The sequence below is a fragment of the Ricinus communis genome, chromosome 9 (genome assembly GCF_019578655.1).
Source record: "Ricinus communis isolate WT05 ecotype wild-type chromosome 9, ASM1957865v1, whole genome shotgun sequence".
NCBI lineage: Eukaryota > Viridiplantae > Streptophyta > Magnoliopsida > Malpighiales > Euphorbiaceae > Ricinus > Ricinus communis.
In genome coordinates this window covers 27,715,238-27,787,326 of record NC_063264.1, presented here as the reverse complement: position 1 = coordinate 27,787,326, position 72,089 = coordinate 27,715,238, and the positions used below count along the sequence as shown (strand labels likewise).

The window sequence follows — 72,089 nt, the reverse complement described above, 5'->3', positions numbered from 1 at the left end:
CCAAATAAATGACTACTAACAAAAGCACAACGTCGATCATAAATTGAGTCAACAAATAGAAGAAGCTTATCATGCACGAAGCAATTTGGATAATTAAATATAATATATCAAATATAATTTAATTCTGATATTTAACATAAATTAATATTTTTTTTAAAAATTATAAATTTATCAAAAGAATTAAAAAAAATTCTAACGCAGCTCCATTCTAAGAATATTATTAACTATTTAAACTTTTTAAATAATTATATTATTATTTTGAATATAATGAGTAATTTATATTTTAATACGAGAATAGAAAAAAATAATTTATATATTGGTAAGAGAATAGATAAAAAAATATAAAAATTGTATTAAGTATAATTTTTTATTATATTTTTTTATTTTTTAATAAATAAGATATACAGTTTATTTTAAAACTAAAATATCTATATAAAATAAAATAAATAATAAGGGAATTTTTATAATATTCTTTAAATATTATAATTCTCTTACTTTATTCTACCATATTAACTTACTATTGCTATATATTTTTCATTTTTATTTCAATAATTTAAAATATCTTTAAATAGATTGTTAATTATAAATATTATATTATATTTGTAATGCAATATTTATTTTTATATGAAATGATTATATTTAAAAATGATGTTTAAATGCTTAAAATATTATATTTTTAATTGACTAAAAATTATGTCAAAATTATTTTTGAATTCTAAATTTAGAATCTTAATAATATTTATATTTTTTATATTTGTATAGTCAATAAAATACCTTTTTTAAAAGTAATCATATTAATAAAAAATAAAGAAAAAATTTTAAAAGTGAGAGAAACTATAAAATATGTTAATAAAAATCTAATGACTATTATTCTCATTTAATTTTAATAAATTAAAATTAATTATTAGTATTGATTAAAAAAAGATATATAAACCAGAAAAAAAAAAAAGAAGAGAAAAGATAAGAAAGACAAGTGAAAGAGTAAATGTTTGATATTTGCTGATTTTTTGAAGTTAGGCCAAAGTTTGGTAACGAATATCGAGGAGGACTGGAGAGTTTAAAGTCCAACTCTCACGTTTCCAATATGCGCGTGTATTGAACTTCAATATTTTATCCAATAACATAAATTTTATTACATTGTACAAATTATTAAAAAAAAAAAGGAAAATTCAGTACTTATGTAAAAACATATTCATATATTTAATAGTGTTTAATTTATTTCTTTATAGATAATTATTTAAACTTTTATTTATGTTGATTTATATTTATGTACAGAATTATGAATTTAATATTTTAAAAACATCAATATTTGAATAAATTAATATAATTTCTTGAGGATTAATAAAATTTATTGATTAATAATTTTAATTCTTAAAGTTGGATTATTAATTTCTAAAATGATGCCTTTATGTTGTAAGATCTATGTAGAAGAAAGGAATTTCTAACTTACAATTCATAATTCATACTTAATGGAACTTTTGATAAAAAGAAAGGTGTCAATTAATAAGATTACATTTTCATCAAATTACAAATTTTATTATCATGTAAAAAAATTGAAAAAAAAAAAAAACTTGTGACCCTTATATTTAAAAAATATTTTATATACCATTTTGTTTTTATTTTAATCAAAACAAATTTTATCAATTTTCTTAGAGGTAAAAAAATAATAATTAATTATGAACCATATAAAGTCAATAACATAAATTTCAATTCTCATGATTTTATTAGACCAACATTGAACTTTTGAAGAATTAATTATAAGAAATAACAAAATTCTAAATTATTTTGATTTATCAAAAACCTAGTTATTGTGATCTAGACTATAGAATAGCTCTTTTCGTACACATCAAATCATGATGTATTTAAGTCAAAATGGGCCTATTAATTTTCCTCTTATTTATTATATTTTGACAATTAATGGACCTATTTGCACTTGTTTAAAACGCGCTGTGACGGCGGTTGTGGACAAAAACTGAGATGTGAAAAGCAGGGGGAGTCAAAGACAGAGAGAGAGATAAGGATTAATAAAAGCAGAAGAAAATGAATGACCGGTTGTAGCCGGTGGAATAAGCGGCGGTGAGCGGACGTCACGGGGTAAGTGGCAAGATTTGTAAGAAGACAAGTCATGAAAAGATATTGCTTAGCAACTGGCTTGTCGGGCGGTCAACTACTCAAACCTGTTTTCATGTGAATCCCACCAAACCCACTTTCCCCTCTTTTCTCTCTTCTCACTTGCTTTGCTTTCCTCTCATTTCCACTCTATTAGGTTTTCTTTTAAAAAATTTCTATCACCAAATAAATAAATAGATAAATATACATATATACCAATAAAATATGCATAAATTATTATTATATGAACTATAAAATAAAAATATTTTTATATACTAATATATATAAATACAATATTTATTAATTATTTTATAAATATTTTTAACTGTTTAATAAGAAATTGTATATTATCTCAAATAGATCCAAATACTATATAAAATCATTATACATTTAAAAAATCTTATTTCCTTTGATTAATGATGTATTATCAATTTAAAAATTTTATATATTAAAATTTTATATTATTTATAAAAAGTATTTGCTTTTAGTTGAATAATTATTTTTACTTATTTTCCTAAAATAGTTTAATTATACTATTATATAATTTATTTAATAAAAAGATATTAAAATGAAATCTTCATGTTGACAAACAAAGATATGAAAAAGAGTTTCAATAATTTTTTAAAACATTTATTTTATTATATAATAATTTTAATAGTAATCTAGTGTTAACCAAATAAAAATAATTACGTTATTTCTTTAAGAAAAGAAAGGATGTAAGACTATAAATTTAAATTTTTATAATAAAAAGAATAAAAATATTAAATAGTAAATTAACATAAAAAAGTTAAATAATACTTTTTTATATTGCAGGATATATTATTTTAAATTCACTAATAATAAACAAAAAAATGAGTTCCTTAAATTTAAATATTTTAATAAATTTTATCTATAAAATATACCACTTATATTTAAAAGAAATATGATAAAAAAATTTATTTTTATATATGTGGATACTTTTATATATAATTAGTTTAATATATGAAAATAATATTGAATATTTGATGTAATTCACTTGCAATAATTTTATTAATCAAGTGTTACAATAATAAAATTATAAATTAATATATCAAGAGAATAAAACTAAAAGAAATTCATCTTTTTTTTTATTTTATCTTTTATTTTTGTAAAAATTTGTATTAAGTTATTTCAACTCCTTTATGAATCTATATATATAGTATGATATAATAGTCCAATAATTTCTTATAAAATTAAAAATATATATTAAATTAAATTAAATATATATAAAATTATAATAAAATTATTTTAATTATAAATTAATACTAAGAGTATTTTAGTATATATATATATATATATATATATATAGAAGATTAGACCTCATTAAGTTTCATTTTTAAATATTTGAGATTAATAATTAAAGTTTAATCACTCTATTTTAAAAATATTTAAAATTTTGATAGATCTGAATTATATATAGTTATTTAAAATATTTTAAAATTTTAATAATATTTTATATCTATAATATAGTGAAATTATATATATTTATATCTTATTTAACCTTAATCATATTATGATTAGATGGTTTGTGACTAACGCTCAATGGCATTTATTATTTCCTGCTCCTACTCAGATCATCGGGCCATTCAAATGATATTGCTCAAAATTCCTGGTGAGGGTTTTAGGGCGAGGAGTGGTGTCCTTAAGAGGCGTTTCTATTTTGAAGAGATTTGGGTTTCGGAGGAGGAATGCACGTCAGTAATTTCTAATCCTTGGCTTGTCAATGAAAATAATTCTAGGTCCATCCAGGAAAGAATTGGTGATTGTGCTCAAGCCCTCTCTCGGTGGGGTTATACAAAATTTAAGTACGTTCCTAATGAAGTGAGACAGGTCCGAAGATAGATAGAGAGGCTTCATGGTGATGCTTGTACAAGCTTGAATGCTCGAGATAGTAGTCTTTTGGAGGTAACACTTGAGAAGCTTCTTGATAAGGAAGAAGTCTATTGGCGCCAATGGTCTCGGATTACTTAGCTGGCTCAAGGTGATCGTAACTCCAAATTCTTCCATCAGCAAGCTACTAGGCGCTAAAAAACAAATGCTATAAATGGTATCGTTAATGATTTGGGTGTTCGGTATACCACTTCACAGTCAATTGCTGATGTAATTGTATACTTTTTTGGTATTTTTACTTCCTCCAGGCCCTCTTTTGATGATATGGATCAGGTTTTATCGTTTGTGCAACTTAGAGTCTCTAATGCTTGCAATGCCATACTGTTATGCTCTTTTTCTGCTGAGGATGTGCGAAAGGCTCTTTTTGACATAAATGCATCGAAGGCTTAAGGAGTAGATAGGATGTCGACACCTTTTTATCAGAATTACTAGCACATTGTGGGCAATGATACCTCTGCAGCTTGCCTTAAAATTCTTAATGAAGAGGGTGATATTGGGTCTTGGAATAAGACGCTGATAACTCTGATCCCAAGAATCAAACAACCTAGATGTGTTAAAGATTTTCGCCCTATAAGCCTCTGTAATGTATTGTATAAAATTGTCTTTTGGGCACTATATGATGTTATTGATGAGGTTCAGTGTGCTTTTATCCCAAGTAGGCTAATCACGGATAATGTTTTCCTTGGCTTTGAGAGCATCCATTGGTTGAGGAATCATAGAGGTGGACATAGGTTTTCTATCTCTGAAGCTGGACATGAGCAAGGCCTATGATAGAATGAAATGAGATTTAGAATTGATTATGCTTAACACGGGATATCATTTTCGATGGGTATAATTGATTATGAGATGCATCGGGTCAGTCACTTATTCTTTTCTGATCAATAGGGAAATTGTTGGTCACGTGTCACCAAATCGGGGCATCAAGTATGTGAATCCCTTATCCCCATATTTATTCCTATTTTATGCCCAAGGTCTTGTACATGGAGTTCAGATCTCGAGGTTAAGTCCTGTAATTTCCCATTTATTTTTTTGTCGATGATAGTCTAATTTTCTGCACAACAACTACCTAGGATTGCCACTATCTTAAGAAGATTTTGTCTGACTATGAACTGGCATCTGGACAACTTTTTAATTTTGAGAAGTCAACTATTTCTATCAATACACCGCTGCATGTTCAACATGATATTGTAAAAAATTTTGACATCTCTATCGTGTTAGGCCATGATGTATATTTGGGTTTGCCAACTTTCTCAATACGAAATAAGCTTGCGGTTTGGATATATTCGAGATAGACTTCTTAATAGATTGAATTGTTAAGTCATAATTTCTTTTTTATTGGTGGATGTGTGATACTGACCAAATCAGTACTTCAAGCTTTACCAACTTATACTATGACATGTTTCTGCATCCCTTCATCTATTATGCTAATATTGAGAGAGCCTGTGCTAATTTTTGGCAAGGAATTGATGGAGATCAAAATAATATGCATTGGGATACTTGAGGCTTTTTATGTAAATCTAAAAGACTTGGTGGCCTTGGTTTCCTAGACCTTTCTCTCTTTAATAAGGCTATGTTGGGTAAATAGCTACGGAGAATTATGACAAGACTCACCTCTTTGGTTACTCAGGTGCTTCAGTGGAGATATTTCCCGCAGGGGTCTGTGTTGGATGCTTGGATTGGACATAACCCTTCTTATATATGGCGAAGTATTATTTGAAGCGGAGATCTTTTTCTTAAAAGCATTCAGTAGAGTGTTGGAGATGGGGAAGCGATTCAGTTGTATCATGATAAGTGGTTGCCTAGGCCATATTCTTTTTCTATATTTTCACCATTGACACTTCCTATGAATACTACTGTATCTCACCTCCTATTATTGAATAGAGCATGGAATGTGAACCTTATTACTCTACATTTTCTTTCGCGTGATGCTGACTCTATCCTCTCTATTCTGAGACCTTAATTTGCTTGTCTTGACCGGTTGTGTTGGCATTTTGAGAAGCAAGGTACCTATTCCGTCAAGAGTGCATATGGGCTTGGTGCTTTGCCAAATTTGCATTAGGCTAGTTCATCCTCTTCTCGGTTTCTGGGTTAGTGGAAGTATATTTGGAGCTTGAGCTTGCCTCCTAAGGTACATATATTCTTATGGAGACTTTGTAATCATATACTACATGTGTTTGTTTCTCTTATGCGTCATCATGTCCTTGTTATGCCTCATTATTGTCGGTGTGGATTTGAGTTAAAGCAGTAACATGACTGCTGCTGAAATCTCTCCGTTTGAAGTGTTCAATATTGTTGCAAGTCTTCAGCAACATTTTTCGCACTTGTAGTCATTAGTTGGTCCTAGGTTGTAGCACAAAATCAGCCATGTATATCTAACATTTATTCCTTATTTTTCTGATAAGTGGTTTGTATTCTTTGCTATATATACTGAATGAAGTTTCTGTGCAAGCCTATAAAAAGTTGCACTGTCAAATTCTATTTATACATTTTCTATTTTGGTACCAAAGCTTCTTTCTAGGCAATTTTTTCTTAACTAAAAAAAAAATCAACCATGACTACTCTTGGAACTCCAAGCTCAAGTGAGCCACATGTTTTATCTAGCCAGCAAAACAAAAGCTTACCCACTCAATACAACACAATCAAACTTGATCGCACAAATTATCTCCTATGAGAAACAATGATCATGCCAATCATCAGAGGCCACAAACTAGATGGCTATGTCCTTCGCACTAAGTTATGCCCTCCAGAATTCATGCCAAGAACAACACCAGGGAGTACAGTTAAAATACCAAATCCAGAGTATGAAGAGTGGCTTTCAAATGATCAATTGCTCTTGGGATGGCTGTACAACACCATGAGTTTAGATATAGCTTCTCAACTAATGCCAAGATCAACATCAAAGGAGTTATGGGATGCAGCAAAAGAATTATCAGGTGCGCATACAAGGGCAAGAATTGTCTACTACAAAGCTGAATTACAGAAAACAAGGAAATGAGGAATGAAGATGGAGGAATACTTAACAACCATGAAAGCCATTGCTGACAACCTTGCTTTGGCAGGTAATCCAATACCTTTATCTGAACTGATTATCCAAATTTTAGTGATCTTCATACAGAATACACTCCAATTGTCACTGTTCTTACTGAAAAAGAGTCAGTATCTTGGATTGAGCTACAAACGAACCTGTTAACATATGAAAGTCGACTATAACAGCTTAATACCTATCAAACAGAGGGTATTAACTTGAATCCTGCCACTACTCACTTTGCGGCAAGCAACACCAACAACAGGTCATTTAATTCCAATAATGGTAGAGGGCAAAATTGATCGAATTACAAAGGCACAAGAGGCAGATTTCGTGGAAGATGAGGCAAAAGCAATGGAAATAAAATCTTGTGCCAGCTTTGTGATAAAGGAGGGCACACTGCCTCCATCTGCTAGAACAGGTTTGATCGTAATTTCTTAGAAAACTCATCAAATCAGCAATCAAATGCCCTGATGGCTACTTCTGAAATAATTGAAGATCCATCATGGTATGTAGACACTGGAGCAAGCCACCATGTGACCAACAACCCACAAAATTTGCAGCACAAGCAGGATTATAATGGTAAGAACTCTCTTGTTGTTGGTGATGGAAGCAAGCTTGGCATTAGTCATATAGTAACACTAAATTGACTGCAAAATGGAATGATTTATCTCTTAATAATGTGTTGTGTGTTCCTAAAATTACTAAAAATCTGCTAAGTGTATCTCAGTTGGTGACTGATGACAAAGTGAACACCACATTTGACTCTTCTGGTTGTTTTGTGAAGGACAAGCTGACAGGGCAAGTGATGCTTAAAGGGAAGCTTGTAGATGGTTTATACAAGATTGAAGCTGCTCATTCCTCAATTAAGTCTAGTCGTCCAAAAATAAATTCTAGAGTCATTTTTTTTCGTCCAATTTATCAAAGTCAGGGTCTTATTTGAATTCATTAAGTCCTTCAAATGAGGATGAGTGGCATAGGAAGTTAGGTCATCCATCCAAAAGAGTTTTATTTCAAGTTTTAAAAGAATGTAGTCTTGATTCTACCATTAATAACGTCAAGTTTTATGATGCTTGTCAGTTTGGAAAATCACATGCCTTACCTTTTAAAAATTCTTATTCTCAAGCAAAAAATGTTCTTGATTTAATTCATACTGACCTTTGGGGACTAGCACTATTACTTTCAACATCTACGTATCGGTTTTACATACATTTTATTGATGATTTTAGTCGTTTTACTTAGATTTATCCTCTTAAAATTAAAAGTGATGTTGTACAAGCTTTTAATCATTTTAAAGAACATGTTGAAAATCAGTTTGGCACCAAGATAAAACAACTTTACTCTGATTGTGGAATCGAGTACTTATCTTTCACACAAATAGTTCAAAAATCAGGAATTATTTTCAAACACACATGTCCATATACTTCAGTTCAAAATGGTAGAGCAGAAAGAAAACACAAGCATATTGTTGAAATGGGCTTAACCCTTTTAGCTCAAGCCAAAATGCCATTAAAATACTGGTGGCAAGCTTTTGAAAGTGTTGTTTATCTAATCAACAGATTACCAACTCCTGTTCTTCGTGACATTTCACCAATACAAAAGCTATTTGACAAGGTTCCAGACTACTCTTTTTTGAAAATTTTTAGTTGTAGTTGTTTTCCATGTCTTAGACCATATCAAAACCATAAATTTCAATTCTATTCCACTAAATATGTGTTTCTAGGATATAGTGAATTATTCAAAGGATATAAATGTCTCAGCTCTACTGGAAAAATTTATATTTCAAGGCATGTAATCTTTAATGAAAAAAAATCTTCTTTTGCTAATGGTTTTCTTAATACAAAAAATGTGCATTCTCCTATTCTCATTTCTTCACCACCTTCATGGCACACAATATCAAATGATATGAGTAATGATGCAGCTCCCTCTAGTATAGATCATCACCAGATTTCTCCAACAGTATCACCAAGTTCTGAAAGCTCTACTTCAAGTTCACCAAGAGAGCCAATGCAAGTTGATGCTGCCACAGATTCTAGAATTAATGCTCCTGTTCCACTTGAAAATTCCATTGAAAATGAGAGACAGGAAAATAGTGGAACAACTCGGTCAAATGAACACACAATGGTGACAAGAGGAAAAAGGCATTTTCAAGCCAAAACTACCATTCACTAGTCTTGCCGAAATTGCTGATGATCTCAACACAATGGAGCCTCTCAATGTGTCAGCCGCACTACGGAATACTAATTGAAAAAGGCAATGCAGGCCAAGTATCAAGCTCTTGTTCAGAATAAAACATGGTGCTTAGTCCCTCCATCTCCTAAGCATTCATTAGTAGGAAGTAAATGGGTTTTCAAGTTAAAATACAGCCCGAGTGGAAGCATTGATTGCTATAAGGCGAGATTGGTAGCAAAAGACTCCCATCAAACTCCTGGAGTTGATTTCTTTGAGACATTCAACCCTGTAATCAAGCCTACAACGATAAGAATTGTGTTGACTCTTGCTGTCTTAAAAGGATGGGAAGTTCGCCAACTAGATATAAATAATGCTTTTCTCAATGGGTTGCTAACTGAGGACGTGTATATGGTGCAACCAGAGGGCTTCATTGATACTGTAAAACCAAATTATGTGTGTAAGCTTGACAAGGCCATTTATGGGCTCAAACAAGCTCCACGAGCTTGGTTTGACAGGCTCAAAAGCATATTGGTAGATTGGGGTTTTAGTCATTCCAAATGTGATACATCTCTCTTCTTCTTCAGGTCTCACAATAAAGTTTTATTTCTTCTTGTTTATGTTGATGACATTTTGATTATACGAAATGACAAAAGACTTGCACAAGCCTTTATTCACAAGCTAAATAAGGTCTTTGCTCTAAAAGACATAGGGTCTCTACATCATTTCCTTGGTATTAAAGTCTACAGAAATGAGACAGGAATGTATCTCACACAATCAAGGTACATTCAAGAATTGTTAAAGAAAGCTAAGATGGGAAATTCGAAAGCTTGCTCAACACCACTTGCTGTTGGAAAAAGTTTGTCTAAAGAAGAGGGAGAAGTCATGAGGAATTCAACTTCTTATAGATAAATTTTAGGAGCCCTTCAGTATCTCACATACACTCGACCAGACATAGCATATGCTGTCAACAAGTTAAGCCAATTTCTTCAACAACCAACTTTGATTCATTGGCAAGCAATAAAAAGAGTTCTTCGTTATCTAAGTGGAATTGTTTCGGTTGGGCTACATATCAAATGCAATGATAGACTTGGCTTAAGTGGATTCTCTGATGCTGATTGGGCAAGTTGCCCAGATGATCGCCATTCTGTTGCAGGCTATTGTGTTTATTTTGGTGACAACTTGATTTCATGGTCTTCTAAGAAACAAAATGTTGTAGCCAGGTTAAGCACTGAGTCTGAATACGGGGCCTTAGCGAATCTTGCTGCAGAGATGTCTTAGATCATTTCACTTCTCAAAGAAATTTCATTTCCTCAGCCATCTAAACCAATCGTGTGGGTTGATAACTTAAGTGTTGCTGCTCTTGCATCCAATCATGTGCACCATTCACGAACAAAGCATGTTGAGATAGATGTTCATTTTGTTAGGGACATAGTCTTGAGAAAAGATCTGGAAATTCGGTATGCTCCATCACACAATCAGGTAGCTGATTGTCTTACGAAGGCATTGATAAATTCTCTATTTTAGTTCTTGCGTGACAAACTCGGCATGGTTGATTCACCCCTTCGTTTGAGAGGGAGAGTTAAAGCAGTAATATGACTGCTGCTAAAATCTATCTGTTTGAAGTGTTTAATATTGTTGTAAGTCTTCAGCAGCATTTCTCGCACCTGTAGTCATTAGTTGGTCCTAGGTTGTAGCACAAAATCAGCCATGTATATCTGGCATTTATTCCTTATTTTTCTGATAAGTGGTTTGTATTCTTTGCTATATATACTGAATGAAGTTTCTGTGCAAGCCTATAAAAAGTTGCACTGTCAAATTCTATTTCAGCATTTTCTATTTATTTAGATGGGAGGATGAATGTCACGCTTTCTTTAACTGTTATGCCTCTCTGAAAATTTAGAAATATAGTCCATTTTATGCCCTAGTTGCAAATCTAAAGAAAGATGTGGCCCTTGATGCTCTATGGATAGTGAGGGATGAATTGTCATAAGAGCAGTTTAAGATATTTGCTTTATACTGTTGGATGGCATGGTGTATTCAAAATGACAATATACATGACTCGGTGTACATGTAAGTGATAGATAGAGTATAATAGAGTTTTAACTTCAGCTCAGATACACCAAGTTTCGGATGCAGCAAGTGATGGGTGGTCTCGTCCTCCTTATGGCCATCTAAAGTTAAACGTTAATGCATCATTTGTGGAGCAGACCGAGTTGTGTGGTCTCGGGGTTGTGGCATGTGATAATGAAGGATTCTAATTGGCTATTTTACAAAGAAGGAAGAACGGGTGGCTCCTATGCTTATGGCATAACTTCTAGCCATCTGAGAAGGTATACGAGTATCGTTGGAATGTGGTTTCTTAGAGATGGTTTTCAAGTCCGATTTTGCTAGTGCGGTGGCCCTTTTACAGGATCGACAATGCCTTGCAGAGTGTGGTGTAATTTAATATGATATTATATCTCTTAGCTAGTCTATTTTCAAACTTGTCCTTTTGTTACTGTTAGGAGAGGTTATAACTCTATTGCTGACTCTTTAGCTAAGTTTGGTTTGAGACTTGATGATGAGAGAGTTTAGCTTGAGGATGAATCTCCGTTGTGGGTTCATTACCTTGCATTGGCAAATTTGCCTTAGACTTGTATGATCTTTGTATCCATGTTTTCGTGTGCACTCTTTTCCTTTTCAAGGTTTTTTTCTTTGAGTTTTTCTTGGAAGATTTTTTAATGAGGTACCCATAGTATTGGTTTTCTTTTTGAATGAATGAAGTTAATCCTTTCTATAAATAAAAGAAAAAAAGAGATAAATCCAAGTGTCAGATTACCATATCCCCAGTGAAATCTTCTTATATATAAAACAAGAAAAAAAAAAATTTCATAGCAATCTTGGTATTTGCAAGATAAAGAAAAAAGAATCTTGCTTTTTGCAAGGAAAGAAAGCATTTTTGGGCCTGCACTTTTATTATTTTATTATTTTTGACGATTTTTTATTGCATTTCTATTTATTTAATTTGAGTTTTCATATTTTTATTTTTATCTTAGGTCCTTTTTAATGAGAAATTAGCATGTGTGACATACATTCCATTGATGAGAGTATAAATGACTTTTTTAATTTTTTTTGTGACATTTACCTATCCTATTTCTATTTTTTTATATTTAGTATTTGTACTTCTATATTTAATAATATTAATCTTGAAATTTATTATTGAAAATTTAATTAATAATAAATACAAAAAAATATATATGTTAAGAATATTCATGGTTAGTTGAACATTTATTTAGATATTGTTCTATAATTTTATAGATTATATATATATATATATATATATTTTTAATTATTAATTATCTTTTAAACTTAAATGATGTATATTCTAATGTGAAGAGAGGATATACAAAACTATTTAAACATTTGTATGTACACTTTTTATATAATTAATAATTTAATTGATGATTTATAAATTAAATTAATCTTACATATTTTTCTTTTTTTTACAAATCCTAGCAAAATTCATAAGAAATAAAATCCAACAAAATTGGCAGCCTCGTTGCTCAACAAACACCGTGAAAATCAGTCAATAGAATGTTTATCTTTCTTGGAAATGTTGGTGCCAATAGTTGGATTTTTGATATGTGGATGTTATGCATATATTTTTAGTATATTTTAGTATATATATATATATATCGAAATATATGCTTACTACCTCACTTTAATTTTATTGTCTAATTTCATGTATTATTAACAAAAAAAAAATGAAATTAAATATATAGAATAGGTTTTAATGGGACTGTTGCTGTTAAGACTTAAATTTAAGACGCGTAGATTATTATTTTCACAAGCCTGACCAAAAATTCTAAGCCCAGAAGGGGGGATTATTTTCTTTTTGTAATTACGGACTATTATTAGTTATTTATTTTATTTAGAATAATTAAAAGTTATTAAAAAAGATAACTCTTAGAGGTTTTGTATTTAGAGGAGAACTCTACAAAATAAATCTCTACAAGTATTAAAATCAAATATATAACTGGACAATCTGCATCTGTGAATTATTTTTCTCGATGCAATACTCTCTACAGTTCATTTTCTAAAAATATTTAGTTTTGATTTTTATTATTCTTTCAAGATTTAAGAAGCTTTTCAAGCAATTAAGAGTGACGACCAATCATCTTCCTACCTTAAAGAAATTTTGGATCTAGATGAAGCTTTTACTTTAGCTTTATTTTTATATATTTCTATTTAATAACCATGCTCATTGAGTTAAATATACCAGACTAGTTCTCTTATGTGTTTAGTTTAGTCTTTTTTACTTCTGTACGAACCTTGTTATCTTTTTATTTAATGAATGTTTTCTTTACCTCCATATTTTTATTAGTTTTAGTTATCATTGTTGATTGATTATCATATTAATTTTAAAAAATAATTATTATTATAAAAATATATAGGTTGAATGTATTAAAAATATCATCTTTATTTCAATCTATATTGATAAAGGAAACTTTAGTTGCATTATTAGCTTGAATAATTAAAAGAAAATGAACTTCACCATCTCATTCATTAGACCTAGGCTTAAAGTTAAAACAAGGGAAATACTAAATAATTGGCTAAGTTAAATACTATATTTATCATGTAGTTTTATTAAATTCATATCACTGGACATTTATTTTTTAGTTTTTTTTATAAACTTTATACTTTTTTAAATTATTGACTTAGAGTGTTTAGATTTATTTTTAGTATTTTTATGTGATAATTAGTCTATACAATAGTGATCTTACACCTCCATGAGAGATCGACCTCGAGATAAGTTTACTGCTTACTATAAGAACGGTGGAAGTATGTATTTATAAAATATCAATTTAAAGATGATAAAAAGTACAACAGACAAATAAAATTTGAATAAATTGTGATGAAGATTCATAATAGAAAAGAATTCAATCCTATTTCACAATAAACTTTTGTAGATAGATGGAGTAAATTGTGATGGAGCTATGTATACATAGAGAGAGATAATAACTCCAAGTATAATAAATTAAGTCCAAATTTATAAATCTAAAATTTCATAATATTCATGTCTGATGTAGATGAGAGGTTTGATATTGAAGACAAACATTTAACCAGTAATTTTACTAATTTTGGTATTTTTATATTTAATTTAATTTTTTTAAAAACTTAATTTTAAAATTTTATATTACAGTAGAACTTTAGAAACCTAATTTTAAAACTTCTCCATGATGAGCATTTCTTTTAGCGGAATGAGCAATTTTCTTGTTACCAATAAGGGTGTGTGGGTGAAATAGGGATGGAGGACAAGCCAAGAAAGCAAAGCCAGTACACTAATAGAAAAGACCATCATGAAAAGGTTGGCCAATCTCCAAAAAGTCCACCTAAGATTTAAGTCAAATATTGCATGATAAGTATGTAACATATTTTCCTGAGAAAAAGCTGACACGAATTATTGCTCATGCCCTCCTTTTTGCTATTACTTTTTACTACAATCATTTTTCATGATATATACTTCTTAACTAAGCTTTCAATATTCAATATTTTTATTATTTCTTTGGTTAGTATTACTCTCTGAATCATTCCAACAACAATCATCCTTTACTTCTTTTTTCCTTTTATTTCTCTCTTCTTCTTAGAATTAGATGATATGAGGGGTAAACATAATTGGGTTATTTCTAAAAGACTAAATTAAATAAATGTTCAATATAGATTTTGAACTCTTTAAGAGTAAGAAAGGAATCAAAATTTGAACATTTGTAACCCAATGACAAAATACTAACTAATAATCAAATAGAAACAAACCCATTTGACTTCTTTTTTTCTTCTAATTCATAGTAAGTTTGGTTTACTTAATACTAAAGGCGAATTTGCAATTAATTTGTAGAAAGTTTTGTTGTTTGATTTGCACTGTCAAACCAACTTACTTTAATTTTTAGCATAATCTAATTCTAAAAATTTAAATATTTTATAAATAATTATATTTAGAGCAACATTATCAAATTAATCTATTTGATTTGAGTTATTAAAATAGAATACATATTTATAACTAAAAATATTTGTTTATTTTATAGACATTAGAATTAAATTATGCTAGAAATAAAAGTTTTACTCGGATTTGATAAAAAAGATAATTTTGGATGATTTTAATATTTAATAAATATTTCAAGAATCAAATTGTAATTATATTTATCAATTTGATTCTTTAACTGTATTGAGTTTGAACAGAAGGAGATAATAATTAGTTCTGTAAAAATATAAGGGCATTTAATATAAAATAAAATTGATACATAGGTAACTCGTATATTAAAGTAAAAATCGAAAGATAAAAAGTAATCACCCCTACTTAGTTTTTCTAAACAGTGACAATAGGTATAATTAAATTACTTTATATTTTGGTTCGATTAATTAAATGGATAAAAGTATCAACAAACTTAGCTTGATGGTATATGCATATTTCAATTTCATTCAGATCTCAAGTTTGATTCATTTTTTTCTCATTTATCTAACTCTATATTTAGATAAAATATAGAATTAAATTTAGTGTTTAGATATTGTAAATTTGCAAATGACTCGTAATGATAATTCATTATTAGTATCTCAAGATAATAAATATTTCCTCAATAATGATTAACTCTTTATAGAAGTAATATTCTAAAATTGATTAGTATTTAAATTGTTCTAGATCATGATTTTACTTTATGTTTGAACTTTAAATCTTCATTTTCATATGATATTTTAATATTTAAAGTTTAATTATATTTATACGTGACTTGTTATATTTTAAACTTGTAAATTAAATTATTAAATAATTTTGAAAACTTTTTAATTTATTATAATAATTATTAAACAATATGAAAAATTTTCAAATTAGACAATAATTTTTATCCTTAAAAGAACATATTTAATTTCCATTGGCAAATAAGAGTATGCGTTACTATTATATTTTAATATTTTAAATAATTTAATTACTGTATTAATTATTGTTAGAATAAGTATAATATTCTTTTATAATCTTTGAGAATATCTCATTTTAAGTATGTAAATCATAATCTTGCATATCCTACGTTAATTTCCTAAAATGCAGTCTAGAATATTACACTAAATTGTGGCTTAGAATATTTACATTGTATATATCTTTGACTTATGCTAATGAGAAGGACGAGGATCTTACTTCGATGATAGTAAAACTTTATAATCTTACTTCAATGAAGTAAGATTCTCGTCCTTCTCATTAGTGAAGTCAAAGATATATACAATGTACAATGCAATATTCTAGGCTACAATTTAATGCAATATTCTAGGTTACACTTTAGGAAATTAACGTAAGATATACAAGGCTATGATTTAGATACTTAAAATGAGATATTCTCAAAGATTATAAAATATTATATATATTCTAATAAACCCCTGCAGTCGCAGCGGGAGGTTGTCGTACGCTGAGACTGTCTCGAAAATCATCAAAGAGTATATACGGAAGCCCTTTAGTGAAGATATTTGCAATTTGATAACGGGAAGGTACATGAAGCACTCGGACTTGTCCACATGCAACTTTTTACGCATAAAATGTATATCCAATTCTATATGTTTAGTGCGCTGATGTTGAACTGGGTTACGAGAGAGGTATATGGCACTAACATTATCACAGTAAACTAGGGTAGCCTTTTGGATCGGACAGTGTAACTCCAAAAGAAGATTTTGTATCCAGCAAGACTCAGAAACAACATTGGCGACCTCCCTGTATTCTGCTTCGGTATTAGACCGAGAAAGAGTCAGTTGTCGCTTAGAAGACCAGGAAATCAAGTTGTCTCCAAAGAAAACACAATAACTAGAAGTGGATTGTCTGGTGTTCGGACAACCACCCCAATCTGCATCACTGTAAGAAATGAGACTAGAGACAAAAGACTTGTATAGATGCAAGCCAAAATCAAGAGTACCCTAAATGTATCGTAGAATCCTTTTCAGAGCAGTCATATGTTCGTCCTTTAGGTCATGCATATGGAGACAAAACTGTTATGCATCATAGAATATATCTGGTCTCGTGAAGGTAAGATATTGTAAAGCTCCAGCAAGACTGCGATAGTGACTTGGATCCTCAAAAGGAGAACCTGAAGAAGCACCTAACTTTGCCTTAATGTCAACAGGCATAGGTGCAGGCTTATAGGAAGTCATATCGACTCTCTCAATAATCTCCTCGACATATTTTTATTGGCATAGAAATAACCCACCTGCATGTCGTGTTACTGCAATGCCTAAAAAATAGCTTAAAGGGCCCAAATCTTTCATAGCAAATTGAGAAGCAAGAAGTGACATGATAGACATGCGAAGAGTATCAAATGATGCTGTGAGAATGATGTCATCAATATAAAGAAGAATGTAAGCTTTTCATCTCCGTTACCATAAATAAATAGAGAATGATCATATTTGCTATGCAAAAAACCAATAATGGAGATAAAATCTACAAACCATTAATACCACGCACGAGGAGCCTGTTTCAAGCCATAGAGTGACTTTTTCAACAAACAGACATAACTCGGATGTACAAGATCTCTAAATCTCATAGGTTGAAGCATATAAATGGTTTCATTAAGATTACCATGCAGAAATGCGTTTTTGACATCCAACTGATGAATGGGCCACGATTTTGACAAAGCAATGTTGAGGACAGTTCGTATAGTAGCTGGCTTCACTACTAGGCTAAAAGTCTCGTCATAATCTGCACCAACATGTTGACTCCTGCCATCACCAATAAGTTGGGCTTTATGCCTCTCAAAATCACCGTTAGATTTCTTTTTATGATAAAAAATCCACATAGATCGAGTAATATTCACATCAAAAGGATGGGGCACCAACTCCTTTGTCTTATTTTCAATAAGAGCATTAAATTCATCCAACATAGCAGCCTTCCAATTCAGGTCAGAAAAAGAATATGTATAATATTTTTTTTATAATCTTTAAGAATATCTTATTTTAAGTATGTAAATCATAGCCTTGTATATCCTACGTTAATTTCCTAATATGTAGCCTAGAATATTGCACTAAATTGTAGCCTAGAATATTGCATTATACATTGTATATATCCTTGACTTATGCTAATAAGAAGGACGAGGATCTTACTTCAGTTATAATAATTTCTTATTCTTAATTAAATATATATAACATGCATTTTATTGAAATCTCAAATTAATAAGGCTCTCTATTTATCAAATTCATTAAAAGGATATAGTCTTTTTTTAACAAATATAAAGAATTGATTAATTAAAGTTTTAGTTATTGTGTAGCCAATAGGCCAGGAAAGAAAATTATAAGCTAAATGAATATCTGACAAGTCCAATCTAGCTAAAACATGAGCTGCATGATTGAGAAGGAGGATTGACTGATGGATTCGTTATGCTGCAAAATATCTTCAATACTCACAAAACTAGAAATCAGTGATCAAGAATGGCTGATAATGGCATCAATAATGCATTCGCAGTCCCCTTGGAAGATGATATTATTCAAACCTTTTGAAACAACCCAAGGTACAGCTTCCTTCGTAGTAAGGCTTATAAGGGTCAGAGATGAAAGAAATTCCATTCCCTTTAACATCATTAAGGTTACTGATAACTTGGTCAAGAAAGATAGGCTATTAATAAGATTATCAAATCTGACTCGAGCTTCGATGTATCTGAAACTATGGTTAGAAAGCGTTAGATAGAGTTGTCCAACCGCTCACTCTAATGGCTAAGTCAGTAATAGTTTTAAGTTGTAAAGTATATAATAATTGTAGAATAATAAATGTACCTGACATATTGTATCACAATCCTTATTATATAGAGAGTGAAGATTTCGTAGACCTACAAAGAGTAGGACTTCGGAAATATAAAGTCTCTCAATCCTATTAGGATTAGTCTTCTTGATCATACAACAAAATCCTAGATCGGGTCAGATTTCTAAATAGAGTCCGACTATTACATGGTCTTTAAGAATTTTTGTTGTACTTGAGTTTATACTTAGTCAACCCTGTGTTTCTTGGTTATGACAACTCAACAAGCAATACTCGGTTATCATTAGATGCTTGGCCTACTTTTGTCTACTCGGCCTATTTTCTCATGATCAACCTACTTTTTCATGCTCGGCCTACTCTTTCATGGCCAGTCTATTCTCTCATGCTCGGCCTATTTCCTATGGTTGGCCTACTCTTTTATGCTCGGCCTATTCTTTCATGGTCGACCTATTCTTCATGGTCAGCTTACTCTTTAATACTCGACCTACTCTTTCATACTCGACTTACTCTTTCATGCTTGACCTACTATTTCATGCTCAACCTATTCTCTCATGGTCAGCCTATTCTTTCATGCTCGACCTATATTTTTGTCAATTATCATTAGCTCCATTCTCTGGTGAGAAAGTATTTATGCTCGATAATTGATAACTTCTTGAATGATCTTGATATTAAGGAGACTACTTAGCGAGCTCAAAAGAATGTTGTTTATCGAGAAGCTCTCTTTAGAATTCATTGATCACTTTGGATGAAATAGTGTTATGTAGTTCTTAGAGCTTGTTTACACATTTGGATGAATTAGTCTTCTACTCTTTGATGAGCTCGTGTAATTTTGCTCTCCACAAACCTCATGTATTATTGCTCTACATGGAGCTCATGTATTGTTGCTCTCCAATGACCTAAGGCAGTATACATATTAGTGGAGTATAGCTAACGGCGAGTACCAAGTGTCGTATTCCCCAAAGAACGTGTGAACCTAAATCTATTCAATCTTCTCTGTTATCTAATCACAGAACATAAATGGTGTTGATGAATAATTTCTAAATTAAATAATAGCTACTCTAATTGTTGTCGAACTACGTATACTAGGGAATGATTAATTCAAGTAAAAGAATAACCCTTTGGGAATTCTTGTCTCTAAGAAATGGAAACTAAGGGTGGAATTGATTGATTGAATCCAATTTTCTTGGGAAAGTCTCTACACAATTAATGCCTTTCTCAAGGACACTAACATCTTAACTTAGATTAATTAGGTTGAAATCTCTTCCTAACTCTAATTACCCAAATTAGCATTATGTACCATTTAACACTATTGAGAGTTGTTAATTCTCAATCTGGTAGAATGAAAACCCTATCTCTAGGTGAATTCCATTCTAGGTTGCAAAGGACAATCCAAACCTAAACGTCTTTCTCAAGATCATTCAAATTTCACAAATCATATAACAAGATATGAAGAACAAATCAATAAATACTTCCATTGCAAACCAATATTGACAATCAATACATTCAATTCAAAATTGAAGTACAAAAATCCCTAGATAAAGAACCCCAATGGGTTAATAAGCTTAGCTAATCATGTTCATAATCACAACCAATAAGAATTCAATTACAAAAAATGAGTAAAGGTAGAGGAACCCGAATACACCCTTGGATGAGAGTGAACAGCTCCAATTCCTTGTGCCCAATTTTGGATCGATTCTTGTTCCTCTTACTCGGATTGAAACCAATCGACAATCCTCACCAATATTTGATCTTCGAAGAGAATCCAAGTGAAACCTTGATCCAAGTCTCCTTTTCTCTTAGTTTCAACTCAGAAAACCCTTAGACAGGGAAAAATATGAGTTTTCGACGTTCTAACCCTAGCTGCCTTCCTTCTTTTCCTCTCTTCGTTCTTTTAATTAATACCCCATATCGCCTCAAACACGGCCGTGTCCCTGGCCGTGTTAAGGACACTGGCTGGTGTTCCTGGCCGTGTTACTCTCTGTGGCCGTGCTCCATAAGATCTACTTCTTCTTTGATGTCCAACACGGTCGTGTTGGGTCCCGTGTTGGTAACACGGCCTGTGTTTGTGACCGTGTTGAGAACACGGCCAGTGTTGAGACCAACACGGCCATGTTCAGCTTCCTCATTCTTGTACTTCGCTTGTTTCGGTAGCTTTGACGTCCAATTATGCTCCAATTCTTTCCTTTTTCATTATTTGACTTCTTTTGGACCTAATGCACACAAACATATGCATAGGGTGAGTGTTGGTACCAATTCACATCCAAATATCCATAAAATCGATCTTAAAAACCCCATTTAGATGTGTGTATTTTACGCACATCAAGCTTGTTTACACATTTGGATGAATTAGTCTTCTACTCTTTGATGAGCTCGTGTAATTTTGCTCTCCACAAACCTCATGTATTGTTGCTCTACATGGAGCTCATGTATTATTGCTCTCCAATGAGCTCATGCACTGTTGTTCTCCATTGAGCTCATGTATTATTGCACTCCAATGAGCTCATGTGCTATTGCTCTCTAATAAGCTCGTATATTATTGCTCTCCAATGAGCTTATGTACTATTGCTCTCTAATAAACTCATGCATTTAGATTGCTTATTTGGGATCAACACTCGTGATGAGCTTCAGACCAACACTTTTTATGTGCTTTGAATCAACACTTTGTTATATGTCTTGGTGCTCTCTCATGAGCTTTGAAGATTAACACTTTTTTATGTGCTTTGATGCTCTCTCATGAGCTTTGGAGATTGATACTTTTTTATGTGCTTTGGTGCTTTCTCATGAGCTTTGGAGATCAGCACTTTACTATGTGCTTTGGTTCTCTCTAATGAGCTTTGGAGATCAACCTTAACATTCTTTTACTATTATTATCATCTTCAGATCCTCTCTTTCCTTATTTGAATTGGTGCCTCGTATGTCCATGTGCTCATCTTTCTTATTTTGATCATCTTTATTGTATCGTATTATAATTTATGTTGGAGCTAATTACCAAAAATAAATATGTGAAATAAGTGTAGTACTTCTTGATGTTGCAGGAACTTAAGGTGAATAACATCAGTGTCCTTTCTTGTCATCATTAGCTTCTTTTATAGAAAAACATTTTCAATTATTGCCCCACAAACAATGCCATTTGATAACTTAGTCAAGAAAGGTAAGCTATCAACAAAGTCTTTAAGTTTGATCTGAGCTCCAATATACCTAAAATAATGGTTAGAAAGCATCAGACGGGATTATCCGACCACTCACTTCGATGGCTAAGTCAATAATGGTTTTAAGTTGTAAAGTATATAGTAATTATAGAATAATGAATGTACTTGACATATTGTGTCACAATCCTTTATATAGAGACTGAAGGTCTCGTAGTCTTACAGGGAGTAGGACTTTGTGAATGTAAAGTCTTTTAATCCTATTAGGATAGTCTTCTTAGTCATACAACAGAATCCTAGGTCGGGTTGAATTTCTAACTAGAGTTTGACTATTACTTAGTCTTTAAGACTTCTTGTTGTACTAGAATTTGGACTTAGTCAACCCCTTGTTTCTTGGTTATGACAACTCGGCAAGCTATGCTCGATTATCATTAGATGCTCGGCCTACTCTTGTCTGCTCGGCCTATTCTCTCATGGTCGGTCTATTCTGTTATGCTCAGTCTATTTTTTTATAGTCGGCTTACTTTTTCATGCTCGGCTTATTCTTTCATGCTCGGCCTGTATTTAATCAGTTATCAGTTACTATCAAAACTTATGGAAAACTATACCAGAACCTCCCCTATTAAGAGATTTATTAACACTGGCATCCATGTTGACTTTAATCCAATTCTAACTAGGTGCTTCCCACTCATTAATCTGATGCTGGATCCTTAAGGTAGAGGAATCTTCTTGAGTGATTGCAGATATAAACTCATCCTAGTGAGTGCAAACAGTCCTAATGATATTCAAAGGAGTTTTGAGAATTCAATTATAGAGTATAGAGTTCCTAGCTTTCTATAGATGCCAAAGAATGTAAACATAACAGATAATTGCCTCAGAATCTATCTGATTATTGAAGATAACACATTAAACTGATTCCATATCTCCTAGGCACTTGTTCCATGAATTCTCTCAAATTAGAGGTAAAGGGAGGATTGAGACTAGGTCATTTTAGCTAGGTTACAATCGAGGAACAAATATCTAGTTGATTCAAAAGTAACATAAGTAGGACAAAAAAGAGGTTTGCTACATCTGTTAAGGAGTACCTCACCCAAAAGGAAGGCAATTAGAAGAAACTTCTAAAGAAAGCACTTGAGCTTATTAGGGATTTGTAGCGTCCACACATCTCTCTAGGTTTTACGGTTACTATGGCTAATATCAATGTGATTAGTAGAACTGGCCAAGGAGGAGGGTCCTTTATTACTGTTTGTGACAAAGTATTTGGCAAAATTGACTTAATAAGCCCCAATCTTTAAGCATTTTCATATTAGACGGTCTTTATAATTAGTTATGCTAATAGGGATGGAGAGAATTTTTTATGCCCACCCTTATCAAAGGCAGCAAAGACTTTACTAACCTTCCACATGCCTTTATCTTTGTCAATAAAATCACTAACTCTCAGGCTTCTATTTGTCCAATTAGGCTTGACCTTAACCTGACAAGGAAAATGGTTAAGGATCTAACATTGATCTTCAAAGAGAATTTGTACACCATTCCTAACCTGCCATCTAAATCCTTTCGATATTGCCCCTTCCTTTAATGATACTTTGCCAGCAAAATGATGGATTGAATCTTTTCATAGTATGGTGGATATCAGAGTAGGAAAAATATTTACCTTTCAAGAAAGTAATGAGCTTGGATTAAAAATAATTCTCTAAACTTATTTCCCAAGCAAGGCAAGGTTGAAGGCTTCAAGATCTTTAAAATTGAGTCCCCCCATTATCTTTTGTCATACAAATCTTCTTCCAATTATGCTAATGGACTTTGGTTTTCCCTGAGTTTATACCCCACCAGTAATTAGCCATTAAGTTATTGGTTGGACGATATAAAGAAGTAGAGATTTTGAAATATTACATTAAATATATAAGGATGGCTGAAGCAACAGCCTTAAGGAGGAATTCCTTACAAGCAGTCAAGAGAAACTGCTCAGACCACCCTCTGATTTTGCCAACGAACCGATCATTGACATCATTAAAAGCCACTGATTTAGACCTAGACAAGATTGATGGAAGTCTCAAGTATTTGTTATGAACCCTAATATGTTTGACCTAATTGATCAAATTAATTAGCTAATTCTTCTTTAGTTCTCTGCGGAGTATTCTTACCAAATAATATGGCAAACTTATCAAGGTTGAAATCAGCCTACCTTTGATGAAGGCACTTTAGAAGTCACTAATGATGGAAGGGATAATTTTTTAGAGTGGATGGGTGATGATATTTTAGATAATCTTATAAATGACATTGCATAAGCCTATAGGTCTCAAATGTTTCATGGATTTAGGGTGGTGATTCTTAGGAATGAGGATTACAATAGTATGATTTAGGCTTTTAAAGAGGTGTCACATTCTATACAAATGAGATATGCATTCTATAATATTTGGTTTAAGAATGTCCTAATGATCTTGGAAGAATTTCCCAATCAGGCCATCGCTACGAGGAGCCTTGGTAGGGTGGATAGAAAAAACCGCAATATGGATATCTTTTTCAAAGAAAGGGTTAATTAACTTAAAGTTCATGCTATTAGTAAATCTTTTTTTTCTAAGCCATTAGTAACATCCTCAAAACCATGAGGGTTTGATGAAGTGTAAATATCATAAAAGTACCTTTCCATAATGGTAGTAATATTTAAGGGGTCATTACACTATACATTTTTTTCATCTTCCAGCCCTAAAATGTTTTTCCTTTTTCTTCGCGGCATGGTATAATCATTAAAATATTTTGTTTTTATCCTCTAACTGCAAACAGTTAACTCTGGACTTTTTAGCCTAAAAGATCTCTTCTTTTTTAACCTCTTTAAATAACTTAGCCTCCAACCATCAAATTCCAGTCTTGTCCCAAAGAGTGCCCGAGTCTTTCAAAGTCAGTAGCTCCTACTTAATCTAGAGATCTCTTTTTGGCTTTTTGAGAAGGTACTTCTCTTCCACTAAGCCAAACTATGCCTATAGATTTTGCTAGCAGTATGGAAAATGCACATAGGGGAGGCCCTACCTGTATGATTCTAAGCCTCAAAGACAATATCTTTCACTTGGGGGTTTCTAGTCCATCTTTGATCGTACCTAAACTGACTTTTAGGCTTGCTAACAACAACATTAGTTCCAAGAAGAATTGGTTTATGATTTAAATTTAAATCTTCCAAATGGGAGACATTATGAAGAGGAAAAATTATAGTCCGAATATTGGAACCAAATAACCTATCAAGTCTCATCTTAATGTTATCTTGTTCTAACCTCTTGTTGTTCTAAGTAAATTGGGGTCCCGACTAACCAAGATAAGAAACATTTAGATTCTAAGTAAAATCTTGCACTTCTTGGAGTCTACCTTTATCCTGAGAACTACCACTAATTTTTTTCGCTAAGAGCCAAGATACCATTAAAATCGCCAACTGTGATAAAAGAGGTGTTAATTCTATGAGTCACATGCTTGATGTAGAGAATTTGCTCTTTCATTTTCAAATCATAAGAGGATATATGAGAAAACGTAGCATGAAACTAAGTATTAGACATATTTGAAATGGATCCTATAATACAAAATTATCTTGCCTAAGAAGGCTAAAGGAGATAGAGTATTAGACATATCTGAAATAGACACATGATACAAAATTCTCTTGCCTAAAAGGGCTAAAGAAGATAGAATTTTTCTAAGCAAAAGTAATGCCCCTTGCCCTACCTACTGGATCACTAGTCAAGAAATTAACAAAACCACATCCTTTTAAAATTCTCTTAACTTTTTGAGAGTCATTCGTTGTTTCCATCAAAAAAATACCATCAGGGAAGTGGGTTGCACAAAACCCTTTAAGGTGGTGGATTGTCAAGGGCTTCTCTAAACCTTGATAGCTCAAAGAGCATAGTCTCATTTATAAACTTGGGGCCATTTTAGGTTGGCTACCTCTACCATATTCAGCTTGCTTGGTTTCTTAGTACTACTTCCATCAGAATCTTTATCAAACTTTCTTCCCATCTTTCCTTTATTTTACCCTTATTTTTATAAATCTCAGAAGGTGTTGGTATCATATTTGCTCTTGCATGTTCTTTTTTCCATTTTCTATTCTTGCTATCCTAGTGGTTAGGGGAATCAATAAGCTTAGTATTATTAACAAAGCTATTTTTTGGTTTAACCAAAGGCTCCTTGATGGATAAAGCATTATCATCTTACTCCTTGAGCGTGAGACAACATCTTCCAAATCTCACCCTAGTCATTTGAATTATTTTCACTGTCACATAACAAATCCTTAGTAATCTCAACTTGCTAATTAAAAGAGAGGAATTTAGAATAGCTAAAGTTCTTGTATTTGGATTAGAATTCATGACTAATAAGGTCTAGAAGAATAGGTGGGTCATGGTTCTCCATAACAATACAAATAGGAGGTTGTTTTTCTAAATTCGGGCGGTTGTAAATGAGATTAGAGAAGTTGGGGTATAAGTGGTCAAGGAGGAGAGGGAAGGGTACAAAGCTTGGAGTTAAAAAGAGGTGAGTGAAATCTAGGTTAGATGAGACTTTAGGAGAAAGAGGTTGACTGATAATGGTAAGGTCTAGAGACCAACGAACTCGACCTTGATACTGTTAGTGTTCCCTTCTGCATCTAATTGTTCAAGTTTGAATGATCCTTGGATGGCGGTTATACTGTTCTCAACCTATCCATTCCACCTCTATAAGCCATAGAAAATTGAGGGCTTGAAATATTCCGGAAATTATTACTATTATCTCTTTCCTTAACTTTATAATTCTTGGTAACATGGCCTATAATGTCACTATAATAACATATATTTAAAGCTCACTCATATTTGATAAGACACAAGACAAATTTCCTATATCCATTCCTATTTTCGAATCCTTTTGGGAGAGGTTTCTCCACATTAGCCAGGACTTGATTCTCAGAGTATGACACCTAAGACTCTCCTTGCTTTCCTCGAGATTAACTTGCAAAAGACCATTAAAAAGTTTTCTAATCCTTATAACATTTTCCTTTATTACTTGATTTGGAGAATATTTAGACTTGAATCTAGAAGGGGAGGAGTTAAAGTTAACCTCTTTAAGGATAAGGTGAGAGGGCCAGGGTTGGATATTAATGTGATGATTTTAGATTAATCGGGGTCTGCTATTGAGAACAAGTTCATGAGTTTTCTCATCAAGGAACTGGAATGTGAAGGTATTTCTATTGATTTTTTCAACTGAGAAGTCACAAACGGGTTGTAGCTTCTTGGTCTCTTGAGGGAGAAGCTCCAACTCTGCTTCATCATAATATAGATTCTTGATTTGGCTTATAATGTCGTATAAGGAGAGTAATTTTGGATTCATATCTACTTGAGAAGATAGGAAAAACAAGAAGATTAAAACTTGAGAATAAAAGGGAGGGAGAAAGAGTATGAAATGCATGATGTTTAAGAAAGGAGAGTTATATAGCAAGGGGAGAGAGGAAAGGGATTTAAAACCTAAAGTGATGACTTTTCGTATGGTTGCATAGATAAACAAATAAGGGAAGAATATACGGAGTTGTGGACACTAGCTAAGTACACTGGTTTTGATACAGTAGAGCAACATGAAGAGGTTGATAATAAGGGAGGTGAAAAGGATTTGTTGTGGTGAATGTTTAGGTAATAATGGTGGGGCGGTTTGCTGGTTCCTGAGAATGTTTAGGATGGTTGACAAAAACTAATGATGTATGGATAATAAAAAGTAAGCGAATCATAATTATTAGGGCCAACGTTATCAAAATAAAAAGAAAAGTGTTTGGTGCAAGAGGTTTGAAGAAATATGTCAGTTATGCCTGAGATGAAGTTCTTTCTTCCTTACTACCTTTTCTAGGGCTTCCCCCAGGACTTTTGAAAACGACATGGCACCGGTGGGCTTACTCTGAAAGTTTCCATTTCCTACTTTATCTCACTAACTTTTTCGCTTATTTTCTTTTTTCTAAGAAATATTTTTTGATACGTATACATATCTTTTTGACACATATATATGAGCACATATATGTATATAAAAGGATATTGATAATAATAACTTGGCATGCTATTTTTTTAGATTCTTTTTTCACCATTCCTTCTATACTAAATTAAAGTACTAATTGTTTTGTGGGACTAATAAGTTCAATTTCGGCATGCTTACAGGGAAGTAAATCATGTTGCGGACTTGTCAGCTAATGCTGATCCATGAGCTTAATGGGCCATGGATGGTCTAAGTGTTCTTTTAGCTTAATGTGTTTTCTTTCATTAAAAAAAGTTAATGTATTGTTACATTCTATTCTTTAAATTATAAGGTTTATATCAAACATTTTTATTAACGAAAATAATTTTTTTAGTGTTCTATCTCTATATAGATTTCATCTTTGTATTACTACTATTTATTACTTTTTATTAAATAATATTGAATTAAGAAAAGGTTAAATTTATTGATCTTAATAACACTAATTGTAATATTCTTTTAATAAATTTATATATTCATTTTTTTATAGTTTTCTATATTTTGTGATATCAAATCAACTTCTTACTCATATAAAAAGTTATTTTGATCTTGTTTAGTTTACAAATATTTAAAATTTAAGGTATCTGTATAGAAAATTTTAATAGAGTCATTTATTATACATTAAGAATTGAATGCACTAGTCGTTTATTTATGCATTTGTATGGTTGTTATTATTATTTTAGTTATAAATGATAATTTACACTGAGTTTATAAATATAATTTAATTATAATTTCAATATTTTATAATTATTTATCATATTTTATAAAATAATAATAACTTAAAATATTCATAAATTTTTCTTAAGATTTTTGTTTAATATTTTAAGATTTTATTAATATAATAATATAAAAGTTATTTTAAATATTTATTAATTAATTTTAAATTATATTGATTAAATCAATATTATAAGAATAATTGATATTATTGCTAGGATTAAAAATTATTAAATAACTAGGAAAATAATTTTTAATTGATATAATATTAAAAAATAATTTAAAGCACTATTTTTTAAAATTTAAATTATTATCTATTTAAAAAATTAATTTATTGGTTAATAAAATATTACAATTATAATTTAAATATTATTATTAAGATTAAAATATTATTAGTTAGAAAAGAAATTTATTAATTAATAAATTAATAAAAATACATTATAAAATTATACAACGAATTTCACATATAAAAACCGAATACACATCTCAATTTATGTGGCAAAATAATGACACATGACAAAAAATTCTTATATGCCATGATTTATATATTCAGATTGGATATCAAATTCATTTCCTTTTTAAGTAGAAATTTTCATTATTGAAACGATGTCGTTGCTTTTGTAAAGTGGGTCGTATTGGGACTACTGTGGTTTTGCAGCTCAGTCCAGCGCATTCTTTCCTTTTCTATTCTAATTCATTTAAGTTTAAAAAACCGTTGGCTACTCTATATCTTAGAAATAACAAAAAAATAAAAATAGATTACACTTATTGGTGCAAACAAGCCGAGCTTTTCAATGTTCAGATTTGATTTGTAAAAATTTAATTAAGCTCGAGCTCGATTAGCTCGATAATCTTTTATGTTTTAGAACTCGAATTTGACTCGTTGTAATTTTGATATGTTCGAGTTTGGTTCAAGCTTGGCTCGTAATTAGTTCGGTATTTATATAAATGAGCTAAGCATGGACTCCACTCGATTTCAAGCTCGTCAGCTCAATTTTATCAAATATATAATTGTGAATTTTACAATTATAAATACATTACATACAAAGGTAAAATATGCATATAAATTTAGAAACTAAAATAATTAAATCAAGTTCTTAATAAAAGAAAAAGGAAAGAGTTCAACAAACTCTATAAAATTCTATTTCAAATTTGTTCAAAATTCATTTATAATTCAGTCAGAATTACGGATGTAAACAAGTCGAGACTAGCTTCGTAAGCTTCACATTAAGCATATTATAAAAGTATTTATTCATGTCAATTTATAACAGTTCTTACTTCAGTACATTTTCTTTATTAGTTAGACTATAATACATTTTATGTTAATTTATAAAGTTCTTACTCTATTTACAAGCTACACATTAAACATATTGTAAAATTATTTGCTCATACATCGTTAATTTACAAATGTATAAACTATAATTTCTAAATGTCTTTAAGTATTTATATAATATATGTTTGTTTATTCAACACAAACTACGTAATTTTATAGTAATATTTTTAAATATTTATATAATATATATTTATTTATTCAACACTAAAACTACGTATTTTTATAGTAAAATAATATAGGTTATATGTTGATTTAAGTTAAACTATATTATATAAACTATATTGTTTTCATAAATAGTTTTTATTTTATTATTCTACTTATTAATTTATGATAAAAAAATAAATTGGTAAGATATTAATAATAATTAGATGTACATAATTAAATACCAACTCAATTAGCAATATTATTAAACTAGCACTTGCTTAAATAACATTAAAACTACTCAATTAGAATATTATAATAATAATTTAATTTGTTGGTATATATTATTGTTTTAATATAATAATAGTTGCGTTTTTACGATCTATTTATTTATTTTATTTATTTATTTATTTAATTAGAATATATTACTTACTTATTTATTTATTTATTTATTAAGCTAATGCATGAGCCAGCTCGAGATCTTTTTAAATGAACCAGCTTGTGAGTTCCTTAACGAGCCAACTCGTGAGCTCTTTAACGAGCTAGCTCGTGAGCTCAGATGAGTCAAGTATTACTAAGCTCGAGCTCAGCTTGTTTGAAAATGAAGCTCGAGCTTGACTCATTTACCCTGACGAACGAACTTGAAAATAAAACTCGAGCTCGGCTCATTTACCTTGACGAACGAATTCGAACGAGCTTTTATTGAGCCGAGCTTCGAGTAGCTCGCTAGCAGCTCGACTCATTTGCAGCCCTAGTTACAGTAGATTATAATATACTAGGAATAGGAAAGATAGTTACGGTAGAATATAATATATTAGGAATAGGGAAGAAGCATCTTTAAGCTCACCTCGCAAATCCTGAGATTAAAGTGGAATTATGAGAGTGAGAATGTAGGAATCCAATCTAGCAAATAGGTGGCTATTTGAAGATGAATCCCTATGGCTAATGGCTAACCATTCATATAAGACCAATTCAAGAAAAACTATGGTTAGTTATGGGCCTGGTTTACATCATGTGATCATTCCATAGCTATGGGCTATGTGATCATTCCATACGTATGGGCTGGTTGCTAATTGGGTCTGCTAAAAAGGAGACTTTTGGGATGATCCATTGGCCATATTGCAATATGTATTTTCTTCTCTGGTTAAAAATTTATGATAAATTATATTTTGAAGTCGGGTACCCTGTTCATTATGTATATAGAGTGCAAAACATGACGGTTTCATTTAAATGAGTATGTTAAATTTTAAAACATACGTGTGAAAGAGTTTCAATTCAAATATAATACTCTACTTGTCGATTTGAAATATAATCACAAGTTACTTTTAGTTGTTTTGCTTGATTTTATCTTTTCTATTTTTAATTTTTTATTATTTAGAGCTTTAAATTAAATTTTTACAAGTTGTTGTTTTTTATTATTTTATTTTTTTATTTTTTGTAAATTAATTGGTCATTAAAATTTAAAGATATCAAAACTAATTCATAAAATAATTAGACATTAAAACAAAAATTATATAAAATAATTTAATTAATAATATTTAAAAAATAATTTTTTTTAAAATATATTAATTTTTAGTGATGGATTAGTGATAAATTTCAAAAATAAAAATAAAATAATTTTATTAATTTAGCAACGGATTAATATTTATCATTAAGTTTAGTTGTGGGTTTTAATTCTAGCTAATCCGTAGTTAAATTGTAATTTTAAGATAATTTTAAGAACATAAGCATAAGCATAGACATAGTGGTGAATTGTAATTTTCCATTTATTATATAAATAATTTATTAAATAATGAATTATTTTGCCTAACAAAACAACAAATATTAACTGCTATGTTATACTAATCATATTTTTAATATTAGTTATATATAATTAATAAATATTTTTATGTAAAATTTATATTCCTTAATAAAAAAATTATTTAAATAAATACTGATTAATTATTCTTAATTAAAAATATAAACAGAATATGCTACAATAGCAACATTTTTATTATAATTAAAATAATAAAAATAATCACAGGTGCAGATAAATGACTCATAGATACGTTTGTTTGGAAGAATACCTAATTAATACGTTGTAACTGATGATTTTTTAAATTAAATAAGAAAAATACTAAATATTTTGTTAAATTCTGCTATTGGATGATGTTATATTATTATTTTATACAATAAAACAAAGATAATACCGCGCAATAGACACTGTCAATCATGGAAACAGTTCAAGTGCGTCGGCAGTACATCCGTTCTTATCCATAGGAGTTCGCAAACACTGAGGGACTTGCAGGAACCGTTTCTCTGTAGAAAAAAAGAAATGGCAGAGATGAAGAGAATAGGAGTGGTGGGTAGCGGCCAGATGGGATCGGGCATCGCCCAGCTTGCAGCCGTACATGGAGTTGATGTGTGGCTTCTTGACACGGATCCTTCTGCTCTCTCCAGGGCCTCCAAATCTATCTCCGACAACATCCTCCGCCTCATCTCCAAAGGCCATCTCTCTCAGGTCAGTCATAATAATATCGATCAAAAGTTCATTAAAGCTGAGTGCATAATACTTTTGGGATGACTGAGTTTCTTGGGTCTTTGCCTGAATTGGAAGAAGTAACCACCGCCACTTGTGTAGGGCTGTTTTGCGTTTTTTGATGATTGATGTAAACTAGTTTAATACTAATAAATACTCCATTCTTTCTAAAATAAATATCATTTTAGAGAAGTGTTTTTACTCTAAATTAAGTGTTTTTCTTTTACCAATCTTACTGTAATTCGTAACGAGTAAAAGTGTTAATAGAGTAAGAGAAATAGAATGGAGTGAGATAAAATTTATATAGCAATTTTGAGTATATAAATAAAATAATATGTTAGTCATGTTAAGTTATTTGAGGCTATTTAATAGGTTCCTTACCACTTAAGGCCTAGCTCAGGTGGCAAATTTTTGTGAAGGAATGGCTACCCACATTGTGTAGTCTATGGCATATTGACCCTCCAATGAATAAGAAAAAAAGGTGTTTCCTTAAACCTTGTGCAAAATCCTTAAAAGTCAATTGTTTTGAAATGGAGGGAGTATATAAGAGTACTCCAATATTGATTCTCTAATAATTCTTCTTATTCCAAATTAAGTGTCATTTTAAGAAATCAACGAAGTGTTAATTTTCATTTTCTCAATTTTACTCTTTGTTCATTATGAGTGACAGTATTAATGTAGTAGGAGACCAAGAAATATAATAGAGTAAGAGATAAATTCAAATCTTATAGTGTTTTGATCAATACATCCAATCCTTTTAATTTTGCCAAATTCATAAAAGAACACTGGGTTTTAGCAATTTTAGCTTTGGCTAATTGACCGGATCAGTCAAAATTGGCTAATGTGTTCTATGCAATGTGATATGGTACAATTACTGGTGTTAGTATTTAAACACATACATGGCACCTTATTTTCCATTCAACAAAGTCTAACCAAGTTGGATAGTTTTCTTAATCAAATTAAATTGTTGTATTGATACAATAAATCATTAAACTTAAAAGTGTTCATTGCAAATAGGTTAAGAATGAGTAAACTTTAATTTTACTAAAGTCTGGTGTATATTCTTAAATTTTTGTTTAACTATGGCTAAAATAATAATATTAGTTGTCAAAGTGATAATGAAGTGTCATGTGGATCTCTCACATTTGAAACACTAATGCCAACATGTGTTTCATGTTATATTATATAAAACATGTTAGCCATTTTATGTGTTTCATGTCATATTACATAAAGCATGTTAGCCATTTTAGGTGGATTTTTTGTCAATTGGCCAAATATTGCCAAAACATTTTCATTTTTGGATAAATTTGCCAAAATTAGAAGAAGCGGACATAATGGTCAAAACCCAATAAGGTTTAGAATTTTTATACCAACGAACCTAATTTTGACTATTTTAGTCATATTAAGTGTTCTTTTATTATAATTAAGGCTATTCATTAGTTCCTTAATTCTTGTGCAAAAACCTTGAACAGCACATATTTTGGAATGGAAGGATTAATAAATTAATCCTAATAAATATTTGTTGCGTATTTGTTTACAAAGATATACATTTGGAGTATGTAAGAATTTTCTCAGAAAGAAATTGTTTTCCTCTTAATGCAGTGGTTGTAACCAACTAAGTTGCTGTGGTAAAATAGAACAATGATGCATTTTATGATGTGAGGAAGTTGTGTGATTGAGCCATAGAGAGTGCTTACATGTTCTAGGAAGTCAAGTTTTGTCAAGTTAATTTCAATGCTTGCACGTGTATGAAATGGTTTGACCTTGGAATCAATGAATTTAATCTGTATGTTATGGTGAGAAGCCATGGTGATGTTCTAAATTTATCCTAACTAGTATTAATAGTATTCTAGTGGACAATTATTAGTTGTAGTTTTTCTGATTCAGATTCAATTATAATTGGGAGGTTTCATTAAACCCTAAAAACCTAATGTTAGGTAGGCTTTCTGCTTCAGATCTTCACGCATCTTTATCTGCAATCTCTGTGTTAAATTCTTACCTCTGCTGCTATCCTACATCACAATAGATGATTTTTAGAAGAAAAGTTTTCGAGCACCACAGGCTTTAATTGAACTTTCAGCAACCTCACAGAATATTGAGCTGGTGAGTTTTGATAAAAAGGGAAAGGTTAAACCCATTTCGTTGAGATTTACTTGTGATTCCCCTGCAGAGAATTGTGAAAATTAAAGATGTTAATTAATAGACCAATTATTATTTTCTTGTAAATTTTATGTGCATCATGTTTATAAAATTTCTTTTTCTCTGCTCAGGCAGTTGGTGACAATGCTTTGGGGCGCCTGCATTGTACATCAAATCCGGAAGAACTGTGTACGGCGGATATTGTTGTTGAAGCTATTGTGGAATCTGAAGATGTTAAGAAAAAATTATTTCTCGAGCTAGATAGGATTGTAAAAAGTTCTGCCATTTTGGCTTCCAATACAAGTTCCATCTCCATAACTCGTCTAGCATCTGCAACTAGCAGGGCAAGCCAGGTAATGCTTAGATTTGTTTCCTTGTTGTCCTGAATTTACATCTGGAGTATCTAATAACAAAAATATTACATGCTGTCAAACTGTTCCTGTACCAACATTTGGCCAATTCTCCGTGGACTATGGAGTTTCTCTTTTCCTGTTCTCCATGTTTATGTATTGATTTCAATAAATCAGGGTTCTGACTAGGTCTAAGAATCATCTGCAGGTAATTGGCATGCATTTTATGAATCCTCCTCCTGTAATGAAATTGGTTGAGATTATACGTGGTGCAGACACTTCAGATGAAACATTTTATGCAACCAAAGCTTTGGCAGAGAGGTGACCAGAACACACTTCTCTATGAAATAGAATTATCTTTCAGAAAACTCAGCTACTGTTGCTTTCTTTATCCTTTAATGCCCCCCTGTTTTAAGTTGCAGTTGGAACATTCTATTTTAGCTTTTATGTATTTATACTTTTCTCTTTGGGTTATTCTAATTGTTATCCACCATCTGCAGGTTTGGCAAGACAGTTATTTGCTCTCAGGATTTTTCTGGCTTTATTGTGAACCGGATCCTAATGCCAATGATAAACGAAGCATTTCATGCTCTTTATACAGGAGTTGCCTCAAAGGAGGACATTGATACAGGAATGAAGTTAGGAACAAACCATCCGATGGGTCCTTTAGAACTTGCAGATTTTATTGGATTGGATGTGTGCCTGTCAATAATGAAAGTCCTTCATGCTGGTTTAGGGGACAGTAAATATCTTCCCTGTCCTCTTTTGGTGCAGTATGTTGATGCAGGTCGGCTTGGAAGAAAACAGGGTATTGGGGTATATAATTACCGCAAAACAACAGAACAAGCAAAACCATCAGGTCGGCTCTGAATTCACACTGTTTTACCAATAATGAGTACACTGGGTAGACTTTGTAAATAAGATACATGGCTCACCTCTGGAGGCAATTGCAGAACTAATAATTGTGGATTACCAACTCCTCCAATTCTGTTCTTTTCTTCCTTTACACTCCGTAGATCAAGAATATGTTCCATAGGAAGTGGGTAAGGTCCCCACAAAAGGGCAGGATTGTGCTTAAAGTAATAAATTTGACAGGGTTTTTGATGGTCTGCTCTTATGTTTTTTATGCTTTTAGTTATATTCCTTCATTTCTGCCATCTGCGTTGATGAAATCAGTCAAATTCTTATGTCAATGCAATTGTAGCATCCTGTACAAATACCTTGAGATTCTCAGGGGAAGTTACAGAGTCTGCAGTAATGAGATAGATGATCAGAGAACTGTGGCTGGGGTAGGAATGCTAATTCTTTATCAGTCATCTTCAGAATTAATCTTCTTTCTAATTGGTCTGCAAATGCGACCAAGAAATAGGCACATACTAGATTGCACTTCACATGCTCCCCCTATCTTTTCTCTGTGAAAGTAAGAGAATAATTAAAGCAAAGTCAGCAAGAAGCAATTCTGTGCAGTTCATGATGACCATTATGCTTTGGTATAGAATAAGCTTCTTGCTTTTGCAAGAACGCAGAAAAGATGAGAAAATCTGATAGCTTATTTGAACTGTTAAACCATGCTTGATTACTAGCTCTCGTTATAAAATGATCATATGTGCATCATAAGGTTCAAGATTTCTATGTATGTTCAGACAAGTTCCTAGACCACACAGTAATATAAGAATTTCTACATTTATTGCTTGCCAGCTTGAGAATTGGTTTTTCTGTGAGACAGAAATCAAGAGCAGCCTCTAAATTTCCTCACAAGTGACCAAAGCATGACCCACAAAAGAGGAGCCAATAATGAGTATTGAGTTCATTGTTTCTCAAGGCTAGCCCCACCACCATTCCTCATTTTAAAGCTGGCACTGTTACAGCAGCATTTTCTTTATTGAAAGCGATTGGATTGGAATCCAAAGGATTATTAAATAACCTTAAAAATGAACAGCATTATTAGATATAAAAGAAGATAAGGAAAGGGGAAAACGCAAAAGGGAAAAAGAGAAATAAAAGGCATGAGAAAGCAAATACTTTTCCTACAAATAAGGTTTTCAGTATATTTTTGAGAGGATAGAGAAAGGGGCAGAACAATAAGCAATGAAGTTCTTGTTCCAGTGTCCTTGCTGCTCTTGTTTCTGTTTCATGAAGCCCAAGAAGGGAAAACCAAAGGCAAAAGAAACCAAGGTAGAGGATGCAAAGGAAGAGAAGAAGGATTGAATAAAAATGCTGATGCAAAAGTAACACAATCACTACTTTGCATTGCTGAACTCTTTTTCCCTTTAATGGTGCTCAAGTAAATTGTATGTAGCAAATTTTTCTTTTCTTTCTTTCTTACTAGTCCATGTGAAATGCTTCCATCTTAAATTGCTATTATGAATGGGAAATAAAATGGCTAAATTTGATACAATATAAGGGTGTCTTGTTTATTTCTGCTTATATTGCTTGATTGCTTGCATATCAGTTTCTCTCTTGAAAATAGTGAAAATAAATATGAACCAACCAAGTTCCATTGGATCTCTCTTCTTGGTTTTGAAGCATTCTCTAAGAGGTAAACTTGAAATCCAATCAGATCTACTTCTTGTCTCTCTGATTTAGCAATTAGCCTACACAAGTTAGTTATTCTTTACCTTCATTTACCATGAAAAAGTTCTGAGTCCTAGAGAATAATAAAAGGACTCAGCTATTCAGAATCACAATTGCAATCCCAATCTATGTCAATCTATTGTTTAACCTGAAAATGGTAGGATTGCATTGAAAATTGTGAGTTTTTTTAATAATAAAACATAGAAAAGATGGATAGTTATTTTGAAATAAAGAACTACAGTCCAAAGGATTGCATAATTACATTAGCTTCATGTTGAAGCTCTCTCACATCAAAACTAAAATTAAAGAACTTCAGAAATAAACATGGCAACTCTACAGCAACTAATAACAGTTCCATATCTACTTATAGCAGAAGGGTTTCATCAGCAAGATGCATGGTAGCATCTTGGCAAGCACAGATTAAGCCAATCTACAAACCTTGTAGCCAAATATTTCAGCTGCCTGGCGCCTTATCAATACAAACAAGTTATTCCGGGCTGGTGATACCTTGTTGCATTTCTGCTACAGTGTTTCTTTAGTGTGACATGACAAATAGCCACAATGTTGAGTCCAAGAAGACAACCCATGTGGCTGTGACAAGAAAGTCAACAATAAAAAATAAAATGGTAGAAACTTACACAAACATGGAAATAAATAACATGTGAATAGAATTCAATATTCTATCAATTGAGATTAGGGTTTAGGGTCACAATAGAAACAAAATTTTCAATACCAACAAAATATGGAGTCTCAGGCAAGAAAAGGGGCCAAGAATTTTTTGAGTATAGATTGATCAGCAAAACCCTCAGGTTAAATCATGATTTAGTAGCAGTTCTAAAAATGCATGACTTAGTAACAAAGATGGCTAGATTGAGACTTCAACCTTTCAAAAGCTTAATTATAGACAATTAAAGACAAAATGTATTTAGGGAAAATGACAACTTCTCTTCCTTGAGCTGAGATATTATTAGCTATTTATATGAGTACATATAGTGCAAGATTATATGAATGGCTAGGATTAAATCTCCTTAACCACCTGCCAGCTGTACATACAAACTTTGTATTAGCTATACATTCAATACTGCCCCTCAAGGGAGACCTAGAATGTATCTCATATCAAGAACTTTGGCAGATCTCATTTTGATATGTTTAGTCCCGGCATGAAAAATAGGATTAGAAGCCAAAGAACCTGAACTAACACTATCATACAGTAGGACAGAAGGAGACTAAAAGAGGAATACAAAATCTTGTATACAAAGACTGACATGAAACTCTTTTGGCAGTAGCAAAAGCCAAAGCACCAACTTTTCCTGTTTTTAAGAGCTCCAAGTTATGAGATTACCTCCCAGAGAGACATAAATCCAATATGGACCTTTGATCATCAATATTACTCCTCCAATCAGCATCAGAAAAACCTTTGAAGTATAGAAGAAGTGTTAGGTGTGTTAAATGACACTTCAGGCTGTCATAATGACATAAGAGTGTTTATTCTTAATGTCTTATCCGCATTGGCCTATATGGTGCATGTGGGTTACTTGTTTAGTAACAAGTGTTTTATCTTTAAGCTAGTTGGTAAGTGATTTTTGTCTTACCCAATGCACGTCTAGTCTAGCCTTAATAGTTTATTTGGAAAAAAGTTGATTGGATAAAGAAAAAGTCGGGAAAGAGAAATAGAGAAAAAAAGAGAAAGAATAATAATATATTTTCCTCGTCCTGTTTGGAAAAATATGAAATTGGAGAAAAGAAAGGGTGGAGAAAACTTTTTTTCTTTTTTAATTTAGAATATTGTAGAAAAGAAAAAAAAAGAAAGACTTTTTATCCTTTACATTGTAACACTTGCTAAAGAGACAATAAGACTGTTTAATAATGAAACATGTATTACATTACATACTTTATTATTTTATTTGTTAATAAATTTTTTTGATGTAATATGATAATAAATACATTACATAATCAATTATTCTTAATTTGATATAATGCTTAATACGTAAAAGAATCTATATAATCATAATTACTTACAATAACACATTTATAATTTTTTTAATAATATAATTTAAACACCTTCAACACCACCAACCACCATCATTCAGTGACCGGTTATTGAATTTCATTAACCGATGACCAGATTCTGGCTATCGGTGACCAGATTTCGACAACTTGTGATATTTTAAAAAATAAAAATTATAATATTATTTTTTGATATTTTCTTTTACACCAACTATTATAAATAAATTAAATATCAAAATATAAAAGTTGTAATTCCATTATATTATATTTTTTTTATCATACCACACATGGCAATAGAATGATGAATATATTACATTCAATTACTTTTTTCATTCTATTATTTTTATAATTTCATTATTTAGTTAATTACATTACATTTCATTACTCTTTATCAAATGTGGTGTAAATTAGGTAGCTTAAATTTTTTTGACCATGTTTCTTTTGCTAAAAAAAGACTATCACTTAAATTAATAGTTATGAAAATGATGTCATATGATAGTAATCATTTTGTTAGAACTTAAATATATTTAGATTATTAACCTCATTAATTAATTCTAACTTATACATTCTTGATGCATGTAATTTATTTTAATAATAATAATAAATCTTGATATAAAAGGAAGAGAGACAAAATGTTAGAGAACAGAAAAAAAAAAAAAAAAGTTGAAGGTATATTCGTAATTTTAATTCAATTAGCCTCCAAAATTTTATACTTTCCCAGCTTTCTTCTCGGGAAAACTGTTTTAGTGGGCCCTTAAAGAACATTCATTATTCATCTTCTTTTCTTCAACTTTTCCACAATACTATCAAACAGGGAAAGCTTTAATTCCCCATTTCCTTTTCTTTTTCATCTTTTTCATTACCCAACTTCTCTCTCCTACAAGCTATAAAGCACATCACTAGAGTGTGTGCTAAATTGCTTAGTGTTAGTAGGTCAATGGGTGTTAGTTGCTTTAGTTTAATAATTGTAAAATCACTATATATTTGCTTATTTTGTCAATAAGAACAAGTAGCAATAAGAAACTAGAGTTTTTAAGCATTTTACTATTGTATGTTGCTATTTCTACTCTCTCAAAAACTAACAATTGTTATCAAAGTACTCATTGATGTTTAAGGGCTTGCGAGTGTTTAAGTGGGCAGTGAATATGTAGAAGAAAAAAGAAAAAAAGGAAAAATTGAGAGTGTTGTTTTTTCTTTTTTCTCCTTTTTCTGCATCCTAATCAAGTTTTTTTTGTGTTTCTTCTCCTCTCCATCTCTAAAGAGTTATTTCTCATATTTATGTTCATATCTATGATTAGCTTGATAAAATGCTGAATATAAAAATGATCTCTGAATGGTCCGGTTGACCACAAGAAAAGAAATTCTTTGAAGGATTTAGGAATGTCCAAAAGTAATATATTCTTAAAAGAATTTTTTGTCTTAGAAATCAAACTTTTTTAAAGTTTATGAGTGAAAAAAGTTAGTCTTTTTATGTAACAAAAAAAAATTTGGGTCGAAAAACTAATACAAATTTCTCACTTAGAAAAACCATAAACACAAAAAACTTTTGAGAGACCATCACATCCTTAAACTGAAAAATTAAGAACAAATCTTTTTATGAATGGCTACAAGCCTTCTTTATGAGTTTATCTTTGTGCTCAAAGTTAAGCATTATGAAGAATTTTCTTATTAAACAAATAATATGTGATGTTATATTGAGAACTCTCTTAACAATTCAACGTGCAATTTTAGGGAACAAGGAAAGCTAATGAAGCTTATATCCTTGCTATGACAACTCAAGAAGAGTGTATTTTACTTGGTTGAAAAAGATGCTTCAAGAAGCTCATGTCCTTGCTTGTGAAGACTCAAGAAGAGTTGATGTTGCTTGGAGAAACAAATGCTTCACCATAAAGAACAAGTCAAGTTCCATCCATAGTGCCAAGGCAGAGATTTTTAGGTGTTAAATGACACTTTAAGTTGTCACGATAACAATAAGAGTGTTTATTCTTATTGTCTTATGCGCATTGTCCTATATAGTGCATGTGGTTTTACTTGTTTAGTGACCTAACCTTTGATGTTGAACGTTGCCTGAAGTATGTTTAGAAACTAAACAACAAACATAACATGCTTGATTGAAATAGAAGAAGCAATGGTTTATTCTTGTATCATTATTACAATTGGAAGATATTATAAAAAGAGTATACTATTACATTTTTCCAAGTTTGTGCAACAATTGTTTACAAGCTTGAACCTTCTGGTTTTAGATATCAAAATACAAACATCTTATAATACTAGGTTTTCCATTGAACTGGGAGCAGGAAGCACAAACCAAGCTAAGAAAGCCATTGCTGTAACTCTCAAAACTATGTCCTTATAGCCCTAATTATTGTTTTGGCTATAGTCTTTGGTCATAATATCTGGATTAACTTGTACAATGACAACACTACAATGACACTAGAATTTTTATCGGTGCTGCCCTTTCTTACAATTTTAGTTACACTTTATTCAACCCTATGTGTCTTGTCATGTTTGAAATATAGACGTATTTGACCATAATGATCGATACTATAAGGTAATTAACTAAATATTTCTTGTTTAAGAAGTGAGTTTTCATGCTACAGGATTGGTTAGAGGATGTGGCTAGCAGCACTTGGTTGTGTATGCTAATTTGTAACTTTTAAAAATAAAGAACAATTTCGCCACTAACCTTCTCACACAGGCTCAATTTAGTCATTTTCTAAATTATGGACTTTTTAGTCCAAACATTTGTATATTTGGTTCAAATTAACCCTATTTTAAAAGAATGAGAGAGTGAGTGCCGCTCTTCTCTTGAAAATAAAAAATAATTAAAAAAATTATTATATTATTTAAAAACTATTTTATAATTTTAGTACATTAATGTAATTAAATAATAAGTAGATATTACCACTATTATTCTGGCTGAAATCGCTCTCGGCACTACTACTACTATAACTGTTTCTTTCACTGTCATTATAAAAAAAAACAGTAAGAATACTTGTAAAATATTTATTTTTTATTATATTTTGTTTAAATATCAATATATATTTTTTAATTTAAATAATTTAATATAAGAAATTAATATTTTTTTTATTTTTCATTATATTCACTCTCTTCCTAGGGAGTATGTAACTCACTTTTTTATTTTTGTAAGAAATAGGGCTGATTTGAGCTAAATATATAAAAGTTTGGACTAAAATGTCCAAAAATTCAGAAAAAGCTAAATTGAACCCGAATAATAAGATTAATAGCCAAATTGGACTTTATTCCTAACTTTTAATTGTTAGATTAAAATTTTAGGACGAAAACCATCATCAGTAAATCCAAAACCAATAATGTATAATCACTAAGAATTAATACACTAATATATGCAAAAATACACTTGAATTCATAGTGATTAATTACTCTTTGAAATAGTGTAGTTTGTCTCCCATATCAATACATATTTTGTAGAAAATCTTTTAATTTTCCCTCGGTACATTCAGGGAAAAATGGACCTAAACCCAAAGTCTGATAGATACAGCCAAGGAAAACCCCTATGTGTGACATGAAGAACCTGGTCCATTCAGGGGGAAATGGACCTAAACCCAAATTTTGATAGAAACAGCTAAGAAAAACCCACTACTTGTTGTCTAACTGTCAACAAAATTTCCATTGAAGAAAAGGTGAAAGACAAATCGGCAGGCAACATGTAATTAATTAAATGTGTTGTGTTTCTATTTGTAGAAACAAGTTTGAGCTTCTGTTGCTGCTTTGTGAATTTGATTTTGTTTTGATCGGTTGGTCCAGAACTATAAAAACCAAGCACTAATAGCAATCCAAAATGAGATCGGACTTTAATTTGAACTCGTCATTTCATAGTTTCAGACATAACTCCAGTTACTACTGAGCCAAAGCTGAATAATTAATAATCAAACTAAAGCTTGAATGAGCCTATAAATTGTACGAGTCTGATGCGCCAGGTGTTTCCGGAATGTTAATCATGCATCAGACTCTGGTTGAGGATTTGCTTATGTTTTTATACCTGTTGGTCCTCTACACCTAAAGCCAATTGATTTTGGGTTGGAATCTGACACCAAGGATGTCAATTTTTTCTTTAGTCTCAGCACCATCAGAAAGGTTCATGTGGTCCTTAAAACCATCAGAAAAGAATTCTTCTAGTTCGGAAAAGCAAGTGGGCAGGAAAGAAAAAGGAAATAAAAAGAAAGCTGAGCGACCTTGAACATTATAAAGAGAACATTGAGCTTTCTGAAACTGAGGACACCCTGTTTTCTGCAAGAATCAAAACCTTATGGTTTATGCTACATATGCTTTTCTATGTCAAATTCTTCGTTCAAAAAATACGAAAAGAGAGAGGGATTTGTGGGGTGATTCTAAGATGATGAAGGAAAGGCCTGATATATCATCTCACATGAGCTTGCATATAGTGACTGTAAGCAAACTTATCATCACTGTTGGAACATGTGAGCTTGTCTTGGAAACAAGCACATGGTTTCCAACAGTTTTCCATAGCTTGTAAGTTCCCATGTAGTATTTAATTTCTTGTTTGACTTTGTACAAGTTCCTATGTTAGTGGCATTGGGAACTACTAGCTTGTAAGTCCCCATGTAGTATTTAATTTCTTATTTGACTTTGTACAAGTTCCTATGTTAGTGGCATTGGGAACTACAACTTTTGTAATCTCCTTCTTTATTTAAATCAAATGTTAAAAGCTGAAAATATAAGGAAAAAAAAACATATTTTCCAGCCATTTCCTCTCAATTTCTCATCATCATTTCCATATTTCTTAAGAACTTAAGCTCAGATTTAGCTCAGTTTATAAGAACTTTAGCTCAAACCCAACTAAGTTCTATTTCATTTCCACATTTATAGTGGTATCGAGCTCCTGTCCTACGGGCTGTGAGGCTAAAAACAGAAAATCTAGAGAGTCAAACACGCGAGGGAGAGAAATACCGAGTGTTTGAAAGATTTGTGAGATTTTTTGAAAAAGAAAAAGAAGAACAAGAACAAGAACAAAACCAGAAAAAATGGCTTCAAGTAGCTCATCAGCTCCAGCAGCTCCTACCTTCAACGGATCACTTTATCATTTTGTGGTCGGTGAAGATGAAAACTTACCTCAAATCTCAAGGTCTATGGAAAGTGGTTGAGACAGATGAAGATCCTCCCGCTCTCAGGCCAAATCCAACAGTAGCTAAGCTCAGAGACCATGAAGAATAGCTCCTCAGGAAAGATAAAGCCTTGACTTGCATCCATTCAAGCTTGGCAGATCATGTTTTCACCAGCATCATGGACCTGGAAACACCTAAAGATGTTTGGGATTACCTCAAAGAGAGCTTTGAAGGCACAAACCGAGTGAAAGCTGTGAAGCTTTTGACGCTCAAGAGAGAATTTGAGCTGCTCAAGATGAAGGATGACGAGCTAGTGAAAGATTATTCATCAAGAATGATGGATCTTGTAAACCAAATTAGGCTGTATGGTGAAGCTCTACCTGATCAGAGAGTGGTGGAGAAGATTATGGTCAGTGTACCAAGAAAATTTGAAGCTAAAATTTCAGCTATTGAAGAGTCATCTGATTTGCAGAGGCTAACAGTAGTTGAGCTCATTAGCAAATTAGTAGCTCAAGAACAAAGAAGCTCAATGAGAGATAAAGAGACAGCTGAAGGTGCTTTCTTTGTTTCTCATAAAGGAAAGAAGCCAAACAGCAGAAATAGAAGAGGTACTAGCTACAAAAATCGAGCTCCAGAAAATTCGAGCTCAAAATAAGGCAAGCTTCCTCCTTGCTCCATTTGCAAGAAAACAAACCATGCTGAAAAAGATTGTTGGTACAAAGATGGTGAAAAACCAAAGTACAAATGCAGCTTTTGCAACAAGATTGGCCACAGCGAAAAGTTTTACAGAGCTAAGAAAGCTCAACAAGCTCAGACGCAAGCTCAAGAGCAGGTCCTTGCAGCTGAGGAGGAGCAATCACATCCAAGGGAGCATTTATTCATGGCTTCTCAAGCTAACAAAACAGCTCAGAATTACACTTGGCTCATAGACAATGGATGTACTAGCCATATGACACCAGATGCTACAAGTTTTACTAGCTTTGACGAGTCAATAACAACTAGAGTGAAGCTGGGAGATGGCTCAACGGTTCAAGCTAGAGGAAGAGGCTCAATTTCTATCAACACTAAGAAAGGTATCAAAGTTATCTCAGATGTTCTTTACATACCTGAGCTCAATCAAACTTTGCTTGGTGTGCCTCAAATGATTAGAAAAGGTTATGGTGTCTATTTAAAAAATGCATGCTGCTATATTTTAGATACCTGTGGTGTTGAGATAGCTAAAGTCAAGATGATTGGTAATAGCTTTTATTTGAAGCTAGATGTTATTCAGACATGTGCATTTAGTGTAAAAGAGGATGATAGCTTGAAATGGCATAAGAGGCTAGGCCACTACAATTTTAGAACTTTAAAAGAGATGCATGATTTAGAGCTAGTTTTGAGTCCTCCGAAATTGTAGCTCCGAAGTAGAGTGAGGGTCAGAAGCTCGGAAAGTCACAAAGAACTCCTTTTCCAAAAGGTGGAGTCACTAGAGCTACTGAAAAGCTAGAAATTGTGCATTCAGATATTTGTGGTCCTATGGCAACACCTTCTTTGAGTGAAAACAGGTACTTTGTGCTCTTTATTGATGATTTTTCAAGGATGACTTGGGTGCACTTCCTCAAAACCAAGTCCTCAGTTTTTTCAATTTTCAAAAATTTCAAGAAGCTAGTGGAAACTCAAAGTAGCTGCAAGCTTAAGGTGTTGAGAACTGACAATGGTGGAGAGTACACTTCACAAGAATTCAGCTCCTTTTGCCAAGAAGAAGGCATCCTACACCAGCTCACGGTTCCATATTCTCCACAACAAAATGGAGTCTCAGAAAGAAAGAATAGAACTGTGATGAACATGGCTAGAAGCATGCTGTTTGAGAAGAAGCTACCAAAGACTTTTTGGGCTGAAGCTATAGCTAATTCAGTATATTTGTTGAATAGAATTGCAACGAAGGCAGTGGAAGGCAAGACCCCATATGAAGCTTGGAATGGTGTCAAGCCTTCAGTTGAGCATCTCAGAATTTTTGGCTCAATATGCTATTTTCACATTCCTTCAGTCAAAAGAACGAAGCTAGATCAGAGAGCTATGAAGGGTATATTTGTAGGCTATTCAACAGAGTCCAAAGGCTACAGAATTTTTGAGCTCAACAATAAAAGAATTAAGCTCAGCAGAGATGTGAGCTTTGATGAGAGCTCTTTTTGGAATTGGGATTCACATGAAGTCGAGAAGCATGAGCTCCCTTCCTTATTAGCTCCTACTTTTGAAGTGGAAGAAGAAGAGAACGTCAATGACGAGCTATTTGATGTGCACAACACTAGTGACACTCAAGTGCTCAGAACAAGACCGTTAGCTGAGGTGTATGAAAGATGCAATTTTGTCTTCGCTGAGCCAGCTAACTTTGATGAAGCTTCCAAGCATCCAGAATGGATTGAAGCTATGAAAGCTGAAATTCAAATGATAGAAAAGAACAACACTTGGCTGCTCACTGAGCTACCACAAAACAAGCAAGCTTGACCAAATTGAGCTACAAGGTTATGCTGATAGTGATTAGGCTGGAAGTGTAGATGACATGAAGAGCACCTCAGGCTATGTGTTCTCGCTAGGCTCAGGTGCAATTTGCTGGAACTCAAAGAAACAAGAAGTTGTAGCTCAATCAACAGTTGAAGCTGAGTATGTGTCGATTGCAGCTGCATCAAATCAAGCTATATGGCTTAGGAAGCTATTGTCATATTTGTGTGTTGAGCTAGACAAACCAACTACAATCTATTGTGATAACAAGTCAGCAATTGCTATAGCTGAACATCCAGTTCAACATGGACGAACCAAGCACATCAATGTGAAGTTTCACTCCATTAGAGAAGCTGAGAAGAATTTGGAGATCAAGCTCCAGCATTGCTCTTCAAAAGAGCAGCTTGCTGATCTCTTTACCAAACCATTATCAAGACCAAGAATTGATTTTTTGAAGAATCAGCTAGGAGCTTCCAAGACCAACCTCAAGGAGGAGTGTTGGAACATGTGAGCTTGTCTTGGAAACAAGCACATGGTTTCCAGCAGTTTTCCATAGCTTGTAAGTCCTCATGTAGTATTTAATTTCTTGTTTGACTTTGTACAAGTTCCTATGTTAGTGGCATCGGGAACTACTAGCTTGTAAGTCCCCATGTAGTATTTAATTTCTTATTTGACTTTGTACAAGTTCCTATGTTAGTGGCATTGGGAACTACAACTTTTGTAATCTCCTTTTCTATTTAAATCAAATGTTAAAGGCTGAAAATATAAGGGAAAAAAAAACATATTTTTCAGCCATTTCCTCTCAATTTCTCTTCATCATTTCCATATTTCTTAAGAACTTGAGCTCGGATTTAGCTCAGTTTATAAGAATTTTAGCTCAAACCCAGCTAAGTTCTATTTCATTTCCGCATTTACAATCACACGTCCATTTTAGCCCCCATAAAAGCTATACACATTGTTGGCTGCTTAAGGAGGAATAGAGGCTTGCTCACAAGTACAAGTGGTAAGTAGCATTTAATTTTAATCATATTAGTTCAGCACTTCACGCAAACAGAAAACATTCGGCAACAACAAGAACAGAAACAAATTCATGTAATTTTCTTTCTGACCCGAAAGTAGACTCAATACCACAAAATTGGCAGAAGGGTGCAATGGCCTAAAACAGTCATCCCTACTGCCCCTTCTTTTTGAGCAGTCAGACATTCAGCTAAGCGAAGTTTGAATTTTCTTTTTCTCTAGCTCCTGATAGAGCTATTTTAGTCCACTTGATGCGTAGGGAGATCAACAAGAGGGTGAAGGCTTGGCAGAAGAGACCACATATAAGACCTATCCATAATCCCTGATCCAAAAGAAAACCACAACATAAGTATCAACAATAAAATAACTTGGAAACAATATGCATTATTAGGTGTGTGAAAATGTTTTTGTACCTTGGCATAAAGCTTGAACTTAAACCCAAGGAGGGCTGCAATTGGCATCCCAATAAAGTAGAATGTTGCCAAGTTAGCATACACAGCCAAGTGCTGCCAACCACATCCTCTGGCCACTCCTGCATCAACAATAATTCCATTAAGTTGGGCATTATTTACAATGTGGGAGTATAGGATAATGAGAAGGAAATTGCATTCTTCCAACCTGATAAAATCCCTTGAACAGCGTCGAGTGTGATCGAGACTGCAAGCAGAGGAGTCACTGAGGCAAAAGCCTCTATAATTGATGAGCTGTTGCTGAATAAGCCAGCCCAGAGGTTATGGCCAAATAGTAGAGCCAAAACAATCACCAGAGCAAGAAAAATAGACAGCTTCAGAGTAACAAGCATGGAACTTTTTGCTCGGCCTGGATTGTCAGCTCCCAATTCATTGGACACCCTTGTGCTATCAAAAGAATTTTCCATTATTCAATGTATATGGAAAAATGTACAAGATAACACATATATCCAGATAAAATTTGATTTCACTACTTACCTGGCGACAGCACTAAGACCGTAGGTACACATATAAGCAACAGCTTCTGTGTTGACACTGAAGACAAACCAATAAGACTATTAGCACTCAAGCTTTGGAAACAAGTTTTGAACAGAAAAATTACATGCACATTGAATGAAGAAAGAAAACGAACCACATAGCAATCAACGACGTAGTTACTTCGGCATTGGGCATCATTCCTGCTAATAACACCAATATCTCGAAAGCCCAGTACTCCAAACTGACAAAGCATCAGATAAAGCTTGTAAGTTATTGCGGTTGGAAAGTTGTCGCAAATTTAGGATTTTTTTCTCCTGAAATATAATGAACAATTGAGTTTCACTTACCATACCATTGCCGCAGAGGGCAGGGCAAGCTTCAAGGTTGTCAGGATGTATTGAAATGATTCAAATGAAAAGCCCTCCCACGTATGCTCAAATTTCTTTTCAAAAATCACATATACAATCAACACAATGGCCGAAATCCATAGCGAAATAGAAGCAGATAATGCAGCTCCTTTGTAACCAAGATCTGTCCAATTCACCAATGCATAAGTAAGACCAATATGTAAGCAAGTTGGGATTCCGGACAATGCGATAAGGGGCATAACAACAGATTGTGTCTGAAGAAATCTCAAGATGTTATGCAGGAAGGCATATGCAAATATTCCGGGAATAAGGTACTTCAAGTAAAGAGCAGCAAGTTTTGCAATTTGAGGATCTTGTTGAAGGAAGATGAATATAGGCTCTGTATAAATCCAGATGACGGATATGATAATAGAGAACAGAACAGATATGATACAGGATGCTTGTAGATAAATTCCTAACGTCCTGTATAGTTTTGCACCAAATCCTTGACCACAAAGTGTCTCAAGTGCTCCACTCAGTCCTGCCTGCATCCCAAAATGTAGGGGAAACATAATTAAAAGAAGTGTCATAGATAAAGAAAGAATGCGCTAACAGAAACGATACAGTAGAATTCATGATTACCCTTTGAAGTTATGCATTTAAGTCTTTTCAGATTCTGAACTTCCTTTTAATAACTAGTGCTACAGAACACATGACATTATGACAAGTGTATAAAGTCTTCAACTTAGACAAAGAACATAAAGTAAACACACACTGAACCTAGTAGCTTAAGTAATTTGCTATTCCATAAGAAATTGAAAAAAAGAAAGAAAGAAGGAAATGCAATTAATGGACCCATCTGAGATTTAAAATCTTTAGACACTGTAGCGGTCAGAGGTGCTGCTATCTTACATCAAAAGATGCTTGTACAACCAAATTGCTGAAATTGACATCACTTATTTTCTTTGGAAGAAAGAAGAAAGAAGAAAGACATCACTTGTTTGCTATTATACAGCTGTTGTTTTTCTAAATACATTAAAAAGAAAAGATTTATACTATTTAAATTACCAAACCTCCACTACTTTCTCTTAATACAGTGTGATTACTGGTGTAAATATGCTATAGACCAAATAATCTACAAATATAAAAGTGCTGTTGGATTAGATCAGTAGATGATCATTAACTATCTCTACAACATACAAAAAAGGGAAGAACATGTGGAAAAGAATTCAAGCAGTGAAAGGGAAAGGGGCTATACCAAGAAAGCTATGCAGGTTACAGCACACCATGAATTGGCAAGGGTAGAACCAGCAAGTTCAAGCTCCCCCAAGTGACCAGCAAACATAACAGAGATAAGGGTTATCAAATAATAGAAAGCATTAGTTAAGATCATTGGAAAAGCAAACAATATCTGATTCTTTGCCTCTTCCACATCCAATACTTTCTTGCACCAGTTCTCTCTATCATTTTCTTCACGTCTCCTAGACTCTAACAATGGTGAAACAATATCTTTGCTATCTGCTCCTGATGCCATCTCTCGTCGAACCAGCAAGCTATGCCCTTGTCTCCCTTCTTCTGAGCTATCAGAGCCTTTTCTTTTTGACAACTGCAGAAGATATGTGTTGTTTAATAGGCCATTGGCGATGGCTGGATAGAAGGAAAGTGATGGTTGAACCTATTTAACACGTTTGTCGTGCTAAATAATAGGCCCTGTCGACATTCGTGTGGGATGGGCGAAAGAGAGAAATGATTTGAGAAAATCCTTGAGGGAGTAATATAAGTCTTTTGGACTAAACAAATAAATATCATATCTAAGACAAGTAGATAACTTGTACTTGAATCATAATTTCTTAAATAAAAGAATTAAGAACAATTTTAGAAAGATATTTAATGTCTTAAGATCCTACAAAATATAAAATAATACTTTCTCTAATATATTTAAAGATTTCTCAAATTTATATGTAGAGATTTGTTGTAGTTAGCAAGGAGTCAGTCAACTTGTTTACAAAGTATTTTAAAAATTTACTTTTAGATAAATATTCAATTAAAATAAGAAAAACCCTAATGATTTAAAATAAGTCAAACTTTTGTGTGTTAATGCTTTTTGACTATTTTTTTAAAATTGTCAAAATAAATTAAAATTTATAAATAGATAAATATTAATTAATTAAATTAAATAAAACACACTGGTCTGAAATTAACATGAAATTATAAAATTTATTTAATTTTAAAAAATAATTTTATTTTTAATAAAGAAATAAATTTATAAGAAATTGCCGTTTATATAATAAAGGCAAATTTCTTTCTCTTCTCTTTTTCTTTATTACAATCCAAACAATTCTCTTTCTTGCTTTCTCATCAAAATTCAAATTGAATCCGGATGTTCATTATCCTCATCTCCAATACCTAAATTATAATTGTATTACTTGTAACCACAAGAAAAAGAAAGGGCAAAATCTTTATAAACATTGAAACCTTTTGTTTTGAAACTAAAAGCCCAAACCAAATATAGCAGGTTTTTCATAATAAAAAGAAAAGAAAAGAAAAAATAAAAGAAGAGTGATAGTAATCCAGTCTTAATGAAATATGAATAAGAAAGAAGAAAAAGAAGGTTAAATTTATCATTTTGCAGAAAATGTCAGGTTGGTAGGTGTCCAATAACTATTAGAGAAAATTACAAAATTTAATCTTTTAATATAAGAAATTTTACTATTTTTATAGTGATATTTTAATATATTAAAAATTAAACTGTTACTAATTTATATCTAAATTTATTATTACTGTAAAATTAATAGTTGTAATTTATTTATTTAATATTAATTGATTGTAATTTCATATATTTAAGGATATTTTAAAGTTTTAATAATATATTTTTATATATAAAATAGTGAAAATATGTGCTTTTACTTCACTTAAGTTTAATTGTCTATTTTCGGAAATATTAGTAAAAAGAAAAAATATGGAGTTAAAAAAAACTTAATAGGATATGTTCATGTTAAGGCTGAAGATTAAAATGCATGAACTGCTAATTGCAAGGTCCAAATGATATTTAGTCATTTTATATTATTATTAGGATTTATATTAAGAGTTATTTATGGGATAGTATTTGATGGAGATTAAGATACTTTAAGTCTTATCTATTAGATAAACTTATATTAGTATATAAATCTCTACAGAGATTTATTTAGAGGAGGATTCTCCTATATATATATTTCTGCACAAAAAAATTAAAGAAAAAAGGAAGAAAGAGGAAGGGAGTTTTCTCCCACCTGCTCTCTACATCTCCCACTATTATTCTCTCCATAATTCTCTATTGTTTTTCCATAAACATATAGTTTTAGTTTTTATTACTTTTTTTTAAGATCTAATGAGTTTTTCAAGAAGTGGAGACTGATGACCAGTTTTCTTCCTACTTGAAGAAATTCTTGATCTAGAGGGAGTTTTTACTTTCTTATTTTTTGTCTTTCTATTTATTTATTTAATTAATAATTTTTTTATCTTCATATCTTTATTAGTTTCAGTTATTATTGTTAGTTAACCATTATATTAATTTAGCAATAGTAATTGTTATGAAAATCTTTAGGTTAAAAGTATTAGAAACATCATATTTACTTTAATTTATGTTGGTATAAGAAATCTAGATTGCATTGTTAGCTTGAGTGATTTAAGAAAAAAGGTATATCACCATCTCATTCATTAGATCTAGGCTTAAAGTAAAACAAAGAAATTACTAAGTAAATGGCTAGACTAAATATTGTTTTTAGCATATAGTTTTAGATCATAAGTATTTGCATTGCATATTTATTTATTGTTTAGTTACTTTATTTTATAAATAGTATCTTCTCAAACATACTGATTTAGAGTGTCTAGATTTACTTTTATTATTTTGTGTCGATAATTAGTCTTTAGAATAAGTGGTTTTATAGTTACTTGAGAGATCTATCTCGTGATGAACTTACCCTTACTATATGAATAGTTCGTGCACTTGCGAGTACTAAAGAAGATACATCATATTATTATTTATCTTTTATTAATTTAATTTTCATTAAAAATTACTCTTGTCAATTTTTATAGAATTTTTAAAAAAAATTAAAAACAAAAACAGTAGTTTTATAATTTATTTTAATTTAAAAATAATTTTGATAAATCTTAAATAATTTATAAAATTAAAAATTTTATATTTTATTATTTATCTAACAATACTAATTTTACAGCAATTAATATCTAAAATTGTTAACAGTGTTGATAAATTAAAAATAAATTATTAATAATAATAACTTTTAAAATATTAAAATATCATAAAATCATAAAATTTCTTATATTAAAAGATTAAACATGGTTAATTTTTGTTATTATTATTATTATTATTATTATTTTTATTTTTAGCAGATATGGAGAGCTCGAAATAAAAGAAAATATGTTTGGATAATGTTTGGAACACAATGCAGGTCGTGCAGCAAGAGTATCCAAATTCGTAAAGAAGTGCAACATCTGATACTGGCAGTAATTCCAAAGAAGCGTGAGGTCAAAAGGTTCTCCTTTGTGGAAGGAAATGTAAGATGGGCACGTGGCAGTCTTATCTGACCACATGGCTTTGTGCATTGCATGCAAGTGTCACTTTCTCTAATTTCCGTTTGGAGTCCCAATTTACATTTACTTTAATAATTAGCTAAAATGAACTTTAATAGAAATAAGTGGGATTTAATAAACAAGTCGAACCACTTTTATTATTCATTATTGTTATCACGCTTTTGTGCTTCAAGTTGCTATTCGGTCTTATTTGAATTTGATGCAACTAATGATACATCTAAGTCAACTAGTATGGATCCACTAATCTATGGAGGATTAATGACACGAGCAAGAAGTAAGAAGTTCAAGCAAGCCTTAAGTTCTTACTTGAAGCATACCTTGAAAATGGCTAATGATAGTCCTTTTGATGATGATAACAATGCCTTGAAGATAGTGACAGTAATTGATATTAATAAAGATTGAGGCAAAAGCTCATCTTCAATAAGGCGTGACCACGCCTTACAACCAGTGAGCTACGCAAAATCTAAGTTTGTTAGTTGCATAATCAATTGCAAACTCTCAAGTTAGTTCTTGGGGCGCTAATTCGAACTTATTGAGAATGGTGCTTCCTCTTACATAGGGAGAGCATTTATCAATTTGAGTTTCTCACCATTGCTTATTTTAGTATTTGAACATATCCGGTTTGAGTTCGTATTAGAATCTCTTTGCATAGTTTATGTATATACTTTAATTAACATCAATTATATTAGTATTCAATATAGATATAGAATGTATCTGAAGGCTACTGACAACTCGTGCTCAAATAGTTTTTTGTCATGCCACACTTAATTGTGATGTAATAGCACAAACCAAGCTGGGATGAGATTTTATGTTGAAGCAAACTAGATGACACACTATAAGTTTATTTTACCAATTCTAAACTTTTATTATGAAATTTAAAACTACATATTTAAAAGATAATTTTAACCAGTATCTACCTGCTTATTATAGGTATAGGCAATTTCATGATAAATATCATACTGTTTAAAGAAAAATTATATTCAGCGTGACATATATGTATCTACACACGAACCGATTGTAATTAACTATACTTTAAATGATTTTTTTAATCAGATTTTGTGAATTTATAAACTCCCTTGATAGTTTACTTAGATTCTCAAGCGACAATATAAAAATTAATTATAAATAGCAATTTGTAATTATAAATAAATATGCTAAAACAATTTATATCTAATTTGTTAGAGAATTGCATAAAATAACTAGTGTTTAAAATAAAATATAAAAACAAAAAAAAATGATTAGACAATAATTTATTAAAAAACTAAAATTTTAAAAAGTATTTACTAGAAAATTGTATTGAATAGTCTTACTTTTTGCTTAGTGTTGTTGACTGTAGATGCTTGGGTCTCTTTCCATTTCATTTTACTTCTGCTTTTATAGGAAGTTATATTCAGCGTGACACACGTGTGTAGATATATAAACCGATTGTAATTAATTATATTTTAAATAATTTTTTAATCAAATTTTATGAATTTATAAACTCTCTTGATAGTTTACTTAAATTTTCAAATAATATTATAAAAATTAATTAGAAATAGCAGTGAGTAATTATAAATAAATACGCTAAAGAAACTTGTATTTAATTTGTTAGAGAAATGTATACAACAACTAGTGTTTGAAATGAAATATAAATACAAAAAAATAATTGGACAATAAAAACTAAAATTTTAAAAAGTATTTGCTGAAAAATTGTATTGAATAGTCTTACCTTTTACTTAGTGTTATTGACGGTAAATGCTTGGATTTTTCTCCATTTCATTTTACTTCTGCTTTTATAGGAAAACTCAAATTCTGCTTTACTTGAGAATATGATTCTGTTTTCTGTGCTTTTAGAGCCTCATTATCGTCTTTATTTGAAAAATTGAAGTACAAAGTAGCGGTAACTTAAGAAATAACTGCTCCCACAATTCCTTCCAATGCTAATTTCTTTGACCGGTTTACTTTCAATGCTTAACTAACCAATTTAACTAATTAATTAGTTAAACTGATTAATTAATTAAATTAATTATGTATTATGTGCTTACCTTCTTCCTATATATGTCTGGCCCGACGGCCAAGACTATATATATCAACTTTCTTATCTTAAATCCATAACTTCTATTTTCAAAATCCAATCCATCCCCTTCAAACAATGCCATTAGCATAACCCATGGTTTTTGAAAACCGAAGCAGAACAATTTCAAGAGTCTCAAGCAAATATTTCTAGCTCTTCCTTTCCCACTCGGACTCTAAAATCCTTTCTCTCCAACTTCCTCCTCCAAATCGTAGTCTTTTCCTTGATTTTGATGATAAAATCCCGTTCAAAATTACTAGTACACCTCAAAATCTATTTTCCTCACCATCAAATTCACAAAAATCAAATTATATCTTTTTCCTTTTCTCCCTCACTGCCATTTTCTTTTTCTTCTTCCCTCATTGGCAATGGCACCTCACCACAACTTCCTTGCACCGCCAGCAGTCCTCTCTCCACGCTGTTGCTATCTTCACCGTTGAAGGAGACCCAACCACTGCATGTTGTCACTATTCTTTCGCGGCTCACTCGAAGCCGGTGTTCTCTCCTTGTCCAACGACAGCACTAGTGGTACTGCCTTACACGATTGGGCTGCTCTTTCTTGATGGTCTTAGACCAAACCGAGAGCCACTTGATTCAGTTCAATCGAACCGGTTTCCCCTATGCATGACTCTTTTACTGATTTGTGGGACTCCATTCGTGTAAAATCTCGTCCTTGGTATTGGGAGGTATACCCACCACCTGAAAAATAATTCTGGCTATATCAAAAAAGACTACCCTAAAATGTATGCTTTTCACACATAAAATTAATTTTTTTTTTCATGTGTGTTTTTGCTAGATATGTATTAATAATTAGATTTAAATTGGTAGAAAAATTTTAAGATGTAGTGTAATATGTATAGAGATTATTTGACTTTGGAGCATTGAGAAATTGTGTATAAAAGATTAAAATTTTATTTCGGGAGCTATGAAATTTTATTTTGGAGTCCAAAGTAAAACTCATCTTTGGAAACAAAAAATTTAAAATTATGAGCCCCGAAAAAAAATTAATTTTAAGATCTGATAAAATTTTATTAGATCTCTACAGATATTTTTAAATTAGAAAACTAGATCCTCAAGTATTCAATTCACTTGAGCTCTTATATTAAAATATATAAAAATATTACTGAATTTTTAAGAATATTTTCAACTTAGGGATCTTCGAAAATAAAATATTTACTAAATTACTAAGAATAGTTTTAAATTGGGGGACTGGATTCTCAAGTACCCAATTTACTTGAGACTCTCGAAATAAAATATTTTAAAATATTTACTGAATCTCCAAGAACATTATTCAATTTAGGGAGTTGTACACAAGTACCCAATTTACTTGCAGCTTTTGAAATAAAATATTTAAAATATTTACTAGATCCCTAGGAACATTTCCAACTTGAAAAACTGGATCCTCAAGACCCAATTTATTTGGGATTCCTGAAATAAAATATTCTGAAATATTTACTAGATCCCCAAGAACAATTTCAACTTGAAAATCTACTTCAAAAATATGTATTAAGCCCCAATATCTCAAAAATCAAGAATCCAATAGGACAAAATGGAGCCGCAAGAAATAGTTTTAATTGAGGATCTCATACTAAATTATTACAGGCTTCTCATGAATATTTTTAACTTGGCTCCACCTTAAATACTTTGTTGGTAAGCTTTATCCCTTGAGGAATCATATATTTCTAGGACCAATAAATTATTTAGATCCTAACATGCCTAATTCCCACATAACTACACAACCAAGCTTTTATTATTAAAACTTCTAATAATTCAAGTAATTAAAACATGTGCACTTGTATGTTTATTTTGCAGTTATGGATCAAAACCTAGCTCATTATCATTCCTCCTTTAGAGATTGAGTTCCTTCTGATGCTACTACTCAGAGGTATTTTTCTATTGTTTATGACTTGAGTTTTGATATACATCATTTATCTGCTCACATTCTTTCTAATTTAGGGACTTCTTTCACTTGGCTTTTTCCCATCTTTCTCTAGACCGCCTCTTACTCATGTCCCTTGTTTAGAGATTACTTTACCTATTCGAGAGGTGATTTTCTTTTTACTCATTTTCTTCTACACATCTTTTGCCTTTTTCTTTACCATCTACTTCATTTTACTTCCTAGGTGCCCCTTTGGACACTGCCCTTACTACATCTCTATTATTCCCTTATTTGGCTTCTCCTCCGCCATCCTTCTTGTCTTTCAAGTATCTTTCTTTTTTTCTTATTTTTTATCTATCATTTTATAATATTTTATTAATGAGAATAGCTTACTTTAAGGAGTTTTCTTATGTATATATACTCATGAGGCTATCCATGGTGGATGTTATATGAATGTTGGAGCTTGTAATGATTAGCCTTGACTCCCTGTCTCTCCATATCCACTTGATGACATTAGTGAGCTTTTTTGGGCTTTATAGTACAACCACTTGAGTCTGCGGGCAAGATTAATGCTTGACCAAAGTCTTCTCCATAATGGTGCATATGGGTAGATCGACTCCAGCCTTATTTCGAGCATATGTGGACACGAACTATAATTTTTTATCTTGTTCAGATGCGCAAACATCAAATCTCCATGGAGGAGGACTTGCTTTATGTTGCCTTGAAGTTTTGGGCTCCTTTCATTCACTCTTTTATATTCCTTTTTAGACCAACTTCTCTGACCTTTAAGGACATTCTTTTCCTCATCAGCCTGCTTATATTGGGTGAAGAGATGACCATCTTGCTTGATGCTAGAGATCCCTTCCTACCAGCTTATAAGGTCTCTTCTACTTCATATTCATCTTAATATTGCATTATTTAGAGGTGGTTTGGGGGTACTGGCTTACCTTCTACACCAAGCACATTGATTTACTATAGGTTCTCATCAACCAGTATATGATTTGCCCTATTTCGGGCAAACTCTTGATGGAGATTCCTCATTTAGCTCGGGCTATAGTTTTTGGGAGGACATTTGTATTTGGTATAATGGTTCTGGCTTATACTTATCACTCTTTCGAGGGGGCTATCATTGATTCTCCCTTATTTAGAGCTGGTTTCCACTTATGGGTTATTCAACTTTAGTTGTTTGCTTACTTTTCTTCACTTGAATCAAATCCATGTTGATATTCTCTTACTTTCCCGGGCTCAGAGCTGATGACTATCACTACTTCCGTAGGAGCTATTGAGATCTTCAATTATTTTTATTCCTTGACAGAGTTGCCCATTCACTAGCTTGACATATGGAGTTCTAGAGGGCCTATCATCAACCCTTGATGGTTCCATTATATAATTGCAGACTTGGATGCCTTGCTTGATCTTCATACCAAGCTCTTTTGTGCTTTTTATTACTAGCCGTTTAATGGTCATTGGAGGTTCACTTTGCTTCACTAATTCCTCATATGCTACTGCTTCAAGGTTTATGAGGTATTTTCCCTGTTTATGGAGTAGGCAATTCGGGCTTCATCAGGTGATACTGTATACTAATTTTTTTGCATTTACTACTCTCGATGTTGTGACCATTGAGGCTATCTAGAGTATGGTGGAGCAACATAAGTCTCTTATTGCCATATTATCTGGGTTACTAGAGCAAAGACTTTTACCTTCGAGACTTGGTGGCCTTTGCTCTACTCTACTCTAGCTCCTGACAGTCTAGAGTCCATGCTAGTAGGTATGTATTTTCTTCTTCACCTATTTCTTATATATATATATTCTTGTATTTGGAACCTCTGAATCAGAGTTTTCTAATAAGGAGGAAGAATTCCAAATTGATAAAATTAAAACCTTATCTGAATACTCTGAATCAGATTTGGATGAGATTCCAAAAAATATTAATATGCTCACTAGGCAACAAGAAGCTCTTTTTGAAGCTTTCAAGCATATTAATGACCCCCAAATTCAAAAGCAAGTTTTGAAAGAAATTTTAAAAACCAAAATCCTCATCCCTTCATCTAGTAAGAACACCTACGATCTTACTATGATTTTGGAAAAAGAGAAAAGGCAAAAGCATCCTCTTCCTATTATCCAAGAACTCCAAAAAGAAATTAAAACTATTAAAACAGAACTCAAAGAATTAAAAGAGAAACAGTAAAATGATCCTATTCTACTCCAAAGCTTGATTCTAAAGCAAAACAGTAAATCAGATTCTGATGCAGAAAATGATTTTCAAAATTGAAAACGTTCTAGAAAATCTTATTAATGTACTAAAAGAAATAACCTCAAGAAAATATCTGATTCAGATAAAACTCATTTTCCTTGATGATTTTCAAATGAAAACTATAGCCTTGTTTGAGATATGAGTGAACCTCAACTGTATCAACTATGAGTTAGTTCCTAAAAGATATCATAAAGAGACAAATGAAAGACTCACTTCTGCTAATAATTCAAAGATTAGAATTGCCGAAAAAACTGAAGCTGCAATTCTAAATAAAGATATTGCTTTAAAAAATATTTTTATTCTTACAAAGGATTTACAACAAACAGTTATTTTGGGGACTCCTTTTATTAATTTGATTACCCCCTTTAAAGTAACTATAGATGGTATCATTTTCAAAGCTAAGGGTTTAAAAGTTGTTTTTCCTTTTTTAGAAAAACCTAAGAAAAGAAATCTCAATCTTATAAAAGCTCACTTGATTTATAATTTTAAGATAAATGCTTTAAGTAAAGGAAAGCAAACTCAGCTATTCCATTTGAACAAGATATGAGTTTAAAGAGAAATTGCAAAACGATTTTGTGCAAAAAAGAATTTTTGATTTACAAGAAACAATCGAAAGAGAAGTTTGTTCAGATCTTCCAAATGCTTTATGGAAAAGAAAACAACATATGGTAGATTTACTATATGAAAAAGAATTTAGTGAAAAATAAATCCCTACCAAAGCTAGGCCTATCCAAATGAATGAGGCCCTAGAAAGATATTGTATGATAGAAATCCAAGACTTAGAGAAGAAAGACTTAATTACCAAATCACGATCCCCCTGGTCGTGTGCAGGTTTCTATATCAATAAAAATAATGAAATAGAAAGAGATACACCTAGATTGGTAATTAACTACAAAACTTTAAATAGAGCTCTTAAATGGATTAGATATCCTATTCCAAATAAAAAAGATCTTCTTCAAAAGCTTCATTCTGCTTTCATTTTTCCAAAGTTTGATATGAAGTTAGGATTTTGGCAAGTCTAGATTCATCCTAGAGATCGTTACAAAACTGCATTTACAGTTCTATTTGGCCAATAAGAATGGAATGTAGTGCTATTTGGTTTAAAAAAATGCTCATTCTAAATTTTAAGAAATTATGAATGACATTTTTAATCCCTATTCAAAGTTTTGCATTGTGTACATTGATGATGTACTAATCTTTTCAAATTCTCTAGAACAACATTTCAAACACTTAGAGACATTTTTCTATGTTGTTAAGAAAAATAGTTTGGCTGTTTCCAAATCCAAAGTATCATTATTCCAAATGAAGATTAGATTTCTTGGGCATTACATCTCCCAGGGAACTATTACCCCAATTGAAAGATTTCTAGCTTTTACTTCAAAGTTTCCAGATAAAATTTTGGAAAAAACTCAATTGCAAAGATTCCTTGGCAGTTTAAATTATGTCATAGACTTTTATCCAAATTGAAACTGTTTAGCAAAACCTCTCTATGATAGATTAAAAAAGAATCCCCCTACATGGTCTGATGAGCATACAAAGATTGTTCAAAGCATCAAAAAACAAGTTTCTAAAATTTCGTGTTTGCATCTAGCTGATCCATATACATTCAAAATAGTCGAAACTGATGCATTAGATTTAGGTTGTGGTGGAATTCTTAAACAAATTCAAAACAATAAAGAATGCATTGTCCAATTTATTTATGCACACTGGAATGATGCTCAAAGAAATTATTCAACCATCAGAAAAGAACTTCTTTTAATAGTACTATGCATTTCAAAGTTTCAAAGTGATCTTTTAAATCAAAAATTTCTTTTAAGGATTGATTATAATCTGCAAAAGAAGTATTACAAAAAGATGTTCAAAACATAGCTTCAAAATAAATTTTTGCCAGATGGCAAGCTATTCTTTCTATTTTTTATTTTGAAACTGAATACATAAGAGAAGATTCAAATTCAATACCAGACTTTCTAATTAGAGAGTTCCTTTAAAAACATGAGTGATAATGCCTTGTAAAACAAGAGCAAAGGATAAAAAAGAAAAGCCAAAAGAAAATTCAAAAGCTTAACAAAACCCTAAGAAGGAGATTATTCCCTCCTCATCAAAGCCAATCAGAACCTGGACTGAGATCATCCAGAAAAAATTAAACAAAAGCCAAGAAGATTAAGCTCAAAAGCAATTTTAAATACAGGAATGGCTTGCACAGCAACCTCCCGAGTTTTTAAAAATTGTCCAAGAGTATTCAAAGATAAAGCCTGTGGCTCAAGTCCTATCAGAGATTTCTCCAAAGTCATCTTCTTCTTCAACCAAGGGTAAAGGTATGCTCCCTATTCCTCTTTTAAAACCTGAGATAGTAATTTTCTCACAAAATCTATCTCACAACTCTCAAAGTATTTCAAAACCAAATTCACAAGAAATAGTTTTGTCTCAAACAAAACTTTTTAAAACTAATGAATATATAGAAAAATAGAATTTTCAAAGCATTTTAATTGTTGAGGAAGGATTCTGTACAGAAAGCCCCTCAAAATTAGTTTCGAAAGTTTTTCCTCCAGGATGGTATTTTAAACCCTGGCATAAAGCAAAACCTCACTCTTATTACCAGTCTATCCTAGAGGTAACTAGTTCTGCAAAGTTTAAACATTTCAAAAAATACAAAGACCATAAAGACCCAGCTTATTCCACCTGTATCATTCAATGAATCCTTCACCCTTCAGATTGGAGAATGAAATTACACTCTTCAAGATCTTTCCTAACCACCCTTCAAAGCACCTACCCCACAAATCTCACTACCACCTTTAATTACTGGGATTACCAGTAAGCCTAGTTTAATACCTTTCTTTTATAAAATAAAGGGCAGAGCCATTCTTGACTTTTCTACTTCGACACTTGCACAATACAAACATCAAAAATCCCTTATTGGTTTAAACAATGGTGGAACTATTATGGTAACATTCCAGAAACCATAATACCAGAAGTACTCCCTTTGTTTAACCTCTTTAAAGCTCATTATAAACCGAACAAAATAGAAAGACAATTTTTCCCCTTGCTTATATTTATTTATTTATTTATATATATATATATATATATATTCTTATTGTAACCATCCTTTTCTCAGACCTAACTCCCACTTGTAGACTTAAAAAGAAGCTAAAGACTACTGCTACTCCTCTGACCCCGAAGGTATCAGGTAAAGCAAGGGCTACCACCCTTCCACCAGTGAAGTCTCCTCCTCCACCAAAAGAAAAGGTGTCAAAACCCAAGCCTCCTTCCAAAGCTATTCTTAAAGCTCCATCAGCTTCTGAAGCCAGGAGGCGCTCTAGCCGGATCATAAAAAAGAGCAACTTTTCTAATACTTCTGCTAATCCATTGAACCTCTCAAATGATGCTTCTGATAAACATGAGGATGAGGATGAGACCTCCAATTCTTCTTTTTAAGTTAGATATCTTTAACATTAACCTGATGAAAATAATTTCATTTTTTAGGCTTAATTACTTATCTCATTTTTTTGGTAGGATGAAGAGGTCTCTTTGCCTCCTGTAATGGTGATGTTGGTTGTGGAGATCACCATGATGAGTCTACTAATAATGATGATGATGATGATGTTAGTTCTGATACTGGTGGTGATTTATTTGACAAGCATGTTCTTGACCCTCCCTTCGGGAGTAATGCCTTCAAAAGTTCTAAGAGTGTTGATGCTCCTTCCCCTTTTGTATTTCTTGAGAGGTACTCCTAGTTCTCCAAAGTATTTTCGTTTTATGCATGTTTCATATTGTGCCTGATTTCTAATATTATTGAGTATTCATTTTCTTACATGTTTTTGCCGAAGATGCCAAACTTATTGAGCTTCCTATAGAGAGTCGAGAAATTAAAGTATGTGTATAATGATGCCTCCTTCAGAGGTACTACTAAGGGTTTGAGGTTGAGAGCAAACTACCTCTCCATCCAAGCTTGTAATGAGGAGCTTGTAGTTGCTTAGACTACTCAAGATTTTATTTGTTAGAGGTGGAGGGAGTTCAGTTCCAGTTTACTTGTCTCTTTGGTATAGAATTTTCATACTGTTGTGATTTTTATGACTTGTGATATTTTGAGGCTTTTGTTGGTGATGGCCATGGGTGTTTGCCATCTTTATTATTTTCTTACTTGTTGGATTTGGATTTTCTTTCTAATTTAATGAACTTGAGCTTTTTCCAACTGTGTGTTGTATGTCTCTGCCTCTGTACTTAGGGAAAGTGGCATTTCACATACTTGGCACCACAACCATATTATTTGCATCATGCAGCCATTCGTTCATACATCCACTCCATTATAATTTTATAGATTTACATTTTACAGCCACTTTGCATCACGCAGCCATGTGTTTTGCTTCATACTGCATATATGTTAATATTTGTTATTTTCTAGCTATATATGATAATTAGTGAAAGCATAAGAATAGAAAAGTGCCCATGAGGCCTGCTTTATTGATTTTTTTATCAGTGGCCCTAACGCCAACTTATAGATAAAAGAAAAGAAAACTAAAAGTAATACAAATTAAGAAAATAACCATATTTTGGCATAGATCACTAAAGTATTGGAAACATTATCTTAGGATCCTTTTTGTAGCTGTAGGTTGGCCTCAAACTCCAATTCTCTCTTTCTCCATCATTTCTCACATGGTGGGAATGTATCTCTTTAAATATTTTCCGTTGATGTACCTTCTATGTGGTTCCCCATCTAAACTAGATAACTAGTATGTATGCATTACCTTCTAAAACTTTATGAATTTTGAAAGGTCCTTTCTAGTTTGGAGACCACTTTTCCAATTCTCTATCTTTCATTGCCATAGGTAGTATCATCTTTTAGACAACTCTCCTTCATCAAATGATTTCTTCTTTGCTCTCTTGTTATAGAGTTTTCCACTAGATTATTAAGAGTTTCCATTCTTTATAAGCTCTAGACCATTTTATTTTGCAACTCTTAATGAATACACTACTACCTTTATAGGCAATACGATGTCATGGCCATAGGTGAGAGAAAATGTACGATAGGCCCATAGAGTCTCAGAAAGAATCTTTAGCCAATCTCTTGGGATATCTTTTAGCATTTTATCCAGTATCTTGATGAGAATTTTATTTGAAGCCTTTGCTTGACCATTGGCTTGTGCATAAAATAGGGTGGATTAAGAAGCTTTGTCTCATAATCTCTTGCAAAATCCTTCATATCTTCCTCGTTGAACATGGTTCCTTGATCAGTAGTAATAGAATGTGGGATACCAAATCGATGAATAATATGCTCCTTCATGAAGTGAATCACATCTTTTTGCTCCATTTTTTTCATAGGAATTGCCTTCACACATTTAGTAAAATAATCAATAGCTACAATGATGAAGCTATGACCTTTAGTTAGATTCTTCCTATCGATCCATAGCCTGTCCTCTGAATGGCCATGGCTTAACATCTGGACATAGTTCATCTCCTGAAGCCTTTTGAATATTTTCATATCTATGGCACTATTGGCATCCTTTAGCATAATTTTTGCAATCTCTTAGGATAGTTGGCCAAAAATAGCCTTCTTGATCAACCACTTCATCTTGACTCCTGCTTGATATGTCCCATAAACACCTTTGTGAACTTGCTTTATTACTTCCATTGCATTTGTTAATCTAAGACATCTTAGTAGTAGACTATCATGACCTTTCCTATATAATTCTTCTTCTAGGAAATAATTCTAGGCTTGAATCTTCACTTTATAAGGTGTTTTCCTTCAAGGATAGTCAAGATACCTCTTAAGCTTAATTCTCTAATCTTCTATGATTCCTACATCTACATTGAAAGATTACACATTGATTCTTCTTTCAACAATTGAGGGGCGCATTCTCTTTTCTACCACAATTAGCTTATGCATAAGCTCTTCACTCATTATGATGCCTCAAGCTATATGAGCTAGTTCATTTGCTTCCCAATTTTCCTTTCTAAGTATATATAGGAAAGAAACTTCCTTAAAGGAGTAAATGATTTGACTAGCAGTAAGGGGGCTAAAGATAAACTACTACATTTGTACTCCCTTATTAATTACTTCAGAAATAGTTGAGAATCTCCAATCACCATTACTTCCTTTGCTTCTAGCTCTTGCAAGATCTCCAATCCAATCACGAGGGCTTCATACTTAGCCTGATTGTTTATGCACTCAAAGGCCAAGTTGAATGACAATGCTATCTTGGTTCCTCTTGATGATATAATAATAACTCCTACTCCTGCTGCCTTCTTCGTACTTGATCCATTGAATTTTAGAACCCAAGTCTAAACCTCCATGATGTTCACTAGCAACTCATGTTCCTTGCTTCCAAAAACCTCTAAGGGTGGTTGGCTAGAAAGTTGGCTAAAGCCAATTCACATATTTAAGAAAGATTTATAAATGAAAGCTCAGTCATAGTTAAAGACCATTTACCTATTTTTCCAGTGGTTAAAGGGTTGTTAAGCATGTACTTCGTCAAGTCCGTTTGAAACACCATATATACCCTTGATTTGAGGAGATAATGCCTCAACTTTATACAAGCAAAGTAGAGAGCTAGGCAAGCTTTCTTAATTGGTGACCTCAATAGGAGTTAAAAACCTACTTAAGCAGTAAATAGTCTGCTCATGACTCATGTAATTTTTTATACCAATAAACAACCTATAGACTCATTTGCGACTGACAAATATAACTTAAGTGGATATCGATCTCTTGGAGGCATTAGAAACAGTGGTTTGTTAAAATATTCTTTTATTTTCTCAAATGTCCTTTTAATGGTGCTCCTTCATATGAATTCTTCCACTTGCTTCAATTTGTGTAGGTCTGAAAATTCTTTAGTTTTCCCTGCCAGGTTAGAAATAAACCTTCTCAAGTAATTCACTTGTCTCGAGAACCTTTAAAGTTCCTTCTTATTTTGTGGAGCCTTTGCCTTAATGATCGCTTTTGCTTTATTTTTTTTTCCACTTTAACTCCTCGCTGATGTACCAAAAAACATAAAAAGCTTCCTCTTGGACTCCGAGAGCACATTCCAAAAGATTTAACTTTAGTTTGTGCTCTTTCATTCTTTGAAAGCTTTTCCTCAAATGCTTCACATGGTCAATAGCTTTTTTGGACTTTACTATAATGTCATCAATATAAACTTTCAAATGATGATCTAACATATCTGAAAAATATTGTTCATTGCCTCTGGTAAGTGGCATCTACATTTTTTAATCCAAAAGGAATGATAAGCCATTCAAAATTTCCTATTAATCCTAGACATTTGAAAGCAATTTTAAAAAAAATCATCTACAATAATTAGAATATGATTATAACTAGAATAACTATTCATAAAAGATAAAATTTCATAAGTAGTAGTAGCATCAATCAACGCGTTTGCTATAGGCATTGCATACATATCTTTTGGGGTTGTTGTACTTAAGTCTTTAAAATCAACACATGCCTGTAGCTTTCTATTATTTTTCATAATAGGCACAATGTCGGCAAGCCACTAGAGTACCATATTAGTCTGATAAATCCTGCTCTTAGTAGTTTCCCAATCTCTTCTTTAACTTTGAGTTCAATCTCTTTAGACATCTTTCTTACTAGTTGTTGATAAAGTCTGAACTCTTCTTTAATGGGAAGTTAGTGCTCATTAAGCTCCTGTTCAACCCAGATACTTCTTCATAACCCCATGCAAAGCAATCCTTAAACTCTTGTAGAGGCTTTACAATTTCTTTTTTTCAAACCCTTTGGCAGTAGGTTACTTGTGTAGGTCACCTATAACTCTTCTAGTGTGCCAAGGTTAAGTTCGAAAGGGTCATCGACTTTTGGTTTCATAACCTCAAACTTCTGAGATGTCATTGCTAAGTCCTCAATTTGTATCTCCCCTACATATTCCTTTGGTTCTTCTTAAGAAATTACTTCAGCTCCATTTACATCCTAGAGCTCCTCCATCTGAAGTCTATCGAAAGATTGCTGCATAAACATCTTGTACATAGCAATTGCAGCTGCCACCAACTTTTCATAAGAGTATTCAATCATCAATATCCACTATGATTGGCTAAGACATCGGCCTGTATAGCATGACAATTCGAGGTATGAGGAAAGCTTTAATCTGGTTCTCCGTTTCCTCTCTTAATATGTAAACATGCTTGGGATCTCCATTCTTTTTCCTGCATATGAACTTGATGGGTTCAAATTCCATATATTAGTACCTTGCTTCTATTGCATATGAACAAGCAAAGAAAGGTTGTTTATTAGCCATACCACTTCCACCTCATCACCTTTCCAAAAAAGCAAAAATTGGATTGTATATATATATGATTTTTATTGTAATTGGATTGTTTTTATTTTGTTAGAGTTTTGGTTTGCATGCCTCTTTTTGAGTGTCATTTTGCTACATTAGCTTATATCTTGCAACTTTTCTTTTTCATTTGGTCTCATATCAGTTGCTACTCGAGTGCCTACCAACTTGCTAATACAACTCTAGGTAATAATCATTGTTCTTTTAGCATAGCGAAGGAGAAGCAAGACCACTCACTAGTCAATAGAGGCATTAGGCTACTAGAGGCCATATGCTGATAAGCTCAATCTTGCTTGTCAATCCAATGGAGGTGATCCTCTTTATCGGGATATCATATTGCTATTTATAGAGTAGACTTTGTTAGTCCCTTTATAATATCTAACCTATTTGAATAGGACTGGGGTTACATATTACAACATATTTTACTGTGAAAAAATCTTACTTTGGTGCATATAGAGATGAATCCATAATTACATATAATACAATAATGCAATTATTTACAAATAACAATATTGTATATGTTAATCGTTTTTCCTTTTCTATTTCTCCTCATTTCATGTTTAAAAAGATGCATATATAGAAACTTAAAAGCTCATACTTCTTAATATGATGATCATTGCCATATGAAGCCTTCTTCTTCTTCTTCTTCTTCTCCTTATTCATTTTTCTTATTACAAACAATGACTCTAAGTTCAACCCAAACTCTCAATACTTTCATGTGAACCACGACATACAGGTGTGCAACTTTCGCCACATATTGTAGGTGTGGAGAGATTCAAGCCCATGCATTCTTTATAGCAATTATCATAACAAGTTGTGTCGTTTCGAAATTCCCACGGCCAACGCCATGCTTCTCCTGCCTCGATCAATCCCACAATCAGAACCATTGCTACCATAATTAGTACTTTCGTTGTCTTCTTTTTTCCTTTCATAATTATTTCTCTTTTGTATATAAATATTATGTATGTATATATATGTGATTTTGTATCTATTACGGAGATGTGCAATATAAATAAAGTTTGAAAGGGTATTCATCCTTTTATAGGGATAATGGGTTGTTGTTTAAATAGAGGTAAATCATCAAAATTTATTGATATAATTAGTGTATATTAACTTAATATTGTTAACTCACATGCATGTATACTTAGCCTATCAATCATATGTATATATGATTTTTTATTAGTTTAAATGATTAATTCTAAATATAGTTAATAAAATAAAAAAACTACTAATTAATATAAAAAGATAATTTGTTGAGCTTAAGTCTATTTTTGTAATACCCAAATTTAGATTTGCTTCAAAGCTGTCATCCCATTGTTAATTGCAGGTAATACTCGACAATTGTTACAAATAATTGATACTTATTGTGGGTTTGATAAAATAATTGGAAGTATTGGATATGAATTAGAGTATTTTTTACAAATACGTTTAAATTACTATTTTATTTGTACATTAACAATGTATTAATTTATCTTAACAAAACTATTTTTAGATAATAAAAAATTAAACAATTAATATATTCGATTATTTATGCATAATCTTTTTATATTCTATTATAAATGGTTATTAAATAACATTAGGAGATAAGGAAAAATTCTTATCAATGTAGTTAAGTTGTTTTGTTACATCTTATTATAAATTTAAGTTATTTATTATTGTGAATAAAAAAATTAATACACATAACTTTAAAACTCATTCGTATTTTATTTTTTATAATACCAAATCAACATTTCAAGTAACATGAAATATTAACAATAAATAAGAAATTAGAAATAATTTCAAATAGTTAAAAAAGTTTAGAATAATATTATTGACTTTTAAGATATTTTGATATAATATGTCATAATACATATGTAAGAACATGAATAGTTAAATAAATCTAATATAGTTAATATATAATATACTAGCGTATTAGATATTTTCAAATCATGAGTTTATATATATATATTAGATTAATGAAAAATTAAGTTTCAATAGCTGCATTTCACAATAATAACTATCAATATAATAATTATCTCTTCGTATCATTTAAGGTTGGAAAATACACATTGAATAACTAACTGTAAAGGTTATTAATAAATCAATGAAAATTCTATCGAATGTCATATTAATCCCCAAGTTAAATTTTAAATTTATAATATAAGAAGAGTCTTACAATCACGTAACATAGCTATTAGGATTTTAGCATGTAAAGTAATGTTCATCAAACTCTGCTATCAGAAAATCTTAGATTGTCGAAGCTCCAATGAAATCAGCCTGTTGTTAAATTCTTGACGCATGAATCTCCACGGTTGAAACAAATCAGGATGTTGTCCAGAAATTCTTAGATAGGTTTAGTCTATCACATTATTTATAGATATATTAATTATAGAGTGATATATAACTTTATTTATTAATTATTATATATATTAATTTTTAATTATGAATTGTTAATATTAAATAAATAAACCAATTAAAAAAAATATAATATTTAATAGATAGTACCACATATATTACTATATAATTGATTTAATTTACGAATAATATTGTAAACCGAGTTTATCTAAAAATTTTTTCTCTTAAAACTACAACACCGAACGAGTTGAGTTGAGTTCGCTAGTCAAATAGCCGTGTCAATGCCTAAAAGTTTTTGGACCGGTGTGCTACGGTGGTGGCAAAGTTACATCACCGGTGTCTCTTTGTAAAGAATTTGTTTGGCATTTATCAAGTATATATCTAGTCATTAACGGCTTACAGCGGTCAAAAACCTATAACCAGAGGCTCATTTGCAACTACTTTAACTGTAAGATTGTAAAAAATCCAAAATTAAATATTATTGGATTTAAAAAAATTTCAGGGTGTGTGGTCTCTTATAAAGACTCCTATATTAAATGTATGGTTTTAGATGTTTAACTACTGGGAACTACTTGGTCAACTTTATTTCTTCCACGACATTCCCTTGAAGGTCCAACTAAATTATTGTTGTGGAATTTATTATGACCGCTATTTTGTCCTAACATTACTGAATATTTATGGTTGTAATGATCCGTATTATAACTAGCTTGACACCTTATAAATAATTTTATATTTAGATAATTGTTCCCAATTAGCCTCTGGATTAACAAACTTTCTACATATTGCCTTAGTCCATATATAAAAGAACTAGACTAAATCAGAAAAGAGAGGAAAATGAAAAAGAGAGTAAAGAAAAAAATATCTCAAACACTTCTGATACCCTTCAGAATTCAACAAAATCTCAAGACATCCATTTTTAAAGAAA

The 72,089-nt window shown here is 31.8% G+C and overlaps 2 protein-coding genes and 1 long non-coding RNA gene across 4 annotated transcripts; 1 reads left to right on the top strand and 2 right to left on the bottom strand.

Annotated features, from left to right (window-relative positions):
* Positions 1-32,496: 32,496 nt before the first annotated feature.
* LOC8277278 (3-hydroxybutyryl-CoA dehydrogenase) lies at positions 32,497-37,704 on the top strand. Its single transcript, XM_002528196.4, has 4 exons — positions 32,497-32,799; positions 35,088-35,309; positions 35,515-35,627; positions 35,807-37,704. Exons 1-4 carry the CDS (start codon positions 32,614-32,616, stop codon positions 36,174-36,176), a joined length of 891 nt encoding a protein of 296 aa, XP_002528242.2. The 5' UTR covers positions 32,497-32,613; the 3' UTR covers positions 36,177-37,704.
* Positions 37,705-38,092: 388 nt separating this feature from the next.
* Positions 38,093-39,392, bottom strand: LOC125371103. The gene is made up of 2 exons (XR_007217336.1): positions 39,223-39,392; positions 38,093-38,471 (listed from the first exon to the last, which is right to left on the bottom strand). It is a non-coding gene; the product is annotated as an uncharacterized LOC125371103 (long non-coding RNA).
* Positions 39,393-48,454: 9,062 nt separating this feature from the next.
* LOC8277276 (protein DETOXIFICATION 18) lies at positions 48,455-51,570 on the bottom strand. 2 transcript variants are annotated; one of them, XM_048379552.1, is made up of 8 exons: positions 51,040-51,570; positions 50,236-50,326; positions 49,782-49,965; positions 49,589-49,675; positions 49,435-49,491; positions 49,106-49,344; positions 48,901-49,019; positions 48,455-48,809 (listed from the first exon to the last, which is right to left on the bottom strand). In XM_048379552.1, the coding sequence occupies exons 1-8, from the start codon at positions 51,313-51,315 to the stop codon at positions 48,678-48,680; spliced, it is 1,185 nt and encodes a 394-aa protein (XP_048235509.1). In that variant the 5' UTR covers positions 51,316-51,570; the 3' UTR covers positions 48,455-48,677. The 2 variants fall into 2 exon arrangements, with proteins under 2 accessions (XP_048235509.1, XP_002528243.1); XM_002528197.4 differs by having other exon boundaries at positions 49,782-50,326.
* Between the last annotated feature and the right edge of the window lie 20,519 nt (positions 51,571-72,089).

Excerpts from the sequence above, each read along its gene's own strand:
- LOC8277278 (XM_002528196.4), top strand. The coding sequence starts at position 32,614 with ATGGCAGAGATGAAGAGAATAGGAGTGGTGGGTAGCGGCCAGATGGGA. Across the intron at positions 32,800-35,087 it reads CCAAAGGCCATCTCTCTCAG|GCAGTTGGTGACAATGCTTT; the intron begins GTCAGTCATAAT and ends TTCTCTGCTCAG. Across the intron at positions 35,628-35,806 it reads ACCAAAGCTTTGGCAGAGAG|GTTTGGCAAGACAGTTATTT; the intron begins GTGACCAGAACA and ends CACCATCTGCAG.
- LOC8277276 (XM_002528197.4), bottom strand. The coding sequence starts at position 51,315 with ATGGCATCAGGAGCAGATAGCAAAGATATTGTTTCACCATTGTTAGAG. Across the intron at positions 49,345-49,434 it reads GGTCTTAGTGCTGTCGCCAG|CACAAGGGTGTCCAATGAAT; the intron begins GTAAGTAGTGAA and ends TTCTTTTGATAG. Across the intron at positions 48,810-48,900 it reads AGTTCAAGCTTTATGCCAAG|GGATTATGGATAGGTCTTAT; the intron begins GTACAAAAACAT and ends CTTTTGGATCAG.